This window comes from Cottoperca gobio, chromosome 17 (genome assembly GCF_900634415.1).
Source record: "Cottoperca gobio chromosome 17, fCotGob3.1, whole genome shotgun sequence".
Lineage (NCBI taxonomy): Eukaryota > Metazoa > Chordata > Actinopteri > Perciformes > Bovichtidae > Cottoperca > Cottoperca gobio.
The window spans coordinates 10,078,512-10,143,764 of NC_041371.1; the positions used below are offsets into that span (position 1 = coordinate 10,078,512).

The window sequence follows — 65,253 nt, forward strand, 5'->3', positions numbered from 1 at the left end:
GTTGCACTATAGAGTTTAGAAGGTGAAGAGTCTTTGGCGATTAGACTCCATTGAGACGTCATCATTTTAAGGGAGGTAGTGATGCCATGAGTAGTATAATTCAACTTTATTTATTTATAAAGCACATTTCATACATAATAACATGCATCACAAGGGGCTTAACATAGACATTACATATAATAATAAAACTAGTGCTGAATATACTAATGCCAAAATATATTAGACGCTAAGAAGTTATCCATAGACTATTTTGAACAGCAATGTTTGACCAATGGAGTCTGGTACAGAAATATTCCAACCCGAGGAGTCACGGGTGGTGAAGAGATGAAGAGAGTTGGCTGAAGATCTTGATGGATGGGATATGGAGCGGGACTTCTGATGAGCTCAGTGGAACGAACCCTGGGCACTGGGGGGAATATTCCTATACTACTCATGGCATCACTAACACCCGTAAAACGATGACGCCATGATTGAGTCTAATCACTCCTCACATTGTAAACTCAATTGTGCGCCATGTCAATAAAATTTGATCATTCACACAATGTTGTCTCTCCTGATTGAAGTGAAGCTTTGTGGAAGTTCAGTCAGGAAGACTCTTTATACTCTCATTCATTCACACTCCCTCTCTGTCTCTGTCTCTGTCTCTGTCTCTGTCTCTCTCTCTCTCTCTCTCTCTCTCTCTCTCTCTCTCTCTCTCTCTTGCTACAACTCAATAAGCTAATTATGCGTGTTTTCCCTTTTAAATTAAACAAATCAGATTTTGCCAGGAAGTTGTTGTCAAACTGTTCCTTTCTCTGCCTCTGTCAAATGTCATTAAAGGCATTTTACACAGCAGAATATTTGAATTGTGACAGTAGAAAAAGCTCCGCTATCACTAATAACATTAACACTGCCATGACAGTGTGACAGTGAGCCAATATGCACAATGGTCGGTATTTGTAAGTACTGTGCTTTTCCTACTTTGACGTGTCAAAATGTCTTTGGTGAAAAAAGGCCCATAATGCACTTCACATATGTTTTTATTAAAGAAGTGTGCTAACATTTATCTGACAATGAAACAAGATATAAGAGAATGAGAATGTTTTTATCATATTGAACCTTTGTAAGTTTGCATTAACAATAAAGTAGTCTGAACAACCAGCTGTGATCCATGTAAGGACAATAGCAGCCTCCAATAGCAGCCTGAATTGTGTGCATACGCCAAAGTTTGCTCAAAAGGCATTATGAGCCATGTCACACAACAAATATTTGCAAGTGAGTTATCATTCACATACTATGACAAATAAATAAAAAGAGAAAGGGAGAAGTAAAATCATCTTCTAGTTTAGCTTTATTATGTGTCACCTGAGCAGTCTTTTTTGCATTGTTTAGACTTGAGGGTCTATTCCATTATGCATCGGTTTTTAACAAGAAGTGTCAGCTAAAGAACCACCCCACACCTTTTTAATCTTCCACATAATCTTTAGAAATGCATGTTTGGTTGTCAGATGGCAGGTGTCAACGTAAATGTCATTTTAAAGAATGTCACTAGTCCAGATATCTTACAATTTTTAAGTACAACTTTCTGTCATAGGATCTCTCAGACAGAAAGAAGTCACATAACCGAAGTTAAGCAACATTCTCAATGTGTAATGCAGACAATTAAATAAATAATGGCTGTCTCCGCCCTTAAAGAATTACTCTCAGTATGGTAATAAAGGGATTTAATACAAAAAAGTCAGTAGTATTTTCTTCAAAAAAATATAAATGTGAAATTTAAAACAGAGCAGGACATGATTCCTCTGAAAGAACTACATGTCTCTGCTTACCAAGAAATTCATTATTTCACTCTCCAGCAAGCAAGTATGTGTCTTGGTGTGTGGTATGTCTACAACGAGAATGTAAACTGTGCTTGAAATATGATCTCTTCTGTTGTAATCTTCCCAGGTTCAGAGTTCTGAGAGAGATTAAAGCATCATGCACAATGTTTGAAGTCATCAGCAGTAATTGCTGCCTTTTAAAAGTTGGTTTCATCATATACAGTTATGACTGCTAATTAATAATTCCTTCAATTTTATAAGAGTTAATGACTGGACTCCTGAGGCCATGGCAACGGCTCATGTGTTTTTGTTTCCTGCTGTTGACTAGCGGTTGCATCTCAATGCTAAGGTCAAGCCGTTAGGCCTTCTGGGCATTGCTTTCAAAGAATCTTTCAAGGACAATCAGCCCCAGTAAAGGTGCGTGAGAGACTCTGCTCCACCCCATTTCATGAATCATTCCTCATTTATCCGATCAGTAACATCAGATAAAGAAGCATAAATCAAGTTGTCTATATAAACATTCCTGATTATGACTGGTGAACATGAGTGATTGAAAATGAGCCAAGCATATGCATGATTCATGTGGGTAAGGCTAAACCAGATGCGAGAATGATTTGAATTGCACCCACATTCTGGTGAGCTGGAATCCGACCAGTGTAAATAGAAATGTCAAGTCTCTTCTGACCTTGTCAGATCTCTTCGCTGCTGCGGTGGATATGGAGACTCAAGGTTTCTCAACAAAACCCTGTAGCTTCATGTCCCCTCATGCGTGTTTAATTTACATAATAATACTAAAGCATTTGTTCACCCTTAGAGAGAGTTCATTGTTATCTGCCATTAAACACCTGTCTAATCCAGCCTTTTGAAAGGCCTTGCCAAAGACTCCAAAACCGAGAAAGCTATCGTAGTTTATTAAAACAAAAGAGGAATAGTTTACATGCAGTTACGAGACAAGAGTTGATGGTGCAAATAACTGTTAGCTTGCTAACTAACATAACCCTCCTTAACACAGAGATTCCGCAATACTGCCGTAAAGGAGATCCACCATTATGCTAGCTTTGCTTTTTTAGACTGTACTCCGTCATAATGCTGCACTAGTGTGTGATTTTAGATCATGGATGTATCAAGAGAACTGGATACAGTGTTGGAGGCTGGGCCCTGTTAATTCCTATGGAAGTTGCTCAGTAGCGCGTGAGGCCATAATGGCTCGACTTTCGTGTACAAAATTACTCTGATCTTCCGGCGATATTCTGCATCCATGGGGCCCATAGAGCATTCACAATAGGGTTTTCCTTAAACTTCCCAGCAGCTCCGTCTCGGCTGGTCTCAGCTCTATACATGGAATCGGAGTTTCGGGCTTCCGGTGGAATAGCAATGCATGCTGGGGTGACTGGCCTAGAAAAGTGAGCACCAACTCTACAAGGGCCGCCATATTGGATTTCTTCTCTACGTGTTTACATTGTATTTAGCTTATTCTTCAAGCGTGTTGTAAACAAACCTACTACTCTACAATGAGTTCTGAACTTCTTTCTTATCATGAGGTTCAGATGTGGAAGGTCGAAGCTTTGAAAGAATTTAGCCGCAAGCGGAATTTAAAGGTTTCAGGAACAAAACTCGAGCTTATTGCCAGGGTGTTTGCTGCATCACAGATGTGCATTGAGGAGCAACCAACAGCTAACGAAAGAATTTCAATCACAGAAAAAGAAAAGACTAAGCTTTTGGTTATGCCGAGTGGCGTTTCAGTGCCTGATCCCTTGACATTGCAGGATGGCTGGGTCAATGAAAACAACAGCATGACTTCTTGGCCGCCGATATACCTCAGCGATATAACATTATTTTTAATGTCTGACCACCCAGGGAACGATGTCGAATTTCATAAACGAACTTTGAATGAATACAAAGAAGGCAAAGCATTTAGACTGTTTGACTCTGGCTGGTTGAAATAAATATCTTTCAATCCTCTTGCAGATTCTGAGTATTGCTTTTTGAAAGCAAAATGTACTCATTCAATGAAGATTTCCCATTCGCCACATTCAGCATGGATCTGCGCAGTCAAGAAAACTGGCGATATCATAAGTGCTTATTGCAGTTGTGTTGCAGGGTAAGCTATTATAAATATATACCTAACTTGTGTTTGTTAATTATTATAAAACTCAAGATATAGATAGTACATTTGTCAATATATAAATCAAGTAGATAGACTACCCAGATATAATTTATTACTTACATACTTATTTTTATTCATTAAATTTTTATCTCTATTACTTTGCAGAATGAGTCAAGACCTTCAACTTTAGTCCGCCTTCGCTTCGAAGGAAGCTCTGCTCTTGGGGTAGGCGCTTTCCTTTTTGATGATTTGGGGTTTGACACATACCCCAGGTCGAGTTCAGGATCAGGGAATTCATTTGTTGGTTTTCCTTGCATGAAATGCTCACTGCAAATCTGCGAAGATTTCTTGGGCTCCCAAGACTTCCCATTGTAATCCTGTCTCTTTACAGCTTTGGTCCATGCTAGCCTTCTATCATTGTTCTTTAGTGCTGCCGCAATTTTCATCAAACGAGTGCAATCGTGAAGCTCACAATGAGATTCTGCCCATTTATTTAGCTTTCTCCCACTGTTTGAACATCCTTTCACCACACAATGTCGGTGTACAAATCCCATAACTAGAAGAGCGATGATTACACACTAAAAACTAGCCAAATACAATGTAAACACGTAGAGAAGAAATCCAATATGGCGGCCCTTGTAGAGTTGGTGCTCACTTTTCTAGGCCTGCCACACCAGCATGCATTGCGATTCCACCGGAAGCCCGAAACTCCGATGCCATGTATCACATGAATGGAGGAGGGAAAATAACTGAATTTGGCTAATTCAAATAAGGGCTATTCAAGTGTTCATACTGGGAAGTTGATTTACCACCAAGAAAAATTCCATGGTTTGTCCTCTACAAAAAATGTTCTTCAAAGCCTGTCACTCTTCTTGAGGACTTGTTCCTGATAGCATGTGGCATTCCAGAAGCAATAGAAGCGTGACGTGTAACTCAACAGTGTCTGCATGTAGTGTGTGTGTCGGTGTAGTCACACAATGCCGGCAGTCCCTTCTACACAGACGTTGATTCGGCTCTTTGACTACCTCCGCTGCCACCTTAGCGGTAGAGCTAGAATGCCCCTCCATTCCGTGTCCGTACCTTTTATAGAGAACAGCGAGGCAGAATAAGAGTCCTGCCTTGAATAAACTGTGTGAAAGGGGCTACAGAAAGCTAGCTAGCTCGGATAGCTATTATGTTGTCTAGCACCTGCATGTTCCTAGATGGTTAGATGATTAGCGATTTGCACTTCAAGTTTTAACACCTGGATTATCTTGATACGAATACATTGTCAAACACACGCAGTGAACTCATGTCAGACTAAACTCTTCTTCTGCCTAACAATAGAGTCTAGCGAAAGCTTTGTAGACCTTTATATAAAAACCTGTGAAACACTGTTGTTTGTTAAACTGTATTTTAAAAACCAAACCTATTCTCAGTGTGTAATCTTCAGTGAGAGTCTCACAGCCCACTGCATGACTCACCAGCTGTTGTTGCTAAACAGGGAAGTTCAGGTTTCTGAGATACTCTGCAAGAGACTGTGTACACCTTTTTCAGGAAACTGGCAGTGGGACAACTCGTGAAAGGATGTTTTCTTTACTACACCCAGTGTTTGTTAGGTCTGAGGAGGGAAGGTGGGTTATGATGAGGTCGAAGGTAAATTGTCATTTCTATTTCAGTCTCTTTGAAGGACGTGGACATCTATCCTTTGGGGGTCTGCGGTCTGTCTCTTACCTTTGATCCAGACTGGGACATGAGAGAGAAAGAGCAAACAAGTCAGAGGGAGAAGAAAGGAAATCCTACTGTTGTGAAGTATAATTTCATTGCAACATCTTTGTATCTTGAAAATATTCATACAACATATTCATATCACCTGTTATATTAAATCTCTCTATGTTTTCATGTGTCACCACATTAGTCAGTGCACTTTACGTCAATGAACAGCAACAAGTAAAGATGTCTCTCAAAATGATGCGGTGCTTGGTACCTAATGATGATCTGGGAACCTCATCATGAAGCGTGAACTTGGCCCATAAACACAATGGAGCCGGAGTTAAAGAGTCAGGCACGATGAAAGCATTTCCCGTCCATTGACCTCTTGTCATTTCAAGCCCGCCGTGCTATGGAGCGAGATCAAAACAAAGCCTTTGTAATCTGATCCACATTCAGCATCAAACAACCACTACCAACAAAACAACAAACGGCGAGGTAAAAGGGCACAAAAATAGTAGGGGAAAAGGCCACAACACAATGCCATTGTAACTGCAGAAACAGACATGGGAGACTGGCATTTTGTCTGCTTTCTAAGTTGGACACACATCCTTTCTGTTTTTCAATTGATTCATTCATTCCTTAAGATCCCACTACACAGGTTTGATCAATTTGCGGTAAGAATAAGTGGAAATGATAAGTAGCTATAATACAGGACGGCCAGACAAGAAATATCAATAACAGGATCAAATATCCTTGACAGTACAAAAATGTTGATCTCACAAACACTTGAGAGAGCCAACAATTAACACAGTATATCATGTTTCAAGAGAGCCATAATGTAAGACTTTTGGAATAGCTCAAATTCTTCACAGCACAGGTGCAAACCATATAACTGAAGTTATGATGAGTGAAAAACCTCAGGCTCTAAGGAGGGACGTCTTTCTTAAATCATCCTGTAAAAGATTTAAAAGTTAATAAAAGTAGTATTATAAGTATGTCAGGTATGTTTATTGATTTACAGCCCTTTTCGATTAACACTTTGGCACAACGCTGAATTCTGTGCACAGAATAAAGGAGATGAGATTTCCTCCTGTTCTATTTTGCAATGGGAAAAACCAACAAGCATTCCTCTGAGTGAAGAAGGTTGTGATGTCCATTCAGAAAGCCATAAACAGAGTATGACTCATCATGACACATAAGGTCCACTTTAGGAAAAACATTTTTGTAAATCCTCAGTGGCTTTTCTTACTAAGCAAGCCATTCAGATATAATAGGGAAGGATGTTGTTTTGCGATATAAGAAGAACAAAACAATAAGAGCAGAATAATAAGAGACCTGAAAATAAATGTGAGGTAAATAGAGGTTGTTTTTAGCTGCTATCACATAACAACAGGTGATGTGCCATCACATTGTTACTTCTGTTGTGGCATCTTAACCATTACAACATAACACAGTGCCAGTATCCCCAGAAAAATATGTTTATATAATATATAATTGACAATGCAATGCAGTCAGATGATAACACAAAGAAACTTCCAGATTAGCCAGAAAAAAAGGCCAACAGCAAAATTATTCCCCAAAGTGTCTTTCTATGACAGTTCCCGGATTAACTTCCTGGTTCAACTTTGACCTACTGTAAAATGGAATATTTATTGAGCAGTGAGGGATTTACTGTAACTGTAATTTTGGGTGCATTCACTTTCGGTATTACTTCCAAATAAAGGGGTTTAGATGGTCAGACTCGTGTTTATTGCACAAATAAATTTCATTGTAGTAATAACATCGTGTTCAAGCATCTCAACAAATACTTTAACGACTGTTATGATCTTGGTTTTCTGTTTTCTGTTTTATTTTGAAGTTTCACTCCCCCTTGTGTCCCCGTCTCCTGCTCGTGTCTACCCCGTCTCCTTCTTGGATTGGTTTGTCTTATTTTGTTACTTTTTCTTACTGTATTTTTTAATTTTTGTATTTGGTATTCAGCTTTGTCTCATTAAAAGCTCACCTTTTGTTATTATGAATCATTGTCTGCCTGCTGCATTTGGGTCCTCCTACACCACACCTTCACCACCCCATAACAGAACAAACTGACTAAGTATGGACCCAGCACTCCTGCAAGACGATGATTTTTACGTTCTCTATGTTTCCCTAATATGTTGTTTTGGGCAATGGAAGGAGGCCACCTGTAAGAGGGACCAACCGGCCCTCCTTCGTAAGGCCCACGGGAAGGTGGCAGAGAAGCCTTGGTTGAGAAACGTTCTGCCTGAGGAAATCAGGAATTTCCTCAACCTCAGTCTGCCTCCCTGCCGGCTTTCCTACCCATCGTTCCTCCTACTCTGGCTCCCGAACCATTCCTGAGCACTTACCTGGCCCTGGGAGGTCCTTTGAGTGTTCAGAGGGCCTTCAGGCCTCTAAGGAGGCGATTGCAAGCCGCCATCAGGTCGGCTCCCAGTCCCCCGTTCCTGCTGCCGGGCCGTGACAGTCTCCAGTTCCTGCTGTCCGGGCCGTGACAACCTCCAGTTCCTGCTGCTGGGCCGCGACAGCCTCCAGTTCCTGCTGCCGGGCCGCGACAGCCTCCAGTTCCTGCTATCGGACCTCCGCAGACCTCCGTTCCTGCTGCCGGACCTTCGCAGACAGCTGTTTCCCGGCTTACTCTCGAGACCCAGCCCCAGTGCTCCCCTCGACCCTCGAGACCCCAGCCCCAGCTCTCGCTTTGGCCCTCAAGGCCCAAGCTCTCCCTTTGACCCTCGAGACCCCAGCCCCTGTGCTCCTTTCGCCCCTTGAGACCCCAGCCCCTGTGCTCCCTTCACCCCTCGAGACCCCAGCCCCTGTGCTCTCTTCGCCCCTCGAGACCCCAGCCCCTGTGCTCCCTTCACCCCTCGAGACCCCAGCCCCTGTGCTCTCTTCGCCCCTCGAGACCCCAGCCCCTGTGCTCCCTTCGGCCCTCGAGACCCCAGCTCCTGCCCCACCTCCTGCGGGCCTTGGACCCTCCCCCAAATGCCCTCCACCCACCCTGTTGGATTTGTGTCTTTTTGGGACGTCTGGGATCCGTCCCTTGAGGGGGGGGGTTATGTTATGATCTTGGTTTTCTGTTTTCTGTTTTATTTTGAAGTTTCACTCCCCCTTGTGTCATGTCTTGTTTTACTACCTGTCCTTGTGTTTTTCTCTCCCAGCTGTGTCTTGTTCTTGTGATTAGTGTCTGTCTATATATCCCTGTCTTCCCCAGTGTTCTTGTCAGTTCGTACATTGATGTTACCTGGTGTCTTCCCCGTGTCCTGCTCGTGTCTACCCAGTCTCCTTCTCGGATTGGTTTGTCTTATTTTGTTACTTTGTATTTGGTATTCAGCTTTGTCTCAATAAAAGCTCGCCTTTTGTTATTATAAATCATTGTCTGCCTGCTGCATTTGGGTCCTCCTACACCACACCTTCACCACTCCATAACAACGACTATAGTGTTACCATAACAGATAGAAATTATGGATGATAAGACACAAGTTGCATAAAACCGGAATAATCCTTTAAAAAAAACACAGCTACATTGTGCTTCAGTGCAACAGTAAAGCAATGTTTTACAATAATATAGCATAAGAATTTGCATAAGATGATGCATAGACATTGAATAGCAGGCAACATGTTTGCAGTATAAAACAAGCTAGATTTCTTCCCACAACTATGATGCTTTTAATTGTACAGCATCGCTGTCTGTCTAATAACCGCTCTTTGGGAACTTTAATCACTGCTGTGCATGAGCAGTGAATTATGTTTTATTACTGTTTCTTAACCAGGGTTTGAAAATATACAAAGTTAAACACATGCTGCTAAGCAACCACTCTTAGTTGAACTGAAAAGATGTAATGGTAACGGTAGTTATAAACACCTTCTCATTATGATTTTGGCAAAGGTTGATAATAGTGTAAACGCAAATCCTGTAGCATGCAAGGAAGTTAATATCCAATACAATCCTATGTGTGCACACAGTTTGGAGGAATTTTGATATTTTGCATGACGTTTGCGTGTCAGTTAAAAATAAAACCTGTCAAAGCACCTGAGCACAGACATGCATTCACTGGTGACAGCTAAAAAAAAGTAGCATTACTTGAATGGAAGCTTTCAGTTGGGGTGAGGCCCATATCTAAACAATCTGAGGAGAAGCAGCTCGGCATACATTTACAAACAGCCCTGAAATTCCTCAGAGTTATTCTTCTGGGGATTTTAAAGCTTACCTAATAAGCTAAATAATGAGAAAGATACAAAGTATAGTAAACAGTAATGACTAATGTCTCTACGGGAGGGAATTCTATGCTTTGGGATCAGTGTTGACATGGGTGACTCCTGTCTGGCACGCGATGTGGGCTTAAGGACATAAACAAACCTGTGTCTGGCTCCGCCCGATGCTCACATACACAACTTTCCTGATATAGGAACACTCCACCAGGTCTAGATAGAGACTGGCCACATGTCTGATCCATCTGAGACCACAGACCTAATTTCTGAGAGAAGTTTTACCTATTAACAGACAGAGATTTCATGGTCGTATTAACTTTTGCAAAAATATGACAGGAAATATATCTGTGAGAGATTGATTAAAACTGAGAGGAAGACTTACAGTACAACTATGATCCATCCTGTGTGTAAAATGGATTTAATGTAGTCTGCTTCTGCTAAGGACTGATTAAAAGATTCAGAAACATCCAATTATGTAAGGTCTATCATAAGGAGAATGAATATGCTGAATGAGCATCTCAAGAAAAACGCCCGTCTATCGCAGTGGATCATACTTGCTGTATAAGTTTACTCATGAACACCAGAGATAAGATACCAGTTTACGATATGTCACTTATGATTATTATTTCCTCTCCGTCTACCGCTCCCTCTCTCTTTATCATAATGTTGGTTAAAATTTAATCGCATTTATTTTATGATGTCAATGAATGAAACAATATCCCCTCAAAGGTTCAATGTCTAAGATATGCCAGAATTTAAACCTAAAACATTAAAACAATAAACTAATATTATCAACAGGATGTGAAGAGGTAACAGTGTTGACGTTGTGTCAAAGACGTCTATGTTGTGTTTTGTTTATTGAAATAAATTCAAAGTGGCAGGAACAAGAAGAAACCAGCACCCTTGCCTCGTGCTCACAGCTGCCAGGAGGCTGTGTGATCAGCTCTCTGACTGAGTACTGTGGGTAAAACCCATTTTTATCATGTCTTATATTATATTAGTTACTGTGGAACTGTTTTATTGTTGGAATCGTGTCCAATTGATAAAAAATAATCAGCTCCAGATGCATTATACTAATTTAAAATGTATTTTTATCAGCAGTAATTTCTCTTTTACAATACCTTACAAGATATTTAAAGAATACAGTAATCTATAACATGATCAGGACTTCCATCCAACTATCCATTAACAGATAACAAGTCTCAAGGTTTAATATCGCAATAAATCTTTCTGTGTTTGTGTGCATGGGTCTGTGTGTGTGTGTGTGTGTGTGTGTGTGTGTGTGTGTGTGTGTGTGTGTGTGTGTGTGTGTGTGTGTGTGAAGGGCTTCTTGTTAATTGTTTTCACAGCTGAGGGCAGCAGAGAGGCCTTTCCACACCTCTTGACAGCTGTGTTCTGCCCTGTCACGCTACAGAGACACAGCAGTCTCCACCTCCGACTGCAGAGCCCGCTACAGTTTGAGTCACAAATTAAGAGTCTCACTCTCAAATGAGGAATTCAACATGTTGGATAAAAATTCATAATAAGATTTTAGGGGCATATAAATAGTAAACTTTTATTTCATTTAAATGTTTTAATAATATCCGGACCACCAGCAAACCTAAGCAGCACAATTTGATTAATAATGCCCACATTTGAATGGCTTCTTAACCCTATTAATGTGCAAAGGTGACGCTCCTACTTTCTTCACAATGCATTTGATAATGTGATTGATATGCTCCATGTTTCCTGGTTTAACCTTAGGGTGCATTGTACTCACATGGCTGCATTAGTTACATGATAAATTGTCTAACAATCAGCTATTAATCTTCCTGTTGAGCAAGCTATTGTTCATTTTTATCAAGTTAGAAAAAGCAGTCAGTGAGAGAATTAAGAGAGGCAGATTGAGAAGACTGCAAGCCTGCAAATAAAAACCTAATGTAATAGTACATTAAATTAACATACAAACCATGTTACCATGCTTATTAACCTGATTTGTTGTTTTTTACCACACGACACCACGCTCTACAGGAGAATAAAGAATAATATGTCCCCTTTAAGAGAGAAATATTTCTGATTATAACATCTCTGACTGAAAAGAAAACACACAGAGTGAACCTCCATATAATCCTGTTAAAATGGGTGTGTTGATGCACTGAATTTATCCAAAGAGATCTGGCATTCTGATTTAGAAATGCCTGTAATATTGCAAAAACAACCAGAAAGACGAGAGCCAAAACTACCGTTAATACTCACTCAATCAACAGAAGAAGAAAAGGGAGGATGGCAGTACAGTCATGTACACAGGCTTAACTACAAATGACAAAAGCAAACAAATGTTATATTTCTGTTGGGCTGCGATTCAATATGATTACCATAGTTCCTATTTAGAAAGAGGGTGTGTGTTTTTTATACATTTACAGTACTTCTTATATAATGCAGATAATATTCTCTTAGCTGACAAAGATTAGTTTAATTAATGACCAATTAGTGACGGTGCCGCCTTCACATCCATTATAAAGCATTTATATTTAGTTAAATGCAGTATTAACTCTCCGTGAACATAGTGTTAGATAATGACTTAACATTAGGTGAACATATACAGTAGCAATTCATAATAGTAGATTAGTCACTGTGTTCACTTTTACTCTTTGCACTGCAGTCGTTTTGTTATGTTGAGGAAGTGACCTACAGGAATTGCTCAATAGCTTTAAAATATATACTTCTTCAGGAACACTTCCTCATGATGTAATATTCATAACTACCAGTAAACACCTTCGATCCGACTTGCTCTCCCGAACAGTGGAATTTGGCCATTTTTCATGGTATTAATTATCTTTGTGAACTCAAGTTTGTGTAATCTAGATATTGTGTAATCTTCTTCTGAAAGCGTTTAAGGTAGTTTCACCCAAATAAAATATATATTTTTTTCTTTTCTCACTCTCTGCTGCTTTTATGTATCTTGCAGATAGTTTTGGCTTTATATGACCAGGTTTTCCAATAATTATTTAACTTTAATAACTTTTGCACATAGTAGCATCTTTTCCAGAAACTGTGTCCCTGTTACTCTGGATAATCCACATGTCATGCTACTGTATGTTAAGGCATCTGAGGTCCTCGCTCTCTTTCTTCTTTCCCTCTTAATACCTCATACTTAATTTGGTAATTTTTATCTAGTGATTTTATGTTGTTATTTTGCCAAATACTGCACCTTACCTTACCTCATTATGTTGTTATTTTTGCCAAATACTGCACCTTACCTTACTTCATTATGTTGTTATTTTTGCCAAAGACTGCACCTTACCTCATCTTGTTGAATATCGCACCTAACTCCATTCTTTCATTTGTATAAAACATTTTGCACTATTTGTACATTTTTGTTTTGTAAATCTTATACTGTTTCCTATTGTGTATTGCAACTGTTGCACAACAATTTCCCTCGAGACAGTTCTATCCATCTATCTATCTACTGTATAATAAAACCAAAGAGTGTATAGTATCTTAAAGTTATAATAGTGTTTATGTGCACATTTTCTTGATTTTTGTTTGGGATCTTATAAAATTCTTCAGTGCCCGATGTAATTTACTCTTTTATTTTAAGTCTAAGTCTGATTTGTAGTAACATCTGAAAAGAATCCTGTGCACAGCATTTGATGATTAAAGTTTTTGGAAAATATAGAAACGTAGAAAATTAGTTTGCAAAGTCGTGTCTGACTGTGCAGTCTATATAAATGAGCCAAAGGGAGGATTGGTTATGTGGCACTAGTAGTGAGCATACATAAGCTTTGTTTGCAAGGCGTACACACAGTGGGAAGATCAAAGGCCTAATCACACTCTCTCACACACACACACACACACACACACACACACACACACACACACACACACACACACACACACACACACACACACACACACACACACACACACCTCCTCTACTACCATGGGACATTACGTGGACGGGTAAGGTGCATAGAGGGCAGCTCATTCAAATCAACTGCTTGAACGATAACATTCATTTGTATTTGCAGCAACAATATGCCATATTTTGTGAACAATGTTATTTATTGTGTATATTTTATCTAACAATCTGCTTTTCTAACCTACTTCCTTGTAAGGTTGATATTCAAATAATTATGTGAACGCCAGTCGGGGCCACGACATAGTAAAGTCTCTCACCTTCTCGGTGAACTATTGATGTCAGTATACATTGTTGCCAAACATCATTTTAAAATGGTCACAGAGGTGCATCCAACCACGCCCCCTGCTGGGCAGAAGAGATGGATGGTTTTACATTTCTCGGCTGAAAAGAGATTATGACTTTTTGGATTTACGTAATGTATAAACTGACAAAAAATGGAGCAAAGAAACACATTTATTGTCAGTCTTCAAAAGCGTCGTTTCTCAAAAGTTCTGAAATTATCCAGTGACATAGTGTTTATAGTAGTATGTCATGTTTGATGGTCTGGACAGTATAAGGAACATGTTATGTAAATGACAGATGGGTAATGTTTATTTGGCAAATAATGTGGTTTATTCAAATATGTATTATTTTTGAATTAGTCCTGTGGGCTTTTTATTTGTGTTAATAAACCTTAATAGAATCCACTGAAAATCACTATCATTTTGGTAAAAAATAAAATAAACTAAAACAGTGTTTTTGTCTACAGATAACTGACAGCTAATAAGAACAGAAAATTGTATTTAGTGTCTATGTTGATAAATTCTAGAAGATTTACAATGAGTCAACATAGACATCGTGAAACCGATTATGTAACTTTTAAAGTTTCATATAAATTAAAAGTTTAAGTTGTTCAGCTGCTCAGTTGTTTTTAATTTAATTTACATACAACGTATTACAAGAGGTGATCATTGAGCAATGATTTTAAAGTGTCAATATACCAACACTAGTGGAGGTAATGACAGAAAAAACACCAAAGATTTCACAAAAACTAATAAAAACAACATTTATATCCCAAATATTACAGATAGTGTACAGTTATAATTTATATTGCAGTTATCATGCTTGAGCTAATCCATTCAGTCAGAGGGAGAAAAGATACGTTTGAGGTTTGAGAGTATTTAATAGTTAATTCAAAAGTGTTTGCAGAAGCTGGTTTGGATGTGCCTCCAACCTTGTACAAGTTTCATCTATAGAAAAAATTTTCACATTTGGGCGCATATCAAATTTTGTGTTTAATATTTTGAGTTAGTTGGAACATTCTGCAACGTTTAGTGCATTTTCATTAGTGGAAAAGCAAATTGTGTGTCACTAAAAAGTATATTTATGGTATCACAAAAGCAAAAAATAAAATAAGAATAACACTTAGACTATTTTGTTTAATTGTTTTTTTAAATGTTTTGTTCTGTAAATTATTTTTCTTAAGTTTAAAGTTGAATTATCTTTAATGTAATTGCTGTTTGTCCTCTATTTTCCAAAGTAACAGGACAAATAATGTCTTACTATTAGACTATTTATGTATTTTTTGTAATAAAAAAAAAGTAGCATTTACAGCAGCACTGGCCTGTTACAGGCTCAAATTGTGATTATTTTCTTATTTTAAAATCACCTACTTTATTATCATTTGTATTATTATTATTATTATTATTATTATTATTATTATTATTATTATTATTATTATTATTATTATTATTATTATTATTATTATTATTATTTGCTCAGGCCTAAAGACAATGTATAAAACTTTGTAAAAGCAAATGGAATTAGTTTTACATATTCAGAAAACTCTTCACAACAGATGTTACAAATTACACTAAATTATTGCATTCTACAGCCTCTGCACAAATAGCCCTACGCTGCATATTTTCAATATCCCAAAGATTAAGCTTTGAGTTTCCCAGACACCTTATTGCATGTTTTAGCAAATAGCAATGCACTCTGCTAAAAAAAGTCACAACTCAGACTAGATTGACTCAACATTAAAACTATTACCTAGCACACAAGAGCTCCATTCATATTCTATTGACGGACCAGCTTGTTGCTAATCTTTATCATCACACAGCAAATGAATATTCTCTGGGCAAATACATCTTGATGTTGTTCCTACTGGTGTTCAGCAGGTTATTTAATCCAGCACCGGGGTGTTTCCCTGCTCTACCAGCCTGTAGCATGTTGTTCTAACCGAGGTTGTTAAAACCATCACACTGCTGTTAAAAATACATTCCCCCGGGGGCTTGCAGAGGTCTTAACATTTAAGCAGGACAGAAAGCTTTAAGTCTCATTTAATGGAAGGTCAATATTAGTGTAAAGTTCAGTGTGTCCTTTTAATTTTTACACCTCGAAGAATGTAATTGCAGCGGTGCACTTAAGAATTAATGCTGCGTTATTGTGTTTTCCCTTATTCTCCAGTCAGCCGGTCTTAATCTTGAACTGTGGAAAGTCACGTAGCAACAGAAAGGCCTGGTGGACTTTATATCTCTAGGCTTTCACTGTTCCATGACTCATCAAAGCTTTGACCTGTGGTTTACTCAGAGATGATGCAAGGTTATCTTATTCTTAATTATCTCAATGGTTAACTTCTAATGTGAACATCCTCTTACATTTTAGTTTTTATCCAAGCTAGCCAATGTCGGTCACTTCACCACTAAAATATCTATTTGATAGATTATCATGAAATGTTATACAGACGTTCATGGTCCTATTCACAACAATTCATCAAATTACTTTGGTGATCCCCTAACTTTTCCTCTAGCAGCGCCAAGAAGTTGTGTGAAATATCTCGACATCTTTTTGATGTATTACTTTAGTGATCCGATAAAGTTTTCTCCAGCGCCATCATCAAAATCAAAATGTACATTTCTCCAATATTTTTGCTTTATGACCAAATAAATGCAAAACTAATTCCAATCAGCCTCAGCTGCACTTTGTTTCTAGCGCTAATTGGCTAATATTAGCATGCTAACGCACTAAATGGACGGTGAACATTACCTGCTAAACATCTCAACATCAGCATGCATTGTCACTGTGAGTATGCTAGCTTGCTGACCTTAGCATTTAGCTCAAAGTACCACCTACTGTATGTTCAACATCACAAAGCCACTATGGCTGTAGATATATCAGACAAATGTGTCAAAGCCATATGGAAGGATCTTTTAGTGAAATTCATCCTATTTGAGTCTGCCATAAAAGAGGACAACATTAGTCTCCAGCGAATATTTATGAATATTTTACTCTCACAAGAAGTTGGTTGACATTTTTCTAAAGTGACGGCTCATGGTTTCACAAACTTTCTCAAAATGAGTAGCCAGTGTCTCTCTGTGTTTACATTGAGGTTCTGCAGCTCAGAGTGGAGGCAAGAGAGGATCTCCTGAGCCCTGTGTTTATACTGTCTGTTTCCTGTGTGGCTTGTTTGGGAGAATGTGAGGGAAGAGACACCAGAGACCAATCAAACATAAACACTGAACAATGAATGATGGACGGGGGAGGATTTTGCTCCAAAGACACAGTTTTAGGGTACCTGTGTTGGTGCCATTTAAGGACAACTTAACGGGACACGATGTCAAAGTTGTTAAACTGTGCTTTATACATACTGTACATACACAACGAGGACAAATCATTACCTCAGATTCTCCCCAAAGACTTTATCTCAATGAGCTCTGCCCTTTCCGGGTGAATTATAGTCATTAAGAAATGTGGTGATATCCCTTACAGCCATATCTGGAGTGAAAGTGACTTTCATGACACAGCTCTTTGACTCTCTGGGGTAATTTCACTAAGTGTTATGTTTATGTTAACTAATAGGCCCCATGATGTTTGCCAACCGACCGCAGCTGAAGCAGAGATTGACCAACAGGTCCATGAGTTCGACCTACTGAATGCCAGGCGAGTCTATCAGACTTTGATCCGGCAGCTATCAGGCAAACCTCGGCACACTATCAAAGCACCATCCCTCCTTAGAGAAGGCTTGTCTTTCTTATCACAACAAGGACCCTGCCTCTGCCTCGCACAACTGGACCCCAGCTCCTGGGTGGTCTCGGGGCTTAGCCGCGTAATAACGGTGCCTAGCTGTTCCAAGAAGACGTGGAATACAGCGAGAATGCTTCATTTCAGCCAGATAAGAATAGCCTGATAACCTTGATGGGATTGATAAGGCAAGCTGGTGTAAAGCTGGGGCTCTCAAAATGAAGTAAATGAAATGTTTGTGAGGCAGAGACATGTGAACCAAAGAAATCTTATGCATTACCAAGATTTAAGTGATTTCATAGGTATAAGTTTAAAATCCCACGCATTTGTTCCATGCCCATATCTGAATTGCGTGGAAGTCTGTACGAGTCCCATCCTTGAGAGGTAATGAGGTGGAGTACAGCTAGGGAGGGTGGGGGGATGTGCAAAAACTGCCCTAAGTCCGCTGCTGAATGCTGTATTATCCTCTCTACTGCCTCTGTCCCATATTCCATGTCCCATGTCCCATGTCCCATGTCCCTGACCTGGACTCTTTGCAGGAGTGAGAGAAGGGGGTGTGGTCTCTTTTTGTCTACCCCATTTCCTGCCTTCCACACCAGCTCTAATTGGAAATTTGGGTGGCCCTGTTTATTTACATGGTTGAAATGCGGCGAGGTTGTATTTATATTTTCATGGCGCGTTCTCAGCAGTGCTGCATTACATAGCTTTCCCCTGAGATCGCTGTGGGAGAGGGAGAGAAGTGTAGAGTAGCCCAATGGTTGAATGTGTGTGTGTGCAGGAGGGAAGACTGATGGAGGTTGTATGAGGTCTAATTTCCTTCACTGTGAATTTGCACTTAAGGATATTTATGGTAAGACCTTTAAATGATCTGTGTTACCTTTGTTGTTTTTAATTGGACTTGAAGTCTTCATCAAAAGGAATAAGACACTACAAAAAATATAATTTAAAAAAAGATTAGATTTTGTCATAACACACTTTTCAAAATATTCACAAACAAGAAAAAGAAAACAAAATATGAAAACAAAAACACAGAGAATATTTCAGATGCATTGAAAAAATAAACTGAGCTGTACTCTCTTATCGCATCAGAAATCCCATAAAAATGATACATATTTAATTACACTAGTCATAGAATCAACATTTATGCATGTCTTACTTCAGAGCATACATGAAATAAAGAATCTGGTCATCAACTAGGATTCAAGGATTCAAAGGTTTATACTTTGTGTAACATACACTATACAGTTAATATGTGTAGTGAAAAGATAAAAGACTAAGGATTATAAAAAAATGATAGCTGATAAGAAATAATTGTTTTTTTTCTTCTTCTTTTTTTTTTAAAGGCAAATGAACGTCGCAATTGCAAAAATGCTAAATGTCCATGAATACACTTTAGGTAAATGAGATTAAGGAATTGTGTCAATTTCTAATCCAATAATGTTAGTAAAAGCAGTCGAACAATTACTCTATACAAGGCTATAGTTTCAGAAATGACACACAGGCCTAAGCCCCTGGAACCTAAAGGTCTCTCAGGTCCCATATGTATACATGGATAAAAATGATCCTTAGATGAGCCTTGTCAAAGTGGTGGTAGTGTGTGTTTATCTTTCAGACCGGGGCTGCTGAGTGGCGGAAGGCAGAGCTTTCTAGTCAAGCCATGGCTACAGAGAGCCTGGACCTGACTCTGGATAAAGTAAACACGTGAGCGCACACACACAAACGCTCGCGCACACACACACACACACACACACACACACACACACACACACACACACACACACACACACACACACACACACACACACACAGGGCTCTCCCGTCCTCCTCCCTGCCCGTCAGCTGCAGACCACACACCCAGACCACACAGAGTCTGAGAACAGCCCGAGTCACTCTCACGCAACACAGCCCACTGGCTGTCACTCTGACCACCTCCGTCTCTCCGTCAGCACTGGTTCTGCGTGTCACTTGACACTTCCTTTTTAAATAGGAAATTAGGAAAATCAAGAGAGCATGATTTGATAATGTTCATGAATCAATTGAGGGAATTCATTATAAAACCGTATGTGTGCACGTGTGTGTGTGTGCACTTCCTCATATGTGGATGTATGTTTGCATGTTGAGGCAGTGGTGTTACAGGGAGTCATGTCCCTGGGCCATTAGGAGTAATCAAAGAGTTTGCGAATGCACTGATTACTGCAGCACAACCACCTAAATGTGAAAACATCATGTTTTTCTTTCCTTTTTTTCTACATGTAAAGAATTCATATTTCCACTCTCTCCAGCTCAAGTACAGCAATTAATGATACATCACTCCCTGCTGGTCATTTAATTTACTGCACTTAAATACATCCGCAGTCACATTTTCTTACTAAATTAGTAATTTGTATCTCTGTTGCGTGTCTGGAGGAAATCTAGATTATGGTGAAAGTGCAGCGCTTTGTCTAATGACGTTTTAGTGTAACATCCTTTATTCCAAAAACCCTCTAAACTAAACTAAACACGCAGCCCACCCCTTGCATCAGTGCCAGGTAGACCACCATATTGTTCTGCTTATCAACCCTTATCTGTTTACACTTCGTGTCCCGAGTCATCTGACTGCTTTCCATTACTTTGCTGCTCCTTATCCGACAACTGTTATTGCTTTCCTGCCATCATTATGTATTGGGTCAAGTGCATTGTTATCTGAAGAGTCTCAGATAAACAGACATCTGAAAACAATTCAAGCTGATTAATTGTGGCGATAAAGATTGTATTTATTGGTGATGGGGAGCAATTTTCATGCCTTCTAGGTTATATCCAGATAATCAATAAAACTAGGTTATTATAATAATAATAATAATAATAATAATAATAATAATAATAATAATAATAATAATAATAATAATAATAATAATATGGTAATTAGTTATATTATAATGAGAGGATAGAGAGTAATACTATGTGAATTTACTCAGCACACCTAGCCAGGTCAGTTTAACTGTCTCATGTTAAAATTCCTTACATGATCATCTGTCAACAACTAATCAGTATTTGTTACCATCAGCTAGGCCTACTGCTTCATAAGAAGACAGCATCAGCAGTGGGCCTGTAAGTGATGATTGGTGGATTTGCAGGGTCAAAATTCGTAAAAAACAAAAATGGACAATGAGGTCAATGCCCTGATAATAACGGGGTCAACAAGCAGGATAAGCCAGAGGTGACTGGGGTTAAACAGGACTGTCGTCAAATCCTCAGCAGAGGTCTGACCCTAAACAAACCCGGGTCATGGACTCTGAGTCGAGTGTAGTATTACCTCAGGTATGTTCTCAGGGAGGTTTTAAAGAGTAAGGGAGTCTTACCAGCAGGGGGAGCACATTTTGAAATGTTATTCCTTTGTTCTTTTTTGTTTTACTGTTCCCCCTTGGACACTATTTTTTTATGTTTGACACCATATATGACAGCTACAAATGGGTATAGAGTATCCTCATGACCACTATGATACTATGACCACCCATGGTACTGTATGTACAACACCTTCACGTACATCAGTATTTTATTACCTGCAGCTTGGGGGTAGAGTAGACTTTTCATTCACCCCTAAGCCTGACTTCAACCCTAACTGTGGGACAGATTTAGCAGTGACCCCTGCACGGTTCCCAACAGCTTCGGCTTGTGATCCTTTAAAACAATGCAAAGTCAGATCACGACTCCTCATCAGAGGTTCGATCATTTTTAGAGGCCTGAAGAGGTAAAACTATCAAGTATTTCATCAGAAGAAAGCACAGCTACATGTCTTTAGAAATAAACATTATTTTATGGAGCATAAACATGTTTTTGTTAATCTTTCCTAACTTGTTAATCATCTTCCCAACTCTCAGATTCAGAGCTTTGTGTTTATCTGCAGCTACACTAACCAGCAGATGCCAGCAAAAGATTGCTCCTGTTTTATTGTGACACACCCTCATTTCTTACTTACCTTAGAGCCTTGATGTACGACGAAACATGAATCAAATATACTGTATGCACAAATCAACAATGCTTTCTGAATATTTCGCTCCAAATCAGAATAAGAGAATTATTATACAATGAACATCAGAGAATCTCAGAGCAAAAATATAAACAACTTTCACAGTTAATGCGATCCGTGTTAATTCCACTGTAATTGCAGTGAAACCCCCAAAAGATAAGATGATCCATGTGTAAAGGGTATCAAAATAGCAATAGCAAAATATGCAAGATATTTACACAACAAATACATACAGTGACTTTTGTGAACACATTTGGTTGGCTCTTTTTCGAGGTGGAAAAAAATAGGCATAAAGATTGCCACAGTAAATTATTGTATATGTCTCACTATCTGTCTGAGCAAGTAATTGAGTCAAGATGAAACTTTTGGAGAAAGGGCTGCATTCATGGTAGTTTCATTTCTCTGTAAAAACCATTTTTGGGTGATGTTTGGGGCATTAGTTGACTAACGTGTCTGCTGTCCAATGTCACTTGGAGTAACGGCTCATAAGAGCGGAAAAACTGAAGCCTGACTACAAATGATGTGGCTTCCTGCAAAGGGGGAAACACCATGGCAAAACTGTGAATGTGCTTTTCTTTTTTTTCTTTGTCTTTTGTCTTTCAAAATATGACTCATTCTCCACTCATTTGTTTGAAACCCAGAAAAAATGAAGATGAAGCAGTACAGCACACATGAGTAGAAGATTAATACATTTATTTCAAAATAAATCATTTATCCGTATGCTGAATTAATATCAATCAATCTCCTTATAATCTTTATTCCTTGGGATTCAGATATTTTATACAAAATGCTGGAACTATTTTTACTTCAGTATGCACATATTTTGTGATTTCCTTTGTAGCTTGTACTGATTGTTTTACTGTAACTTGTGTGTGACGCTAAATGGGTGTACGTGACCGTTTTTGAGTCAGTGATGTTGTAGGTGGGGAAGTCACATGTTTTATCCTGAGTCCATAAATGTCAATTCCTGATAGCAGTAATAGTGAAACTGTGAGACACAACACACATGAACCCACCTACACGTATGCATACACACACCAGCACATGGAGCTGGTAATGTTTTCACTATTACGATTAGATTACGAGACAAATGTCTGGCTGTAAAGTAACAACATTTCCCCCAGCACAGAATCAGATTCAGATTCAGACTCACTCACTCACACACACACACACACACACACACACACACACACACACACACACACACACACACACACACACACACACACACACACACACACACACACACACACACACACACACACACACACACACACACACACACACACACAGGGCATGGGAACCAGAGCTCTCCTCCCTGGCTGAACTTGCATGCAGACCACAAAGGTAGTTTTTCTTCCCATTTGTGAGGCCTTAACTTTCAGGTCAAGAGGAACAGGTATAGTTCCTTGCAAGTTACAGGGCGAGTGTGATTTTTCCTGTCAACCCCCTTTAGCCCAGTCAGATCAAGGCCACCCGCTCTTTCTGGTGACACAGACCTTGAGGCCCAAGCTGCTCTCTGATAGTGTGTTGTAAACCGGAGGTCCCCAACCTTTGTTTATGTCTATAAGTGTTAGCAGTTCAGTCAGTTTGAAGAAGAAGTAAACACTTTACAGTATTTTATAAGACAAAGCAAGACACAATCAATGAATAGAGAAAATGATTAGCTTAGATTAGATTTTATGCAACAAATTAAAAAAATATATATATACATTTACTATCTCTGTAATCAACTGGTTACTTCTTGTGACCCCTTGTAGTTGTTTTATTCAGTTTTATTTAAAAGGGAATCATATATTTTTTTAAAAGCTGACCAGATTCAGTAGAAGTGGTAGCTTCAGTCTTAGCTTCCTGTACTACACCACCAGACCAGTGATAACATCAATTCCTCTCAAACTCCAGTAGCTGCTTTTTTTTTTTTTTGCAATGAAACCGAGAATTGAGTTTGACCATGGACCAAGCACTGATATTGTTGACTTGCTCACCAAAGCACATGTTATTTTGCACATCACGTACTGTATGTTATAAAAGTTTTAAACCACAGAAGGAGCTGTGTCAATTGAGTTTGAAAGGCAAACTTTGTGATTGTGCCACTTCAGTGTGAGTGCAACAATCCCATTGCCAACTTTTACCTGTGAAAATGCAATAAATAATCATTCATACTCTGTTTTGTCCCTTTGAAGTATCAGTGTTTGTCAGAGGGGCCATTCTTCCTGTGCACCTGTGCTAGTACTTCCTGTCTCAGTCGCCCTCCGCTCCCCTCATCCCCCCCACCCTCAAACCGCATCCTTCACACTGTCACAATAATACTTGTAGAACGAAAAAAAAAAAAAAGCATTACTACACAGTCACATACACAAAGACTACGCATAGGTGTGCAAGTGAAGACAACAGGGTCTTCCCCATCTCTACACCTCAGTACAATGACAGCTTCTACTATCATTTACAGTACACAGCACTGCAGTCCCAAGGCGTGAGAACCGGTCAACAGTTTGCATTCACACGCATTCCCCTTCTCCAAGCGTGTGTGTGTGTGTGTGTGTGTGTGTGTGTGTGTGTGTGTGTGTGTGTTACTCCTGAATATGCTGTAGAGGTCTCTGGGAAGGATAGTCGATTGATGGAGGTGTGTTCTGTTCCTGGATGTGATCATAAGCCCGCAGGTAGGAGCTATTGTTCTGCTGGTAATAGTACACCAGTTTTCTGGCAAACACTGGCTCCACCTAAAATGAAATTAGGTCTATGTATGAAATATGTCCGTGACTGTATTTAGTAACTTACTCTTTTAGTTATTTGGAAAACAACTAAGTGAATAACTAACATGTCAGTTCATCCAAAATGTGATTTTTTAATTACAGATAACCGCCAGGGAAAGCTTTCATTTAAGCTAAAGCTAGCCGGGGCTATCTCACAGCTAGCGTGATATCATTTAGCTGCAGTTACTTGATTTGGCTTTATTGTAGCTCTGTTGTGTAGTAAGAGCAAATAAAAAATGCACATTATGACACATTAATATGATATAATATGTTAATAAATAAAAAGTCAGATTCAGGTTTTAACTCCATTTTGACATTCATTTTGTGTTTTATACTGAGGTCTTTAATTTCTTAAAATAGCCTAAGTAATGCTAAAAACCTAACAACCATATATTCATTATCTAATATGCACATATGGTTGATAGTAATTAATAATAATAATAATAATAATAATAATAATAATAATAATAATAATAATAAGTAGCTTTCAATCACTAGGTGAAGCTTTGTAGTGTACCTGTGCCGTGATCATCTTCCTTTGGCGTTGTGGGTCAGGGTACTCGTCTCCAAAACATAACACCACCTGGTGTCTCGGTATATGTCGGCCATTATGGGCAAAGTCTTGAAGCTCTGAGAGAAGAAGAGCAATAAAAGAGATGGCGATGAGGTGCATTACCCACAACAGCATGTCACATTTAAAATATAGAGAAAGAGTGAAAAATTAAAAAACCCAAATTGCTCACTTTCCCTTATCAACGTGACTTTTCTGGAAACTACTGATGTGGATGATGTAAATCTCAGTGTGAAATGGCACAGAAAACACTACCTTGTCATACTGTGTTGTGGACCACAAGAGGTGGGTGGGGACTCCACAAACTTTGGCCCCATGCAGAGAATGTGACTAGCTTCTTTAATCCTAATTCAACACTGTGAGGGATTTACCCAGCTAAAGAACCTGCGGCTTCTCCATCATTATCATTAACATCACAGCGATCATCAACATGACCACAACCTTTATCATACTGTATATGTTGACGGCTTAAAGAGTTTAACGAACAGTAAAAGTCAAATCCATCAACACAGTTTCCAAAGAGCATGTATACCATAGGAAAATAAAAACATATATTCACATATATGGACTAAACTAATTATGGCGGAGATTGTCAGCTACAGTCATGCCATTTAAATTACAACTTGACTGAAAATATGTGAAAATTATTTCTTAAATAATAATAATAAATTAATGTAATTTTTTGTCATGGTGTTGGACTTCAATCCCCTGTGCAAACATCAGTGGACACAATACTGTGAAAACTTGCGAAATAATCAAATATAATACAATGACACCGTAAACTATGGGCTAAAACTATTTGTAACAAGGAAGGAAAATACATTTGACCTACTAACTGTACTTAAGTGCAGTTTTAAAGCACTTATACTTTAATTGATTCCATTTATGCAATACTTTACTACATTTTAGGGGGGAAATGTTTGCTTTTCAGTGCATTTATCAGACAGCTTAAGTTACTATTAAATGTGCAGATTTAAATTGTACATACAAAACATATGATCATCTTAAAAAACATGACTCCTCGCTATAGATGAAACTACCAAACTGTATATAAAGTATTTCAAATTGCTGCTTACAAGGTAACACTTTACTTAAAATATGTCCTCAGAGGAGAAGTTATAATTGTTGACAGATACTGTACATTATTAAAGTAAGCTTAGATGAATACACTTTAGGTAACATTTTAAATACAGGACTTTTACTTTTTTTAAATTATTATCTTTATGATATTGCTACTTTTCTAGAGGGTGCCATATGATGTTCCCGTCGAGGAGAATGTGATTTTGGGCTACATAAATAAAAACACTCCAAACAAAAAAGCTAACATTATAACCTTCACAGAAGCTTTTTTTTTACCACAAGAATATCGTATTGAACTGCATCCTATTGCACATGTGTTTCTGTCATTGTTTCCAAACCTGCAGGTGTGAACTGAACACTACAGAAACATACGAGTGCTTACCAATAAGGAATTGCTGGGTGTCGAACAGTTTGCATGGCTGCTCCTTCTCCAGCTTGTTGGGTTTATCCATATATGGAGCCAGCGGTCCTTCCCAGTACACACGTCCTTGGCAGAGGCGCTTAGCGTATAACCCATCATGCGCCATCCACAGAAGCACCCCCTTCTCCAGTACATTAGGAAGCATGTCAGCACCCTGTCTCTGAGACTCAGGGTATGGGAATGGAAAAAGGATGATTTCTGCCCCGCTGTGATGCTTGTCCTCTGGGCATGGGGAAGAAGAGGAGGAAGAGGATGGAGAGGCTGGGGAAGGAGAGGTGATGCGACAACCTTCTTGGCTGGTGGTGGTAACCTCCTTCACTAGGGACTCTCTGTAGTATAGGGACACATGCAGGCTGAAATCTGGAAGAAAGAGACGAGCATTTACCAGACATACCGACAATTTGAGCCTCACAACCTGATCAGATGGAGGCCCTAAAATGTCAAGCTTATATAAAAAGCTTATTCTCACGATTCTTGACATGCAGAGAGTTAACTCACTTCTCTATTATCATTCCAAGCATCTTTTTTAATCCTCTTTTTAAAAACAAAACAAAAAAACAATTCACTATCATGGCCTGCTCCTCTGAGTTCAGAATGGGGAAGTAACTAGTTATTGTACAAAGTGTTTTGTTTCTTTTCTGTAAATGCAAATATTTTCAAAATAGTAAACAAGCATGTGAGTGAACGTCTATGAGCATCTGTCTTTAAATGAGCGTGAGATGATTTCTTTACCCGTTATGGCATTGTTTTGATCGGTTGAATACACGGGCGGTTGGGACTCTGGAAAGTAGGTGTGGAAGGAGAGCTGAAAACCTGCGCAGAGTAAATAAAATAAATGATTCATGATTTGAATATTGGGACATTAGGCCACATCTTTGCAGGGATGAGGACGTTATGAAAATATTATCTGGAATAAAAGCAAATCTGAAGAATGTGTGAAAATACCTAAAGCACATTTATTGGGCACAGAAATAACATGTTTCACACTTCTTCCAGTCATACCCTCAAACAACCAGGACGTCCACATGAACGCATTTGGCTTGTTTAATTAATCACCGATTTCTTGTCTAATAATCCATATGCATGGTGCTAAATATAATGACTTTACAGCTAGCAACGTAGCTGTTTTCTTTATACACGAGTAGATCGAAAGCATATGTAAAGGAGTAATAATGGCATGAAAATCTACATTACAATTCTGTCTATTTTTTACAGTCATTTCTACCTTAATATTGCTTTAATGATTAACACTATTACTATTACCTCACCTGAATACAACCCAAGGCTTTAATAGGGTTTATCTATTGCCAGGTCAAGTCACTGATACTACCTTATGATTATGGTATTATGATAAATTGATGCCATTATTTGGATAATATCTTTGAAAAGTGAAAAATGAATACATATTTTCATACATTAAAGCAAGCTAAAAATCTATGCAATACACCAAATGCAAATGAATAGACATTGCATCATATCTGCTGAGCATTACAGTCACACTCAATGATTCAATCTGTCTATTCTCTCCATCTCTAGTTTTATAATTCTGGCCATATCTTACCATTTTCTGCGTGTGACCCCGGCCAAGCCCGGCTGAACGCTGATGGGTAGTGGCACTGGCCATACTGCAGCTCTGCATGTGGGCCGTGATGATGTGAAGGAGGAAGAGGTTGCTGTTCTGGGGATGAGTAATCCCTCCAGTCCCTTCTCTCCTGAGAAACCATGTAGCCAGATACCTGAGAAAGAACCACAGGGACGGTCACTCGGAGAAGATGTCATTGAACCAAGACATTTGCAATCAGAATATTGCAGATTAAATCAAAGACCTAAATCTATAGCGTGCAGCAGCCACAAAATCAATCTGCTGACCTGGTTGTGCAGAGACGTATAAGGAGGAAGATAACCAAGTGCATTTACATGTGACGGCGTCTCCTCCATACTCGTCTTCAATCCTGTAAATGTACATAACCAGAAATATATTTGGTCAGATAGTTGGTGCACAATATTGACCATGCTTTGCTATGACATTGCACCTCCCATCCTTCAAAAGAAACATTGACAATAGTCCAGGATCACACTGTAACATACTGTAGTTTTATTGTGCATATTGTAAATAAACTGAGAATATATGTGGCGTAATATTCTTTGAAGTCAAATTATCTCATTTATTTTTGCCAGGTTCAAACTGCGGTCCTGCTAGTTTCACTTGAGTGACGGTGTTTTGCAAAGGGAGTGCAACCGACGACTGAGCCTGAATCCTAGCAAGAACTGCTCTGGTGTGACAAAAACTGTTGTATGATGGCAGAGACTTAGTTATGCAAGGCAGGAGGTCGCCTGGTTGGGTTATGTGCACCCTGCGCTTAGTAACCGAAGCCCTCTAAAAAAAGCACTACGGCCTTTTCGGTACATGCTTTGGCTTCCTTTGTGCTTCCTGCCTTACACACAAACTGCAGTGCGGCATATGTGAAAAAAATAGTCTGTAAACAATGTGAGATGCTGTGTGAAATGCAGCAGTATGGTGTATTATCAAATGAACCATTGCTATGGCATAGCTTTAGATTGTACTGTTTGTTATCAAATGTTCAACCATAAACTATTTCACTCACCTTGTTACACCTGTCAACACATACATGGGTGGCTGAATGTAATACTCACAGACTACACTCCATGTTTGATGGATGATATTTGCAAACACGTACCTCTTTTGGCTGCCTCTGGAATGATTCTGTAGACTTTATAGGGGTCTGAGATGTCCAGTTGGCTTCTTTCCACTAACTCATCAAAGTCATTGCTTTTATTAAGAGCACAGCGTAGTCTTGTTTTCCATGTGGGAGGATCTGGCTTGTCGACTCCTTCCTTATGTTTGCCCTTAAACAATGCCCATGCCTGAAACAATCATTGAATATATTTAATTTACACTTTCTCTTTAGTCATGTCTATGTAGCGAGAATTTAAAAAGGTTAGAGCTCTGAAGAATGAAATAATACATGAACTCTTCTATAAGTAAAACAGCTTTTTACAAACTCTAAATCTGCTTTTTAGAGTAACTATTTGTTGGTGATTAATATGAGAGAGTGTGTTTTAAATGCAACTGTTGGAGGCTTCATGTGCGAGGTGTGAGAAGATAGGTGGGATGGTCTGACCTTGAAGAGCGCAGCATCCTCATCTCTGTTATAGTCTTGTTTCCCTGCATGTTTCCACGGAATCCTAAAGATGCTTTTGTCATCGTTTTCCCAAACCAGGCCGGGATATATTCCGCTGTCGATCTGATCAATCAGCCACTGTCTCAGTTTGCCATTGCCGCAGCTGACTGACAGGACACTGTCCTCATCCAGGTTCATCTGTGCAAAATAAAATAAAATAAAGCACGTAGCAGGACAGTAGGCACAGTAAGGTGATACATTTTCTTATTTAAATCAAGATTAAGATTGAGATTTTAGATTCATTTTAAAACAGTTGAAGTATCATTAGTATAACTACATTCCAGTGGCACTCCTTTTAGTTATAAACGAGATGCCAGTGTTAGTTAGTGCTTCTCCTCTGCAGCCTTATAGCTGCAATATTAGCAAACACCTTAGTGTATTATCTAGTTATCTAGCCATGCTTTTGACACTTTTGGTCATAGGGATTTAGAAAGGAAGGATATGAGGGTAGAGGTTCATGTGGGTAGGCTACTTCACGTTTAGCACTGTATTCATCACTATGAGAGAAACTAAAATGTGACTCATCTGAGCACGTGCATGAAAAGGAAACAAAAGTAATGTAACTATAATTAAATTACAAGAAAGAGTTTCAACACAACTTCAATGGTGCATGTTGAAACGTATGTGTGTATGATGGAATATATGCCAACAACACTTCGTATCACATGTTTCTTAGATGTAATGTCATCAGTTAAGCAGGACATCAATTCAACTTTAAAAAGAATCAAGATTCATTTAATTACCAGAAATTCTAAGCTGTTATCTTTAGATGTTACCTACCAAACGTGATACTACAGAGGTGAGTAATTGAGATCAGGCATTTTCTACTGACTGAAACTGCTGGAGTTTATTGATACCTTAAACATTTTCATTAATTATAATGTTAAAAATGAGCTGCCGCATCTTACCGTTAATCATGCGAGCTCTCCCCGCTGAAATCTGTTTTTGAAGTTCTCGTGGTACTGTTCTTAAATGTTATCACATCTTGATTTGTTACAGGGAGGAGCCTCTTGTGCTCTGAGAAGTTCAAGAGGAGATGCGCAGCAATCAGGCGCTCATTTCTGTGAAACTCAGCGCCAACGCAGAACTGCGGTGGGGAATCCCTTCAGAGACACCGTGAGCAGACACCGGGACGGAATGGAACAGTTACCTGTGCATATTACCAATGCAAAAATATTTTCCACACGTGTTTTTGTTTTGCCTATAAGTGTAACCTTATTTCCAGTGACAACTGTTGACTAGAAATGTCTACAAAGTCTTACTTTTGTTATTGTGGAAATATTGAATTGAGGCATGAGGAACCAATTTCAGAAGACACAAGGTTGAATACGAAAAATGTGTTTTAGGCTACTTTAGTATTACTGCCCCCCAGTGGCTATCCATGTGCATGCCCTACAGTTTAATTAAACAAATACTATGCAATATCTCACCAAGCTTAAATTATTATTGTTATTTTAACACTTTAGCCTCCAAAGACAATTGAGAATAAAGAGTGATAAAGAACAGGCTTTTTTAGATGTCACCACACATGACTTACCTTGCACATTAGACAAACAGGAAGACAACCAGGAAACAGAGATGTACAGACAGCAGTGTGTTCTTATCAACTTCGAAACGACAGGCCACCAAAAACGCTTGAATTTACCCTTTTATTTCACCACTTTGAAATTATCTTGGCACAGTACAAAAAACACAGCAATCATAAATTAGAAGAAAAAAAAAAAACAGCACCAGAAACATCAACCAACACTAAAAATGAATATGTGCTGTACATGGCTATTGTCTCTTCCACTGTTCATGTCCATGATATGCAGAGGATTAGTCCAGCAGCGATAAACATCCCGACAGTAGTCCACTCTAAAGCACATTATGCTTCCAGATAGGTGCAGAACACTGTAGTATCTGTGGTGTAATCCTCCAGGCTGAACGGCCAAATATCTCATCAAAAGATCTGATCAGATACCTCCAGATGCCTGTTTTTCCACCCTTTCACTGTTGGCTTTAGTCATCCTGGCAAGCAAGTCACGTAGATCAGCCTCATCGTTGAAGGGGTTATCCTTATATTCCTTCTGTAGCCATTCTCTGAACTACAGGAAAAGAAAACAGCTTGTAAAGATCTTTACAAAATACTGATGATGCACTCACGTCTATTAAGTAACTCACTGATGTATCCCAGAATCTTACACCCCCCCCTCAGTTCTTAGGACTGACCTGATCCGCTTGAGTAGCCTCAAACTCCTGGAGCTGGTGCTGAAAGCCCAGGTTGGGCCCAGCCGAGGGCCGGACCACCCTCACTGCAGCCAGCGCCTCCTGCCAGCCCAGTCCTGTCACTGTCATGATGTAAGCCACCACCAGGGTGACACTGCGGGACACACCTGCCAAACTGTAAGAATAGAGGAATGGACAAATAGTATGATGCTTGAAATTAAACCGTTTGAATGGGTAAATCCGGTTATAAAGTGGGCCAAATACACATTATCGGGTTTTGTACTGAGGTGTATTCTGGTTATGTTTTGGACATATCATTTCCTGGTTTCAGAAAATATGCATAAACCCTTATATAGGCTAAAGACTTTCCTTTTTGATAAAGCTTATAGTTAGGGCTGGCTCAGGTTTGCCCTGGATCAGCCCCTAGTTATGCTGCTATAGGCTTAGACTGCCGGGGGACACCTCCCTGCTCTCTTCCTTCTCTCCTCTCTCCTCCCCTCCCTCTCTCTTCTTCTCCCTCTCTATCTGTATGCATTTATGTAAATGTATGTTACTAACTCACCATCCGGGGTATCATCCCCAGAGTGTCTGTCTCTCATGTGGCAGGTTGCCACTGATAAAGTTTACGTCAGGATCATGAATCGTGACTGCGCCTGCTGCCCTGGTCCTGCTGGACTCCGGGAAGCCTTATTGACATTTTCCTGGATTCCTCCATACTTTCTATTTCTTTTTTTTTCCAACACAACATAATTTCTGTCAAATGTTGCATTTGTACTATGTTGTTTATCCTGTACACGCGACATCTATTGCACGTCTGTCCGTCCTGGGAGAGGGATCCCTCCTCAGTTGCTCTCCCTGAGGTTTCTTCCATTTTTCCCCCTTTAATTTTGGGGTTTCTTTTAGGAAGTTTTTCCTTGTGTGATGCGAGAGTCTAAAGACAGAGGGTGTTGTAACCTGTACAGTGTGTAAAGCACACTGAGACAAATGTATAATTTGTGATATTGGGCTATACAAATAAATTTGATTTGATTTATCAAGGTTTTGAGAAACCTAAGCACTCATCTAAATAATTCCAGAATATGTGTAAAACCAGATGATTCAAACCCAGGATACTAATGTGTATGTACAAATATTGTATGAGAACTAAAAGGTTGGAACCAAACAACCATATGTAGGAGGATTATGTAAAGTAGCTCAAAGTAGGCAATACCAACCTGACTTCAGACAGTTCCAGATAGACAGAGTATATATACATACATACATGAACTGTGTGGTGAAAGCTGGTGTAGAAACTAATTAAGTACACACTTAACACACTACATATATGAATGTAATCTTATGGCAATAAGTACAGTAAAGGAACCTGCGCCTGTGCAGAGCTTTATAAATAGCCTCTTTGTTCCCCTGGGTTTCTGAGAAGACCCTCTGTCTAACCAAATATAACTTTCCCCTGTGAACATATGGTCAGCTGCCCCGACACACAAACACAATGTAGCCGGCCTTGTTACTGTACTCTGTTTTAGGAAGTTCAAGAATAGTCTTATCATTTAATCCCCTCTGTGCAGCAGTTACACATGATTTCACTTGTGTACTTGGTTTAATCTCTGTTTTTTTCGACTCTAGATGAACCGTACATTTATATTCAACACGTCTATGATTGTATTATAAGATAGAGGGAGGAAATCTATCGAGTTTGGCTACTCGAGTAGTGTCTCCTGCCTGTGTGACTGAACATTGATTCTAGCTTTGAGGGAAAGATACAAAAAGCAGACATGCTCTCACCAGTGGACGAGGCAGCCTTCTCCTTTCAGGCGGGACTCGTGCATGAACATTATGCTTTGTTTGAAGTGCTGAGTCCTGTGGAGCATAAAAAGTGAGTTATAATAAACCATTGTGAGAACACAGCAAGAACTGCTGTAAGAGCTGTGACTATGTGCGGTTATTCTGTCTTCACTGCATGTAATTTAAAAGGTGGATTGCTTGTGTACAAGTGAGGTTTGTGTTTGTACATGTCATGTGTATGTTTTTTTTTGCACCCGACTTGTCAAACCCTTTTTATTTCTCATCCTGGAAGGATCAGGATTGGGGAGTGTTCATATCAGGTTTGAGAGAGAGTTGGTGTCACATATCGCATAACAGATTTCAAACACCTCACGGTATGAACGTCAAAGGTAACGGGGGCAGTAAGGGTGAAGTGCATTAGGGTGCATACATACAGTATGTGCGAGTACAACTATGTGCAAGTGGTATAAATAGAGACACAGCACTGCAGAAGTGAGCAGTGGGACTTCCTTCCTGCTAAAATACTTCTTGCTATGTGAATTTGGCCTTAGAAGATTTGTACATGTGTGTGCATGTGTTTGAATGCGTGTCTAAATCAGGGTGTCCCTTGGTGATACATGCACCATCCTTGGTTTTTCTTTAGGTTAAAACTGGGGAAGAAAAATCAACTGCATGCGTGTGTTCATCTCATGTGCTCATGTAAAGAAAACAAACAACCATGCACCAAGAGCTGAATCCAGCCGTGTTAGTGCGATCTAGTCAGAGAATAAGTTCAGAGTTTAATATCGAGCTTATGAAAGCATATCATTTACACATTAGCATGAAGAAAATGAACCTCAGACACCCACACAGTGCAGCCTTAAATGGATGTAGTACTCTCTCTCCCTCTCCCTCTGCCTTTCATTGTTCTGTGGCGTGTTGCTGTGCTGCACATTTTGATACTTACAGGTTTTGTGTGGGCAGGTCAGCTGCTGAAATGCAGAGATAGGTCATCTCCTGAGGGACAAAGTATTACTGGTTACCTGTCAGCAGTCACTTGCTCTGATGCATTTAACACAGATCAATAACAGGCCGGTAATAAATAGCACTTAAGGTTTCATGTGTGTTTCTGATGGTGAACACAGGCTGTGCTATTGAATGTAGAAGAATAAAAGGAAATTATAGGCAGAATTGTAGTCACATCTGTGCTTGACACTTTTAAAGATTATAAAACTGAGAACAGAAGTAGGGCTGGGCAATATATCGTGATAGGAGACTAAATATCATCTTAGGTTTTGGATATCGTAATATGTCACATGTGTTTTTACTTGAACAGAGTGTTTTAGGTGTTAGTCATTATTACTGATGATTATTTGTCAAGAATCTCATTGTGTTAAATATTATATATTTACAATATAAATAGAGGTATCTCTATATTGCCCAGCCCTATTCTGAAGCTTCTTATGTACCTGCAGCTATTTGAGAAACTTAACATGAAAATCAATAACCTAGAAAAAAATTCTAATGAGACTGCACAGTCCACACTGGCTGACGCAAGAACAACCGCCTACTCTAAAACCCACGCAGGAACACAACACAGTACACTGACCAAACCAACTGTTGTTGACTGGCATTTTTCCCGATACTGCAACTATCATACGAGTATGAAATACATCCTGCTTATTGTTTACTCACTCATTCACTCGGGACTGACAACTGTTTTCTCAAGAAGCAGCGTGGCACCTCTTCCCGACCAACCTGACAAACTTGTTCATGGACAGTGAGAGCTAAAATCATTTGCACTGTACCAATACACCAAGAGAGGGCTCAGCCAATCACATCTGTTCAGCCTCATTTTTTTTTGATTACTCTGCTTAAAAAGATTAATGAGAAATTTAAGATGCACACTTGGGGCAAAGATGTTAACAAGGAGATGGAGAGCTTCTCACCTGGAGGATGGGAGCTGCACTGTCATGAATTGACAGGATGTGTGTGATGTTGTTCCTGGCTAACTGTTCTCGGTCTCTGGCATCTGACAAACAAAAAACAGCACAAATAAATTACAATGGGCATGTGCCGTCATATGGCCTAAAAATACAATACAATACAACATTTTTAAACATACCTTTGAAATTCCCCAAGTACAAGTCAGGCAGGACCTATGAGGACAGAGATATATAGTACAAAGGCATCATTGATATACAGTACATAGGCATCATTCATATAGTGAGATGGTGCAGCAGCTGAGGGAACTTGAAACAGCTGACTGAAATAACACCCTGAAAATATGAAGTGATAATTTGAAAATTGTAGGTTCAAATCTAAACGTCAGATCATGATGTGACTAGAAGAATAACCAAATATATCAGTTAAAACAATCACCTACTGCATGTTAAATATTCATAGTTTGACCACTTAAGTTAAGGTTTGTGTTCATTTTTTAAATTTCTTTAAATACGTCTATTCTTACTGAATCCTGTCAAACTAATGACCACAACTTTATTTTAAATAAACATCTCAAAGACTATGGAAGATGCCATCTCCTTAATTACACTTAAAAAACACCGAGGACTTCTCGTGTGTGAACTCAACGCTAGTCGCGTGCAACATATGAGAGTCCTACCTTATTGATGCCATTCCCCATGCTGAAAGATGCAGACTGAAGAATAATAGTGAAAAGAAATGCCACGCTGTGTTTCCTCGTTGTTTAAAAATGCTTATCCAGCGGCTCGACGGCTTCCCAAACCCACTGAGTCCAAACGAGCCGAGCACTGCTTCCCAAGCTCCCCGCGTTGAATGCTGGGAGCTGTAGTTTACCGCTATAAAGCTGCATTTAGAGAGAACACAGGTGAGGTCTAAACCCAACTCAGGATTTTTTAGTGAGGCTAGATATGATGAGAATATTAATAGACTGTCTCCAGGCCCAAAGACAGTACATACTAAAACACTAAAAATAAACTTTAAAAATACAACAGACCTCAAATAGGACCTAGCAGCTAAGTTAGCCATCCCTCCTGTGGAAATATAGGAATACAATGGGCCACCATCAAATCAAATCAAATTTATTTGTATAGCCCAATATCACAAATTATACATTTGTCTCGGTGAGCTTTACAGACTGTACAGGTTACGACACCCTCTGTCCTTGTGTTGAAAAAGAGAAGTGACCATGAAGTGAGATGGAATATAAACCATATATTAATAACCACAGTCTATGATATAAACGTGTAGTACATAACTACATTCTTGAAAAAGAATGAGGGATAGAAGTTTTCACATTTCTTTAGCAAAAATAAGCAAATTGCCTATGTGTAACACCGCATGAGTTTCATGTAATGATACATTCATCAATCTTTACACTATACTATTGCAATTACAATATAGATGGGGGGCAATTGATCACACTGGCCACACACATGGTCCCTACCTTCTCTATCCCTTGGATGGTCACACTTTCCACCATCAGAGCATCCTTTATGACTTGACACCACCCTTACCTGAGGGACATTCAATTGTAGGGGAAGCGCCATTACATCTGGACCTTGATATTTGACTACTTAGCCACCAAGAACAAGAAGGGCACCCATGACCAGTCCAGTTTATTGGCCCTTTTCACAGTGGCTATTTTGTCATGCCAGTGTAAACACAGGTGTCATTAATAATAATATTTAAAGCTCTGTTCCATTTGGATGGGCCAAGGCCCTGGTAGTGTGCATGCTGGCATGGGACCATAATTAATTTGATCAATTACACCTGTGTTTACCCTGCAACAAAGGGCCTATTGCATCACACCATCAACTCTGGGGAAACACTTTTTCATCCACCTCCTTCCCCAGCATTGAGACATAGCACATAACAGACATTAAAAAGCCAATCAACAGCATGGGAAACTTCAGTGGTGCTATATCAGAGAGATAAAAGGCACCTGGCAGTTCTGTGCTGATTATAAACACGTTAAAAACATCAACAGGAAGCTGCCCCACATTAACAAGCATATGTACACCGCAGGCGGTTGGTTTAACTTCCTTATGATCTGTTGTTTTCTATGCAGGGCAGTGTGTGACCACCATACTACAGCTCGACTAGAAGGAGGTGTTCAGCCTTCTACACAGTGCTGCACATGCAAAATGGCCTCTTGTACTCTGGCTTGAGCTGGAAAATATGAAGTGAGCTGGTTATCAGTCCACTCCACGCTGATACCCTGCTTCTCCATGACACTCCTTCTGTTATTCTGGCCTCAATTAGCTTAAAATATCCATTGTCTCATACATGAATACCTGAAATAATGCATGCTGTTAGTAATAAAGTTGTTTGAGTGCTTAGACTTTTGGTGACTGAAGGACCCATAATTTGCCAAAAATATTGCCTAGCTGACTGATAATTCACACTTAATATAACGAGCCTGGCCACCATTTATTAAACAATTTGGAAAGTACTTTTCATACAAATGAGGCAGTTTTATTCACTGACTTGTCTGTTTTAATAGTCGGTCACACTGCTCGATACACTGCACACTGGAAAGTTTTCCAAATAACCTGAAGATTACCAGCAATAAACGTGAATCATAGAGAAAGCAAAAAAATAATAACCAGAAAAACATAACACCCCAAGACAGGTAAATATGATACTGCTTTGTTGTGGCTTTAGTGTACAAAGGGAGGAATTTATAGTGTGGGCGTTAACAGATAGGCTGCCCAAAATGTATGCCTACATGTCATACATCCCACACGCTGCTAGAGGCTACACTTCAGGTGGTTTCCCGCTCTAGTTTCACATAAAGGCTTGTTTTATCAATGAATTTAAGATATTTAGGATAGAGCATTATTCTAGCTATACTGCTTAAGTGATTATGATGAGAAATTGTACTTATTATACAGAGAAATATTATTTTTCTTCCTCATTCCTTTTGGTTGTGTAAAATCTTTGGTCTCTTAGAGTACGACAGATGCTGTTTGGAGCTGGAGGTAAAGACAAGTCTAACAGTGTGGCAGTATCACCATCATATCTCCAATTAAAAAAGCTACAGTCCAAGGCAAATGCAAGGTGGTTTAGCTGCGGTAATTAATCTCACCAGTAGGTGGCGACAATGCCACACGAAAATATTTACAATGGGCCTGTTTCAGAGCACTGTATCTCAAAAAACAATTTAAAATGAACGAAGTTAGAAAGAAAACAACCTAATATCCCGTATTTGTGTGTTTTATGATGTTTTGTTGTGTTTTTCGTCCTTGTCAAACAAAAATATATGAGGTTGTTAGCCGTCCTGATCTGTTATCGACTTTTGAGCCTGTTTGTAGTTTTTATGTCCCATGCCAAGTTTCGCTTTTGAACGAGGACGAAGAGGAAATCCCGGAACTACAAAGAAAGTGCCCTCGCGTTTCTTGGCTTGTACAGCACCTTTTAGGTACGTTTTTCTCCATATTTTGTTGATATTGATAGCGAGTGGGGTGTATAATGTTGTTTCTCGGGTGAAGAGTTTGGTTGACGTAACGAGGGTTAAGCTATTGTTGCTGAAACCTTCGGATAACGTCAGGCGTTAGCGTGCAACTTCAGCCTGTCAAAGTGTTGTGAACTTTATGGATGGTTGAGTCGGCGCTCCTCAGCATATTTGCTGTATTACACAACATACAAGTTTTAGCCTTTTTTATCGTGAGTTTTTTTCTGTTTTGTTGTGACTTCTTACCAGGGATGGCCGTCGCGCCAGAGTCTTCGTTTCAAATGAAATCGGCCGATCTGATCAAAAAAGAGGCCCTGGACTACGGAGGGTGTGGAGACATTTACCTGTGCTACCATGTAACCCTCGGCCAGGTGGTGTTGAAGACCATGTATACAGGCCCTATACGCAACAAGTAAGTTCTGTGTTGCTGCATGTAACGTTAGTCTGCAGGGTATTCCCCTGCGCTCAAATGGTAACTTGAATCATGTGCCCTAGAAAGATACTTCAGGCAGGCTCCAACACAACTCAGTGAGACTGAGATATGTTCATGACAGGATTGTATATTATATCATATATGATGTTGGTGGAAGGATGTTGCCTGTGTAAAATACTTTATAAAGCCTAGTTTAGTTTGATAGCACTTTGTGTCCAGCCCCACTCCAGCTTAGATTTAAGAATTGCCTTTTAACTAGAGAGAGGAAAAATCTGAAATGCGGATGTAATCTATTGCAACATCCTCTTTTTTTGTTGTTCAGATTGCATGTCTCTACAACAACTTTTTTTGCGTCTATGCAGTTTCTTACATTTACAGCCTTTCTCCTTTTGATCCTCATTCATATTTTTATCCAGCCTTAACATGGAATTTCTGATTTTCAGAAACTGATTTTACCTGTATGTCCTGCAAGGGATGCACCGATCCAACTTATTATCTCCCCATACTAATACTAATACTAATACTCAGGATATCTCTAGTCGAAGTTCCCCCCGGGGTAAATAAGGTATTTCTGATTCTGATATACCAATATTGAGTACGTTGTGCAATTATCAATGCCATGTGCAATATTCACTTTTTATAACTTCCCGAAATTACCACGGTCATATGCCATATTCACTCTTACACATTTTTATCAATGACTCTGTACTTATATTACTGTTACTGTATTTTATTGTGTACTCGCCACTTTACTCTCTTGCTGTAACAACGTACATTTCCCGGTCGTGGGACTAATAAAGTATTTCTGATTCTGATCCAATACGATTGCTTTTTTTCCTCCTAAATGTAACACTTGTCTGGCAGATATCCGGTTCTCACTGTTTTTACTATACTTTCTAGGGAGAATAAAAAGTTGCTGCTGGACGAGGGGAACATCATGGCAAGCCTGACTCATGAACGGGTGGTCAAGTTGCTGGGTGTGATCATGGAAGACAGAGACTGCTCGCTGGTTATGGAACTCCTCCCCAGAGGAAACCTGTCGGTCATGCTAGAGACGGTCAGCAGGTTTCATCCATAGTTTTTCAGACTTTAAAAACTCATGGTGTTTTGTTTTTTTTATATGAATGGAATCAATTCTTCCCAGGTCTCTGTGCCAATATCCATCAAGAGCAGAATCATCTTAGAGATTTTGGAAGGGATGTTGTACCTCACAGAGAAACGCGTCATACACAAGGACATCAAGCCAGGAAACATTTTAGTGGACAAGGATTTTCACATCAAGGTACATCACACACTACAGCCCATGACACATTGTGACAGGAAGCATGTATGTACAGTCATGGTAATCCAAGTTTTTTTTTTTCTCTTTTGTTTTCTAGATTGCAGACCTTGGTCTGGCCACCTGCCTGACATGGAGCAAACTCACAAAAGAGGAGTCTCGCAGGAAAAGTCATACAGGGCAATCAGCAGGGACGAGAGGTGCCGGCACACTGAGCTACATGGCCCCTGAGCACCTGCAGAGTATAAATACAGCCTCTACTGAGAAGTCTGACGTCTACAGCTTTGCCATTGTGGTTTGGGTCATCCTCACAGGGATAGAGCCATATGCAAGTGAGTTGAGATGTCAAAACATGCTTAAGTGGATGAATAATTTAAGTGAGGCACTGTTTTCAAAAACACTACCTGGATTATTGTTTTGATGTATTGGTTCACCAGTTAAACCACTTTAGGTAAACCTCATGCAGATTTTTTCTATATCCAGATGCAAGGAGCGACGAACACATCAGCCAGTGTGTTCGAAACGGTGACCGACCTGCAGAGAACCTTATTCCAAGCAACACGCCCGTAGAGATAGTTCAGCTCATGAAGAGGTGCTGGGAACACAATCCACTGCAACGGCCAACGTTTCAAGGTGCACCTTTTGTGTGTGCGTTTAAAACATTGGCATACGGTCGAATGTGGATCAGTGGAATATGACCGTCTCATGTGATCACACATTTGATTTGTAATATTTAATTTCTGATAGTTACTATACTACTATAGTATTATGATATTGTTTTAATATTGTTATTTGTAATATTGCTGCTGTTTTTTTATAAATAGACCGCTAGATAAAGTTTTCAACAGCTTTTTTTCCCTCAGCTCATTTTGTCACTATGTTGTACAGGCATAGTAAACTTACATTTCAAGCAGTCATTCGGTTTATTACATGGCTCTTCTTCGTCTCATCTTTTCTTGCAGAGGGCTACAACTTCTTCCTTCCTTTCTACACGGAAAAGCTTGAACCACTTGTAGAGGAGGATTTACTTGAACTGAGGGTAAATATATTTTCTTTCGGATTTTGTCTTGTATGCACAGTGAAGACACTACGCAATTAAAATAAGTCCTTTCATATGATGACTCTCTGTGTTTCTTTAATGCAGAAATTATATGAAGGCCCAGACGAACTTGTCGAGAAGATGAAGTCTTTATCAATGACTCAGGATTTCTTTTCGGCAGGTGAGCGCTGTCTGTAACCTTGATGGCCTGAATAAACTGAACACATTCTAAAGTCCACCTTTTTGTGTGATCTATTGCACTTAATGTTCTAAATGTTTAGAAAGCATTGTTGAAAAGGATCGAGTATCCTTTAACTTCTCTCCTTACCCTGCAGATTGCCCAGCTCCTTTGGTGAGTTCAGACAGATGTGTACCTGTTCCAGTTGAAGCCAGTATTGAGGACCTAGATGACATCCAATATGAGCAACCTGTGGAGTCTCTTCAGACGGATGCAAGGGCAGCCAGCAGCCCTCCAGCTTTGGAGGTGAAACTGGGTCAGGAGTTACAGTACCACAAATATGGTAGCTATAACTGTGAGAACCAGCCTGACGCTGCCAACGTCTCCCAGCACAGAAGTTCAAATCCTTTCCTGCAAAACCACTTAAGCAGTTCAGATCCCGCTATCAGGCAACCAGAACAAGACAGACCCTCCTATGCATCATCTGTCCACTCCTGGACGAAAGCTGAGCCAGTGCAGCCCACCAGCCACGAAGAGGCTGCGTATCGCCCTGGTCACTATGATTCCATGAACTCTTCCACACCATCCCACTTTCCAAAGTCTGAAAGCGCCACGTCTCTATCACAATTAAACCAGCAACATCCATATTCCCACTATGACCGCCAGCAGTCCTGGCCAACTTACCCAGTGTCTGACACATCTGCTCCTGACACCTATTCTGGGTGTCTCCTAACCCCTTCCAAGAGCTACCCACCACAAGATCCAGGTACAAACATGTCTTTTTGATGAAGCATTTCTTTAGTAAGTTCTAGAGCTAGATGTTTGAGGTGTTCGCAGCTGCTTTGTGTCACCTTTTGACTGACATGTTGGGAGAAACTGTGTTCATGTGTTCATGCTTTGTGCTGGTTCCAGGATCTTTTTTCATTCAGAACGCCAGCGGGATCCAGATTGGGAGCAACAACATGATGAGTATCAGAGGTCAAGAGTCGTCCAATAGTTTGTCATCTCTACCTTCTGCTTACGGCCCAGCTCCCTCTCCCATCCAAGAAGGCATTCTGAATTATGGTGAACTATACCAACACTTCTTTCATGCAACATATGTGATAGTTTGTCTGTGCACTTTTGTTGTTGTCTCTGTTTGCAAATGTGTTTTTTCTGTTATTAAGGGCTGCAGCTAACCGTTAAATTCATTATCAATTAATCTGCAGATTATTGTTTTGATACTTTTGCTGTTAAATGTCAAAAAATATTGAAGCGCCCAGATTCCAATCTTTACATTTCTTGTTCTATCCGACAAACAGTCCAAAGGACTTGTTATTTAAAAAAAAAAAAAAGCATAAAATCCTGACGTTGGGGAAGCGGAAATCAGAGAATGGAAGAATTACTAAACAAATTTGTTTTAATAGTTGCAAAATAATTTTTGTCCATCACATTAATCCAGTAATGTTGAAAGATAAAGTAAACCGTTTTCAAATAGTCCATGGCAACAGTATTTTCTAAATCAGGGTTGAACCCTTAATTCTCATTAGAGTTGAACAAATAGTTCCCCTAACCATAATCTTTTGTGTCCTTCAGAGTGCCATGCTGTGACCGAGGAGCACCTGGATCTGCTGAGAGACAACATCGGAAACAAATGGAAGCGCTGTGCGCGGCGACTGGGTCTCACCAGTGTGGAAATAGAGACCATTGAGCACGACTTTTACCGGGACGGCCTGCCAGAGATGGTGCACCAGATGCTGGAACATTGGAAAATGAAGGAGGGAAGTATTGGCTGCACAATTGGGAAGCTTTGTCGTGCTCTGGAAGGCAACATAAAGATAGACGTCATCCAGAAAATATTGGACGTCTGCAGCGCTTCCTCCAAGAGGAACTTTCTACAGCATTCCCTCTAAATGACTTTTTATGCCTATGATGGTCACAGTTTCTGAACGTTTTTGCAACATTTAAAGGCTTCCTTCTCAACCAAAATCAAGAAAATGTATTAATTTTTAGGTTTAATGTGCCGCAAGTTTTAAATATTGAATGTTTTCATACAGAAAACAGCTCAAACCAACTATATCGTTACAGAAAAGTTATCTTTGTTACTATAACAACCACAGATCTCGCTGTCAACCTTTCTGGTATTCACTGGACTTTTATTGTGCCTTTTTTCATATGACTTTTACTTTTTCTACCAAACATATTTATAAGCAGTTGAGACGAACATAGTCAGGGTTCAAGTTTTTGTTATCATGGAATTTCAAAATAATTGTTCTATTATGTGATTTACTATAAAGTAATAATGATAAGTCTTTCTAATGCAGGGGGTAAATGGACTATATAGCGGTTTTTCCAATCTTTACGATCACTCAAAGTGCTTTACAACACGTCAGCATTCACCCTCTCACACACATTCATACAGAGTCAGAGGCTACCATACATCAGCTCATCAGTAGTGATAACCATTCACACACACACACACACACCGTTGGCCAGGCCATCGGGAGCAATTTGGGGTTCAGTATCTTGCCCAAGGACACTTCGACATGCTGACTGCAGGGGCTGGGGATCGAACAGGTGGACGACCACTCTACCTCCTGAGCCACAGCCGCCCCGAGGGGTCATCAACTAAAGTTCAAAGAGGTCCAGTTAGAGAGAATTTCCTCCAGCAAAGGTCCGGAACATCATAATGTCTAACTTCCGTTATGAATTAGTGTGATATATATTGAAGTAGCCTAGTAGCTGTATCAATGTCTGCATGTAATCAACAACTGACTGTCAAATTAAATAAAGAACAATTCAAAAGCATTTCGACAATATTTATTGTCAATTAGAATTTAACTATATATATATTTATATACTCTAGATATGTATAATGTTCTTCTCGGGCTGCATTTAAAAATACAATTGAGAAAATAAATAAAATAGCTTTTGAAAAAGATTGAATAACGTGCTTAATTTTAGAAAAATAAAATAAAGTGTAGCAGCAGCTTGAGTTTCCCTTTTTTTCTTTGTTAACTGTCTCACATCTTGATTTGACAGTCTCAACCTAACAGGTCTTCACAGAACACGTTCTTGTCTTTGTTGAAGAACCTTACATAAACTAAGAGCTGAGCATTGTCACAAACATCAGTGGACTCATCTACAGCTAAGCCTACACATGGTGCCTTATGAAGGGCTTCATCCAGCTGGGCGAACACATCATGGGTTCATATTTCACTTTTCTTTGTGGCTGATGATGCGGACATAGATTTTTGCTTTATTTTGTCACAAAGCTCTTCTTTTTGTTTTCCCCTCAAGTAAAGTTTCAGCTACTGCACTCCTTGACAGCCCCTCCATCAGTAAAAAATGTTTTGTGTTGTCCGGGTCGTATAGGTAGGCCTGTTAGTGACCTATGTCATGCACGGTTTAATACACTGTTAAGTCATTACGTAAAAGTAAAGTGTAATGGAAAACTGCTCTGTGTCTCTTGTCCTCCCGTCTTCCTCAGATTCATGACAGGGGCCAAGACTTGACCTTTCTCATGTCTTAGGTGTGTATATTAGAAAGACAGTGTAGAAGTGGGGTTGTGCCTGACAGGTAAGATTTAAATTGCTTAATGCCAGGTTCGTTTTGAATCTAGTTGTGACAGTCTCCTTACCCCATGTCTTGACCCCCACCTGAGTCACCCGGGGTGCAAAGAGACCACCTTTCCTACACTGCACTCATGGCCTGACAGAACTCTGTGCTGCAGAAAGCACTTTTATAATAAAATATTCAAAGACAAACTTTCTATCTTTTGATCATCTTTGGTAACCACAAGATTTCCACCACAAAAACTTAAAATGGGACTACGAGTACCAAACCCGGTACTCTGATTAGGTTTAAACATGTACAAGTGTATATCCAGGGGTGCACATAATTGTCACGCAGGTACGCATGCGCGGCAAAAATCTGGATCGCGTAAAGTCGCTTGTGTCACTACGCGCCTTACGCGTACCTGATATAGGCCATCAGAACGAACACACGTTTCGTCTACACGTGTTTTTTTGTCAACACTCAATGGAGTAGACTACTAGACATGTCCAAAAAAGAAAATTAAGAAGCTACTTTGGCGTTTCGCCACATGCAACAAAAAAAACAGCAAACCGAGCCGGAACAAAAGTCTGAAAAGTGGCTCCAAGACTTGCCGTGGCTGGATGCTAATGATGAACGCATCGAAATTTGGTAGAAAATATGCCGCTCGCAGACAAAACAGGTGCGTTTTATAAAGGCTCGAACAATTTCAACCATCCTGTTTGAAAAACATGAAAAGAGCAAGGAGCACGTTAATGTGGCACAAGCTATTGCTAATAAACAAGCTAGTAAAGAAGAACTATCCAGCCACCCACTTGCTAGCTAGCGATACAAGCTCAATGAAGAACAACGGAAAGTCCTGTGTATTATTTTTCTCCTCGCCTTTCATAAAGCTGAACATGCATGTCCCATGTCCTCCTGTGCTGAGGATATTCCTTTAAGCGGCTAGGAGTAAATCTCGGAGGCGCATTTTACTCACGTAAAGCGGGAACACGGATAATGGAAACCATCGTGCAAACTATCTGGGGAGTTGAGACTCAAGTTGCAGTCTGCTGAAATCTGGGGGCTGCTTTTAGATGGATCTGAGGACATCACAAAAACCGAGCAGGAGATCGTTTAGATCGTGTCCAGCAACGGAGAGCTTACTTCTGACTTTCTTGGACTGATTGAACTTGGTGCTGACTGAACCGCGCACGCCATGACAGACGGACTCGTGAAGCTTTCAGGCAGGCTTGGATGACTGGACTACAAAGTTGGTCGCCGTGTGCACAGACGGGGCTGTTGTTAACGTCGGTATGTACCAAACACTGTCTCCTGGTACTCATCTGAGTAACTCACTAAAAAAGTGATGTGCACCCCTGTGTACATCACTACTTCAGCAAGCTAATTTAAGTCTAGAGTACATTTCTATAAAAGGTTAATAGGTTGGTTAACAGGTTAAACATGTACAAAAGTAAACAAGTTGATTTAATTTGGTAAAAATATTAAACTCAGGTGAGTAATATAAGTAGAAACCTGTAAGGATGTGTATTACACACAAAAAGGAGAACCCATACTGTGTGGACAACACACTGAGCATGTGGCGGTGTCAACACCATCTTACATGCCCACACATGTACATCTCTAAATATATATCGACATATATACATATACATACACACTGGAATTGATCAGATAGCCTTATACCACCAAGATGCACTACAGAGCGTCACAGGAAGTCCTTTCTCCCTATAAGACTTTACAACGCACCCACCTCAGGTCGTGAGAGGGACAGAGGAGACTCAGTGACATGAGGTCCTCTCTCTTTCTCCTTTCCCTCTTCATACTTAGTTTGATTTGGTCATTTTTATCTTGTGATTTTATGTTGGTATTTTGCCAAATCTATCTTATGGGAGGTAAACCTCCTTAAGCTGTGCACAGTTAACACCCAATCCGGACTTATTCACTCCGAACACAAAGGTAAGCCATGTGTGTATCTCGGACTTAATCATGCCGGTGGCACAATAGCAGCCCTGTTAAGATATTAATTGCGTCATCATCCACTTCTCTCTGCAGTCCTTCCAATGCAAAGAAACTAGTTGTAAAATAAGCTTATTTCAGCTTTTTGGTTATAATCTAAACTACAGAATTGTTCATCCCCTACAAACCTGCTGAACAGAGAGCATCAGAAAGCAAACACACACAGGGAAAGTATAGAAACAATGAACGAAAGGATTATTGCAAGCCAGGACCTCCTTGCTGAAATGGAGCTGGCCAAAAACTTGAGGAAACTGACCCTGGAGGATAGGAGACTGGAGGTCAGAAAGCAAATGTATGTTGAGCTGAGAGAAATGGAGTTGAAGCGCAGACAGAAAGTCGCTCTGGAGACCCTGCAGCAATGCAAAAGGGACAGAGAGGAGGAAGAACAAGAGGCAGAAAGGGCACTGATGGAAAGCATGGAGATGGCGAGGAGGCAGGAGTTTGAGCAGAGGCCAACTGCAAATAGAAAGACTTTGGCAGTGACAGTGGCAACAGGTTATGCTAACAAGCCCTACATGTAGATTGAGTTCTCTGAAAGAAGAGCAACAGAGTGAACCAAGTTCTGCTGAGCTCTGCCACCATAAGAGCGCCAAAGTCCACCCAGTGAACCTGCCCTCTGACCTGAAGTCAGCTGACACAAAACACAGAACTCCACAACAACTGGGTTGGAGAGAAAATAATGGAAAGTGTTCCAGCCAAAGACAACAGCGCCACCTATCTGCTCTTTGCTGCTAAATCAAACCCCAAGTGTGAAGGTGTGTATCATAATCCTTCCATTCCTCTGCACTGACCTTGTATTGAACTAGTTAGTTTGTATTTAATTGTAATTAAACGTTTTCACTTCTTTTGTCTTAAGAAAAAAACCCAAAGTCAACAAGACCGTGCAGTGGATTCAGGACCGACTGAAGGTTGGACACTGGGTCGACAAGTACCAGCACCACACGGACAAGAAGAGGGAAAAGGGCACGCGCAAAGCTGAACAGCAGTATGAAAGCTGGACTGCCTTTAAGAACAGCTAGGCCAGCCACCTTTCCCCTCTGAATGACCGTTCCACAGAAACAGCATCCTGAAGGGCACTTTCTAATTCACTTCTTTTTGTTTTGTTTTATTATTTACTGTGGTACTGTGCTCATGGTGTCGCCTGCTGGAGAGTCTGCAGTTGCTCAGATGGGGATCAGACACTATACAAGCATGATGTCTACCTGTTTCTGTTCTGCTGCAGTAGACTCAGTCCTGGAGGGCTGATGAGAGAGGCTCACGCACACACCTCCCTGAAAACACCCGAGCTCCTCCCGTCTGTCATTTTTACCTGGCTCAGGACAGGAGTATTCCACAACCAACCACTTGTGGAAACTCCTGTGACTGTGGACACGACTCTCGCCACACTTGTTGGAAGAGTCGTGTCCACAACCAGGTATAAATGGCAGAAGAGGAGGTACGGTTTTACAGGCCCGGGAGGAGCTCGATTTATTTTTTTTAAGGATGGTGCGGCTGTGAGCTTCTCTCATCTGCCCTCCAGGACTCAGTCACCTTCAAGACAATAGCCGCAGGATACCATCATGCTTGTATAGTGTTGCTGATGACCTGAATCTGTCCAGCTTTGTGATCTCACTCCCGACTCTCCCTAGCAGGAGGCGCCATGGCCACAGTCCACCGCCACACTGCGTTTCTTTGTTAGTGTGATGTATAAACCATAATAAAACTGTTGAAGTGAAAACCTCAAGTTGTACTGATTACTGTCTTACATAAATAGTGCTTAAGATGTGTTGAAATATATTGATACTCATATCACAAATGTTGGCATTGTGTGGTGAAGGAAAAAAGTCATCCATCTAAAAGTCAAGTTACCGGAAACATCAGTGACTGAAGGAAGTTACGAAGAATTCACATTGTTTTGTACAAATTGAGCGTAATTAACGGAAAGAGATATTTGTTAATGTGTTGATTTTTTTTTGGTTATGTGTGAGTGTGACAAAGTGACACAAAGATTTCAAATATTAAATGTATTGTTTGGTCCAAATCACTGCTATCATAATTATTTTTAACAACATTATTATTATAGTATGTCATTTTTTCATTGTTATCACACTTTACACACACGGGTCATTTTAGACCCATATGTGTAAACCTGATGTAGTGATACAAAAACTATTTAAGAAAGGGAGAATGAAAATAATGATTTGTGGTAATCAAAAACAAGATATTTAATGAATACTTAATATATGAAAAGATTAAATAAATTGATTTCCAAAAATATAGCAAAGAAACACTGAGCCATGCATGAAACAACAAAGGAAAGGAATACGTTGTACCTTAGAAGGGTAGTGATGCAAAAATGATTTTTATTCAAAAAGTATGAAAGTAAAAATGAAAATAAGAATTTGTGATGATCAAAAACAAGTTAATTGAGGAAATCCGGGAATTCTGAATGATTAAAGTAATATATTGCAAAGATATTTACAATTAAAACTCACTCAGGTCTATTTGGACCCATGTTGTGCATCAAAGGGTTAAAACGGAATTTGTTGTGGCGATGGAGAAACACTGAAGACCATACTAATAACTTCACACATTTTATCCCATTTACTACAAAAATATTTACTTTACAGACATGTAGAGTAGACATGTTGTAACTGTAAAGCATAACACTAGCATGATTGTTTCTGATTTACTAACATGTACTTCCAATACTGTAATCCTCCAATCCGTGCCTGAGTATAATGTAAGGTACGGTGAGCACAGTGAAGACTGTTCCCTTGTTTGTCTTGGCGTCACTGGGGGTTCCCTCAAGTTGCTTTCTGGATGAAGGTGTCTGCTCAGAAAGTAAATACATATAAAACATGTCAGTTATACCTGCTTCAAGATCATCCTCATCGATCTCCGCAGTGCCGTAGCTGCAGCACCTCCACCCTATCACCTCCCTCAACCCCCAGCTGAAAGCTACTCTACACACCTACTCTGCCTCCGGCTTCTCTTCAACGTTTTTCAGGCCAAGGACCCCCAAACTGATGGAGAGATGGAGCAGGGACCCCCCTGCTGTATATATTGTATAAACTTGTGTTTTAATATTAAACTGGGCCTATAGTGCCGTGTATAAACATAACTACCCTGTTATTGTGCATTCAATACTAAGCTATTCAATTCATACTGCATGTGTGCATTGCTGACTGAAAGATAACATCTGCTGCCTCCATTTATCCGTTCGCTACAATATGTGGGATTCATGTTAATGTGTATTTAAAGACATTTAAATTTGTGGAAAATAAATTTGTTGAAAAAAAAAGACAATTATTTTTAAAAGTCAACCAAAACTTTTGCGACCCCCCCCCCCCCCCCCTGCAGTACCTCCACAGACCCCCTAGGGGTCGCGGACTCACTGTTGAAGACCTCTGTTCTAATGCATGTGCAAAATGATGTTGTAGTTGACATGTACCGGGTCAAAGCAAGATTTATTACAAATGTAATATTTTTGATACAAAACATTGTGAAGTATGTTTTTTGTTTGTTCAGGGTTACTGTAGCTTTAACTGAATAATGAACTCATATTCAGGGACAATCAAACGGTGTGTGGTAAACATTTATTCCAGCCCAACACAAACAGTAGTCACTATGTTCATGAGATGAATACATTGAAGTGTGTCTCCTTATAGTCTGAGACCCGCTGTCGATTATCTCCTCCCATGTCCCTAAATTACAGTAAAGGTGCATGATTAACTAATGAGCTACTTGTTTGAGTGTTCAGTGTGTGTATTTACTGTATTGATATCAGATTGTGTTTAAATGGATGAGCTGCTGTGCTGTAGTGTATAGCATTCTGGATTACAAGATACTTTTCCCACCATCCAAAGATAAGATTGTCTTGGTGATGTGTTCATGTCTTGTTCTTTTTCCTTTCAAAATGTCATTGTTACTGTGTTCTGGGTCTTACAGTTCCGGCAATATTATGCTCTTGAGAGACATTTTTTTCCCACAATGCAATGCACAAAGGGAATGGCAAGGTGCTCACAGCGGGAGAGAAAAGATTGAAACAAATTGTGGATGGTGGTGAAACAGCTTTGTGAAGACTCCAGAAAAACAAAAAATGACAATTGAACTTGAAAGTAAATCACTTTTAAATGATCTGTCCTGATGCTTTTTTGAAGTTTAGTGTGTCGTCAAATCATTTCTTTGTTAGTATAAAACAGTTAGGTATGTTGATACTTCAGAATCTATATACTAAGATAAGTAGTATATAGTATAGGCAGTATACAGTATGGAATTGCGACATACTAAATACCACATCACTCAAAAGCACTTTGTCCTTCAATGCAAGTCGGTATCCACCAATCACGACCCAGTAAAACACCAACTTACAATAGGGCCAAATATAATGTGTATTTTTTGACCCAATATATGTAATGATTACATTCAAACCTCAAATAAGACATTTTTACATGACAGTATATTGTAGAATGTGGATCATTTTTCCTGAGCGTTAGACTTTAAACAGCAGATTATCTGCTTTTTACTCCCCAGAATGCACCTGACCAGAAGACTAATTGTCCCTTTTACTGTTGTTATGAAAAAGACTGTTTGAACTCACATTTATTGGATTACAGATGTGATATAGTGATAGCCACCACTATTCCCTTTCACCTGGTTTATCTCCGTTAAACACAGTAAAAATAAATCCTTCCATCCCATGAATGATTATTGATAAGGTCCTGGCATACAAATGTGAATATCATTTATAGTTTCCTCGTAATTACATCCATGTTCTATCAGATTTAGAGTTGCTATTAAAATGGAAACCTGTCGATAGATACAATATCATGAAATACTTTAGTTAATCGAAAGCAGCACGCCTTGCAACAGGCCTACAACATGAGAAGCAATTAAGCAATTGGTAAAACAACAATATTCTAACTAGAATAAATGAAATGGCTGTAGGCCCATGGGAGAACATGAGGATAACACTGTAGTGAGTGTCTCCTGAGAAACTGAAACAATAGTTTGAGTTGTCAAAGTTTTGGTCCTGAGTGATTGCCTGATTCCAGTCATGTTCACTTTACACAATGGATTTACACACAACAACAATTACAGACAACTAAGTCATGACATGTTCCAGTTTCATTGCATACATAAAAAAAGGGCTTGAAGTTCACATAATGCAGATAGATGGACAATATTGTGCAGTTCCATAATTGTGGTATTACGGAGCCTGGCTATGTTTTACAGTGTGTACAAAGATAATTGATCAAGCACCATAAACTATAAACCTGCAGTCTGTAGACACGCTGGTGTGTTGCTGTGATAATGAACCAGAGTCCTGACCATGGCATGACCAGATGCACGTTATATTCCCTTTAAAACAAAGCCCTCCGATATAAACCTGTGTAGATAGGTGAGACTCGTGATACTACAGTATAGTAACTTTATGAATATTAGTCATTAGTTGTTGGCCATCAGTGACAGGCATAATCCCTGATTCCCTGAGACTTAACTTATAATGTTAACTTTAACTGTATCAAGCCCTTAATACGGTCCACAAGTATTTGCACAGCACTTGTCTTTATGTGTTGAAAGTGCAGAATGTCAGCTTTTATTTGAATGTACATAAGATCAACAGTTAAAACATAATATACATTAATCATCTTATGTGTTTATTTACTACATTATTAGTGAGCAGTCAAAAATGAGGCCTTCATTTTCTAGATGTCTGAAACCCTGAAATAACACTGAAATGCTAAACATATTTTTTGCATTTTAAGTCTTTGTTTATTTATTATTTTGAATGCTCGGGTATTTATTCAGCTTCTCACCATGAGTAATGGGATCCTATACAAACACAATATTTTCTGTCAGTTAAAACAGTTTGGATTATTTCACATGACAGTTTTCTGCTCCTCTCACTGATTTTGGGTAGGGCTAATTTGAAAAAAGGTGATGTTACGTACTTGCACCAATAAGGATTGAATCAATATTTGGATCAGGATCTGATGACAGTGTTTGTTTCATCGCTGTCAATCAAATAATTCCCCAGACAGTCCTGATGAAGCTGAGATTTTTTTTGTGTCAGACTCATAATGAATAATATCTAACAATGTTTTTTGAAACTTTAAAATGTCACAGATTAAATCGTGAATATTTGTCAATCTGGGAGAAATACTTAGAGCTCTCAGAGCTTTAAAGTGACAATCACGGTAAAGAGGAGATGCTTCCATGTTATTGCAAATATTAAAAGCTGCTCTTCATCCAACTTGACTAAGCTTATGCAAACTTGAAAGTAAAATAGGAATACTTCCTTAAATCCTGCTGTTTTAAGGTAACACAAAGTAATTTCAGATGATGCTGCCAGTAGTGCTACAAGGAATGTTTTAGGCAGTGCAATTTTGATTTAAATGGAAAACGTAGTTGCTGTAACACCTGAAACACAGTCTAAGGGATTGAATAGTTTCAGTATCTGAATCTGAACTAGAGCTTAAAAACTGGCTATTGACAACCTTTGAAATCAAATACACACACACTGTCCACTGCTAAACCAAACATACATGTTCAGAGATGCATTAAACGCAAAAATCAACACAATTATAATGAGTTGCAAACTAGATTGCAAATGACATTCCCTTCACGTTATAGCTGTCTGCATTTAACCTGAAAGCTATTCTGTCATATCAGCCAAATAAAAGCACAGTAGGTGACAAAAGATAAATAAGCTTTATGGCTTGTGCCCAAACACTTAAGAAGGCTATGGTACAAGATTTCCTGAAAATATATATTAAGTAATGCCACACCTGAAAGAACATAACCTGCAAAATATGTCCGGAGATATTCTGTAAACATTGTAAATTGAGAGAATTATCAAGGCCAAGCGACTTTTGCATGGCCTGGAACCACCTCTAAATTAATATGGAAGTTGTCTATTTCTGAAGTCCTTTTTGCACACATGATGGCCAGCAGAGACTTCTTGTGGCATACACTTTGAATCTTCTGCTTATGTGTTTGGGGAACTGGAATTGTCTGGATCCTTACATGGGTCTCTATTGGCAGCAGGGTTAGTGACGCTACACATTTGAGGGTAGTGTCTGAAGCATTCGAAAGCATCCTTGCACTTTATTGCTACCGTAGGGGGTTGAGCAGAGGAGTTGGATGGAGGGAATTGGTTGGTCTGTCTGTGGATTGCGCAGCACTTAGCAGGCCCCTGGGAGCAGAGGCAGCCATTCAGACAGGCGTGGCATAGGGTACCCAGGTCCCTGCGCATCAAACTGCGGACTTTCGGCCTCAGCATTAGGTAGATGATTGGGTTGTAGATGGTGGAGGACTTGGCAAACATGGCCGGAAAGGCAAATGCCAGAGGAGGGATGTTCTCATAGTGTCCAAAGGCAGCCCACATGGACACCACAGCATATGGACTCCATGCCGCAAAGAAACCAATGCAGACAGCAACACTTAGCTTGCAGGAAATAGATCACAGAAGACAAGTGAAAAACAACTTTTGGTGCTTCTCACAGAACAGTGTATTTAGTCTACTGACTGTGTGTTTCTTACTGTCAACAAATCCCATGAAAAACCAAAACCAATGTGTTAGTATGTCTCTCAATCCCAATCCCACGTGTTTCTACTGAAGACGTTACCCGAATCATGAATACTGTACATACTGTCTTACAAAAACTGGGCACTGTCATTTTTGGCAAACGTTAGGTTAAAACAGGTTTAAATAATGCATTCGTTGGGGACTATTTTCAGGCCGCAAATTAGTACACAATTGGTGCTCTATTGAGTATTAGCAGCATCATGATGGTATATGTGGACCTGACTCAAAATGTATTAAAGTATAAAACTATATCAGGTTTTGGCTACACTAGCGATAGCTGGTAGAAGAATCAATACACTTTTGTTGACAATAATAAAACATATAGAATATCACCAGACACAAGATAAAACCTACACGGTGACTGGCTGGTATGACTGACTGAATTTAAGCATATATCTTCACAACCTTAAAGGTTTGTTGACCAACATCAGTCAGAGGCCACATGGGCAAAAAACACATTTTTGTGAGCCTTTTGTTGTATGAGTCAGAGTTATTCGTATGGAGAAGGGTTATATGATGATGGCCATTTATCAGCAGAGGCAGCAGAAGCTTCCCATCCATCACAGTACAACCAGAGCCAATTCCTGCTAATGAGAAGCTCCATAACTTGAGGATCTATTCTGGTCATTTCCAATTTCTTTAACAAATGGAGGAGAGAATAACTCTCCAGAGGACTCTTGTCTCTAAGGAGGAGCTTTGATATTTTACCCCTGATCCCAGTTGATTAATAGTTCTCTTCTGGGTTGTGATTATACGGAGACACATTAATGATCAGGGCATAGTCATTTCAAATGGAGCTTTAAAGGATTATTCTTAGAAACGTTATTCCTAAACCAGCACTCAAAACAATATCACCAAATGGTAACCTCAGTACGATTGACGTAATAATTTGTGTTTATCATCTTACCTTAATAAGGATTGTTTGGATACTGCTCATGTGTGTCTTCCTCAACGCATGCTGCTCCATATTCTTGCGCGATACATTCACTGTGACCAGAATGCCCATGTAGGAAGATACAATAACACAGCATGGGAGGATGTAGCAGAAGATGAATAGTGCCACAGTGTAGGAGCGTGCTGTAGAGTGCTGATTGGACACGCGCCAGTCAATGCAACATGCTGTGCCATACGGCTCAGGTCCATATTTCCCCCAGTTGGCGAGCGGAGAGCAGGCAAACAACAAGGCATAGACCCAAGCACAGGCAATGAGCAGGCGGCCATGAACAGAGTTGAACCTGTTCCCTGTGAAAAACCATTTGGTTAACATTTTACTATCCACGTAGTTGAAAGCACAATTATTATTTATTGAACTGCCTAAAAACATTGGAATTCTTTAGGTTGTTTGATAACCCTGGTTCTCTGAGTAGAATAATTGAGATGTCTCCGCATGTTCTCAGAAGCACTTACTCCAATAAGAGGCTAAGCTACGGTATGTTTGAAATAAACTAGTTCCTACATAGTGTCCACTGGCTGCATCTGAAGGTGTCTAAAGCTCCCGTGAAGGTGAAAATGAGCTATTCATTTGAATAGGAATATTGGCGCATATTTTCGGACAGTCTTTCCTACGAAGCATTTATGGTGTCTGTGTTGAAACCGTCTGCCTACTGCATACATGAGGGTCAAACCATTCTCCTCCACTCTGAAACCAGTACATCAGAATTAAGACGCCTCTTGTGTGCAAGTGTATTCGGTCCAGGCGCATCCTGATTGTACTGGGCAAGCAAACAGTGGATACTGTGTGTTCTCCTGTGGTACAAAGACATCTTCCATCACAAGGCTGACTCACTGAGGCTGGACGAAGTTCCTTAAAAGAGATTGCCATTGGATAACAAATCCAGCAATATGTGTTGCTCATCCTGAGGTTTCTTCCATCTTTAATTTCTTTCCAGTGGCAATTATTCCCCCTCCCTTTGAACCCCTATTGTGCATTCCTAGAGAGGACATGCACGCCACTCCACATTGAAACTGATAGAAGCACAACAATCCGGGATGGTTGATATATGTAGGCCACAATGGCAGTATTGTCCATCCTGAATAGTGCATGATGTCACGCAAGAGATTAATGAAACTGTTTCAGCATTGGTGCGTTTGACACCATACCACAATTAAAAGCAAATTCACCAGAGGTAGCTAGTAGCAAATTTATATATTTTGTCCTTGGCATGGTAAAGAAAAAACAACCACAGAACAACAATTGTATGTGGTCTAAATGTTGACCGTTCTGGATGGCTGGTTGCAACCAATGGCTTCATGGGCAGCATGAAACTTGTGTAAAAATGGTGCTTGAATTTGGCTTCTTGCAGCTATTCTCCTCGCCCACACTGAGTTCTGGTTCATCAGTGGTGTAGTTGGTGAGGAAAGCTAACAACTACTGGGGGGCAAATGCCAATACACACTCAGTTAACAGGTTTTCTTTTAGCTAACTAAAAGCTAAATGGTCATTAGACAATAGTCAATGTGTTGCCAATTTTGCTCACCACACGGACTGTTTACCTGCAAAGCCCACTCAAACGTGATTAGTCAATACTACTCGGACTACCAACGGAAACCAGAATGCTTCTGATACGAAAATCTTCAGATATCTGTTTATAGAGAAGCGGGATTGAATTACTAATGATGTTACATCAGCCTAATTTACATAGAAATCATTACTGTCAGCGAGCCGTGATTATATAACTTCTGTAAACATGCAGGGGTGAGACTTTACAATAAATGCAATTAACATATCTGTTTTTGTCGGTCCACATTTCAAAGAGAATTCTACATTGATTGATTGAGTCGCTCAAGTGCTTATAATTGAGAGTTCTATATAGAAACCCATGTTGTGACAGTGCCTGGGAAAACACAATTTATTGATGTCAAATAGAAGGGCCTATTGCACTGCATTACCCAACATCACAAGGAATACGTATTGAGCGCAGCTCCTGGGTTTGTCAGTAATCAAAGAAAGGCTAATGTGCAATGCTCTATGGAGCCGATTATCATTGTGTTTCCCTCAACAGATAAATCAACAATCGGCCACTTAGGGATTGTGATGGTAAATCCTGTGTTATTTTGTTAGGAAAAAACTGCTTCTTTGAAGACTTACCATAGAGCGGACAACATACTTTTACAAAGCATACGATGCTGAGCAGGGTTAGAGTGGTCAGACTGCAGATGCCAAACAACATGCCACAAAAAGCGTATATGGAGCACACCGTTTTCCCATACAGCCACCTGCGTAGGAGGTTATGGGAGAAAGATAAAGAGAACATAGCAAAGACAAAGAAGAAATATCAACGAGGGAGAGGGTGAGAGGGAAAAGAGGAGAATAGCATGACACTCCATATCCGTGAACTCACAGGCAATCATACCGCTAACTAACCATATCATTAAATGAACCATGAAATATATAATGTCTGATTTAAAAAAGCAACACCTAGAGTAGGAACAATCTTTCATATAGCACATGTGTTTCTCTGGTAACAACCACTTTGTCTTTGTTCCTTTGCTTTAAAAGCTGTTAATGCTACAGTGGCTGCCATATGTAATACCTGTGGTAGAAGCTTGAAGTTATTGCCATGGGGTAGAGGGAAAGAGTCAGGCCCAAGTCACTAACGGCTAGGTTGATGATGAAGTACTCGGCCGGTTTCAGAAGGTGCTTTTTCTTGTAGGAGACGTACAGCAGCATGCTGTTGCCAAGTAGTGAACACACTCCTGCAGAACAGACCGGATGTTGTCAGTGCTAATTGTGTCCCACAAGATTGTGTCATGTGGGCACGTATTTATTATTTTTGCTAGACTAATCCGACTCTCATGCATTGAACCTGGATTGTCTTTGGAACAGGGCATTATTATATACAACAATATCTGAAAAGATGTGAGTCAAATCTATTGATACATATATCCAATATTCATGATTATGTGACTTTTCATATACTACACTCTGAAAAAGTGTTCAGTTGGAACAGTGTTTGGTACAACCATATATATATATATATATATATAATTAAAGCTAGGGTGGGTAATGTATTTTTGAAAATGTTTTGTTATATTTGTTCAAATCCCGATAGCAATCAATAAATCAAATGCTCTGACAAAAACAAAACTCTCTGTTGGATACATTTTTAAATCTAGCTTACCCTTGCTGGCTTTTTTAATATTACCTACCCAAGCTTTAACCAGCAATGCTCAGTGTGAAGCAAGTAGCACAATAACAGGTGATGCTTAAAATCAAGTCGCAGGTAAAGCATAACACAGTGACAGCCTAAGAAGTTCCTCTTGTTTACTGACACACGAGACAAACAGAACTCCAACAGCATCAAACCACACCCACATTGGCATTTATTTCCAACATGCGGAATGATTATTTAAAGTCACATGAGCAGTATAAATTATTCCCTTAAAGCACAAATGCAGCATTTAGAGGAATACTTGTAAAATAACCATCCTTATCTTAGTATTATCAAATCAGTATTAGTAAATAACTTTCAATAGCTTTTTTTTTTTGTTTACCTTCAAACAATGTTCAGCAACAATCATAAATGTAACGACTCTTCAGTAATGCTGCCAAGAGCAGGATTGTTTTTCTTACATGGCAGACAGAATTCATTATCAGAGGCCGCTTACAGTGTCGTGTTAGAAGCACAGATTAAAAATGCAAAACTGCCTCTGGCTCTGTAAATTGATGTGTTTGAACATGGATAGACTTATGCAGGTGTATCATTTATACATAAATAGAGTAAATATAGATGAAAGTGACGCATATTGGTGGAAGTGGAAGTTATATCACTAAGTAACACAGTCAAGGCTTCACAGTGTGCTGTCTTGCTTCAAGCTGTTACTCATTTCAGCCTGAGAAGAACCAGTAACAATCGTATTGACAGTATCTTTAGTGTTATTAACTCTTTATTGTCTGTTTAGGAATAAAATAAGATAAAATGGATTTACATTTCTGCAGAATTTACTCACCAAAAACAGAGTAGACCACAGCCAAGGTTATATCCAGTGGCACAGGTATGTTGGAGTGGAAGGCAATGTCTTCATCCTGCAGCCCCATCTGAAAACTGAGTTTTTCAAGAGCAACATTAAGAGATGCTGTCACTCATAATATATTATCTTTTAATATGTGTACTTGTTAAAGCAAGAGTTGAAAATGTTCAGCTTTGTTCTCTCCCTGTGGACGTATCATGAAAGAGTAGCAGTGCTATTGTATTGACCTTTTCGATACCCTTAACTGCTTGTTAACGTGTGCGTTTAATTCAAAGGAGACGACTTGCCACACATGTAATCACATCATCAACACTCTCAATATCCATGTTTTCATACTGGTTCAGCAACTAAAGTCATATGGTGATTGACAGACATAGATCAATGGATGACACAAGGGTCACTAAACAAGTGATTTGATAATATGTAACAGGGACATTCAACCCAAGTACATAGTAATGTGCTTTGCTGGACATACTTTTATTATTGCTCGGAATTAATGTTCCTACCTATACAATTCAGAAATTCTTCCTTTATAATGTCACTGTTTGGTTAGGTATAGGCTGCTGAACTGCACATCATGTAGCCTATGCATACACATGTTCTTGTAGGAGAGGTTGCATGTAAAGGTGTGTGAAACACAAGCGTTATAAAACAGAGCAGTAGAGATTAAATTAAAATTGAGAAAACAGCATTTTTTTTCTAGCAGTTGCCCAATTGTATACTTAGTCTTAGTTGTAATTAATTATTTTCAAACTAGCTCCGTGGGCAGAGGCGTAAAACTCCTCCAGACGCACTGTTGCGCAAGCTTTATTGGCCCCAGGGAGACTGATTAATAAAAAGTGATTTAAATAAGGGTCGGGGTCTAAAGACCAGTCAATCAATCTGTGAACATAAACATAATCATGTGTTCTGTGGTTGAGTTACATTTTTGGATACCCTTTAATTAGGCTAAATTGTTGTATTGGTAAAGGTACATTATGTACGCGCGGGCAAACTGACGGCACATATTCCGAAAAAAATAAAAATAAAAGAATCACCCAAAGATAGGCCTTTATAATGCAAAACGTAAAATGTATAGTAAGTTTGGAAGTTTTTTTTATGACTCTGACTCCAGTCTTAAATTGCTTACAAGACATTATGGTTTTATAAGTTTATACAATGACAAATAAAATTGCCTTACCTCGGCGAATAAGTGCTGAAATACCTAACTACGTGTCCTCTGATGCTGCACTTTATCCAATTAAGGTCCCGGTAAGTTTCCAAAATCACTTTTTAACTCTTCCCCCGGAGGCTGCTGTTCGCGTCAGGTGAAATGTCTCAGAGATGTTGTAGCTCCTCTGCAGCAGATACACCAGAGAGTGCATCACACTCTGACTGGCTGCTACATCTGTGTTAGACAAAGGAGCAGGAGGCTTCATTGAAATGAGCTGGAGCTGGAGCTGGATCCCTAAAATGACGTCAATTACAAATGAATCCATAAACGCTTATACTATACACTCACGTTGAGGTTTATTGCTTTGGACATAGATGTAATCTGAAAAATAATCTGAACGTGAATCTTTAATTTGGGTTTGTTTACTTTTAACAAGGAACCATACAGGCGAGTGTTAGAAAACTCGTTTGTATGAGTGCACGCGCCCCTTTAACCTCCACCCATTCATTCTGCATAAATGCCCCAGGTGCTTTGATTTCCCTTTTTCTGGCTAAAGCATAATGCATCATGATTATTTCTATTGCGATATGAGCGTTAAGAGAGTTTGTTTAAGAGAGTATTTCTGTGAATAACAATATCAAAATTGTATATAATTATAATAATAATTACGTTACAACAATTTAATGAACTCAAATATCAGATAGGTAACAGTTGCCACAATGCTGGATCTATTAATTGATATTACCAGGGTTCACAGAGGCTAACAATGTGCCAGCAGCAATTACATTTAGAAATAAATCAGTAATTATAAACACCCTTTCAGTTTCCACTTTCACTTTAGCAATGGGATTTTAATGAATACACAAACCAATGTTTTGAATTAATTTCCCTTAACTAGATTTGAAGCAGATCAAATATGTTTTCTTTCAGTTTGACAACATAACATACATTACATATTCTGTACAGTACCTGCTCATATCAGTACATCATGTATCACACTGCAGCGGACAACATCTTCTATTGGCTCTGTGCTTTGGTACATTGTCTTTAAAGTGAAACTCTAACCAAGGAGCTGACTCAGTTTGTTGCAGGGTGTTCACATCCGTTTGGCATTTTATAACCCTTTTTAGACAAAGTCTTCCTAAATGTTTGGGAGCACAATAAGAGGGCTACTTTTCACAGCAAACTATCTTAAATCAAAGCTGAGAGTCACCACCTTAACCTTATAGCCATTCTTTCCTTTCAAACACTATGTCCTCAAGCACAAAGCCCACACGGCCAAAATGTGTGAATGTCAAAATAGCTTTACACTACACACAAGCAAAAATATCTTCTCCCAAAACTCGATTTTTATTGCTTTTATGTTTCTAGAATTCAGCATGAAATACTGTAACATTTAATCTTTGGAGACCTTGGTTTTGCTCTTTACTTGAATTGAAATAGAAATTATTTGAGTTTGAGCAGTCCTGTTCCACACACACACACATTAGTTTGTGATAATGGACTTGCCAAAGGGGTTGAAATGGTTAAATGTGAATCTTTATTGTTTCAGTAGTGTGGTACTTTATGTGACTAATGTAAATTTCAGTTCTGTAAACATCCCTTTCGCTATGACTCATCCATAGTGTCAGCAATGAGGCGCTGCATTCAAATCAACTTGATATTGCATATCCCCCACACACGCCATAAATGAAGTCAATCAAAGGGCACATACCGTATAGTAGCACTTGAAAATTAATTTGGAATTTTGTCTCAGAAAATGCATGTTGGGAAACAATCAAGTTCGTCACAGGGATGAACTATCTTCAAACGAGTTACACACAGTAAAAAGCATGCCTTGCATACCACTTGCTCTCTTTCTTTCTTTACTCTCTCACACACACACACACACACACACACACACACACACACACACACACACACACACACACACACACACACACACACACACACAGAGATACATGTTGGAACATATTGAGCAAAAGCTTGAGGTGAAAGCTGCATTCCAAGGTGTAATGGTGTTGTGAAAGAGTTAATTGTGATGGTCACAGAGGGTAGAAAGAAATGAATGTCCACGATTAAATAAAACCCGGCAGGAACATCAAAGCGGTTTGGAGGGAATACAGAATGAGCATTTAACACAAATGTTGCCTGGCGAGGAAAATCTGCCTGCAGATGGTCATGACAGAGGATTGGCCAGAATATTAATCAGGCTTCTTTTAAAACATAGCACGATGCATTGGGAACGGTGTTTATGTCATGGATAGTTTATTCACTTACAAAGGCTCATTGTAAGCTTTTATTCGTGAAACATTTCAACTGACAATAACATTGATTTGGGAATGAAAAGCAACCAACCACAGTTTTACAGAGATTACATTTCCATCTGATTAACATTTCACATACAAGCAGCCAATTAAGGTTTTGTTTAGTTGTAATCAGCCTCTGAAGAGCTACTCTCCCTTTCTGTGTAACATCTTTGGGCATGTTTTCCGTTTATGCAAGGCTATTGTTCAATATCTGGTTATCCCCAAGCTGACAGTTGTTACTTTCCGAGGCTCGCAGTCAATTTGTTTCCCAGTTTGTAGCAGAAATAGTTAATTATTATACTTAAAAGGGAATTTATTAAAAATGTTATACAGAATGGCATGTCTCTAAAGAGCAGTGATCTATTTCACACAACAACTAAAAAATCCTTGAGTTTCCTCAATGCTGCTTTAACACGAGGTGAAACTTTTCATTCAGCTTTATGGAACTTAATGCAAACAAGATACCATAAAACCTAAAAAAAAAGTATGTCTTGCATAAAGGATAATACGTTACATTGTGCTTTAAGCCCTCCCAGAAGGAACACTACCCCTGTTGGAGGACTGGAATTTTAACACACTAACAAAACCCGACACACAATCAATAAGAAAGAAGTAAACACAATAAGAGGAAACTAAATTATTAAATTAAATTACTGTAAAGCAGTAAAAACTCACATATTAGTGGTAGTTGTCCTGCCGGTTGTCAACGCTGTGCACAAGTTGCTCTTGCGGCGATTACTGCTTAAAAATGTAAGTTCATAGAGCCATTGAGCCTCTCACTGTGAAGCGGTGTGATATTGCCATTGGCTGGGAGGTAGAATGTTCAATAGACCAGTGAATTCCTATCTTTGCGTGACTATGTAATTTGGTGGTAATTGCATGTGTCCACTGAGATGAGTATAACGAAGAGAGGCTTATTGTTATTGGTAGTTTTGGTTGGAGACACTGCATGAAAAGCTCATTGCATGAACACTAAACCAGCATAATAGTAGAAGACCAATAAAGTGGAGTATCAGTTAGTGAGCAACTTTTATGTCTGTACTTGATTATGGAGAAATTCTTTACTATATCATCACTTGCACAAGCTTCATCTCTTATTGAAATATTATCACTCATAATATACAACTACGACTTCATGAAAAAAAGGGAAAGGAAAGGAGAGACCCTGCCCGGAGGAAGCCCGGGGCCCCCGTCTGGAGCCAGGCCCAGAGGGAGGGCCCGACAGCGAGCGCCTGGTGGCCGGGATTGCCACGGAGCCCGGTCAGGCACAGCCCGAAGAAGTTACGTGGTACCTCCCATCCATCCATCCTGTGGGCCCACCACTCATGGGAAAAACCGCTGGGGTTGGGTGCGCTGTCACACGGGTGGCAGTGATGGTCAGGGACCTCGACGGACCAGACCCGGGCAGCAGAGGCTGGCTCTGGGGACGTGGAACGTCACCTCTCTGTGGGGGAAGGAGCCGGAACTAGTGCGGAAGGTGGAGCGCTACCAGTTGGATCTGGTGGGGCTTACCTCTACGCACACTCTTGGCTCTGGAACCATACTCCTGGATAGGGGTTGGACTCTATTCTTCTCCAGAGTTGCCCAAGGTGTGAGGCGTCGG

At 39.6% G+C, this 65,253-nt stretch overlaps 4 protein-coding genes across 6 annotated transcripts; 1 reads left to right on the forward strand and 3 right to left on the reverse strand.

Annotated features, from left to right (window-relative positions):
- Nucleotides 1-24,084: 24,084 nt before the first annotated feature.
- Nucleotides 24,085-30,734, reverse strand: irf4a (interferon regulatory factor 4a). The gene is made up of 9 exons (XM_029454055.1): nucleotides 30,665-30,734; nucleotides 29,697-29,894; nucleotides 29,253-29,439; nucleotides 28,423-28,505; nucleotides 28,115-28,289; nucleotides 27,286-27,366; nucleotides 26,515-26,913; nucleotides 24,999-25,111; nucleotides 24,085-24,448 (listed from the first exon to the last, which is right to left on the reverse strand). Exons 2-9 carry the CDS (start codon nucleotides 29,892-29,894, stop codon nucleotides 24,299-24,301), a joined length of 1,386 nt encoding a protein of 461 aa, XP_029309915.1. The 5' UTR covers nucleotides 30,665-30,734; the 3' UTR covers nucleotides 24,085-24,298.
- A 657-nt stretch (nucleotides 30,735-31,391) lies between these two features.
- Nucleotides 31,392-37,324, reverse strand: dusp22b (dual specificity phosphatase 22b). 2 transcript variants are annotated; one of them, XM_029454057.1, is made up of 9 exons: nucleotides 37,153-37,324; nucleotides 36,703-36,739; nucleotides 36,349-36,552; nucleotides 35,851-35,884; nucleotides 35,675-35,757; nucleotides 34,693-34,742; nucleotides 33,747-33,821; nucleotides 31,968-32,139; nucleotides 31,392-31,843 (listed from the first exon to the last, which is right to left on the reverse strand). In XM_029454057.1, exons 3-9 carry the CDS (start codon nucleotides 36,367-36,369, stop codon nucleotides 31,712-31,714), a joined length of 567 nt encoding a protein of 188 aa, XP_029309917.1. In that variant the 5' UTR covers nucleotides 36,370-36,552; nucleotides 36,703-36,739; nucleotides 37,153-37,324; the 3' UTR covers nucleotides 31,392-31,711. The 2 variants fall into 2 exon arrangements, with proteins under 2 accessions (XP_029309917.1, XP_029309916.1); XM_029454056.1 differs by lacking the exon at nucleotides 36,703-36,739.
- A 1,668-nt stretch (nucleotides 37,325-38,992) lies between these two features.
- On the forward strand, nucleotides 38,993-44,543 carry ripk1l (receptor (TNFRSF)-interacting serine-threonine kinase 1, like). 2 transcript variants are annotated; one of them, XM_029454290.1, is made up of 11 exons: nucleotides 38,993-39,129; nucleotides 39,412-39,574; nucleotides 40,496-40,652; nucleotides 40,740-40,877; nucleotides 40,975-41,206; nucleotides 41,358-41,507; nucleotides 41,837-41,913; nucleotides 42,019-42,094; nucleotides 42,249-42,857; nucleotides 43,004-43,156; nucleotides 43,667-44,543. In XM_029454290.1, exons 2-11 carry the CDS (start codon nucleotides 39,414-39,416, stop codon nucleotides 43,981-43,983), a joined length of 2,070 nt encoding a protein of 689 aa, XP_029310150.1. In that variant the 5' UTR covers nucleotides 38,993-39,129; nucleotides 39,412-39,413; the 3' UTR covers nucleotides 43,984-44,543. The 2 variants fall into 2 exon arrangements, with proteins under 2 accessions (XP_029310150.1, XP_029310151.1); XM_029454291.1 differs by lacking the exon at nucleotides 38,993-39,129 and having other exon boundaries at nucleotides 39,181-39,574.
- Nucleotides 44,544-54,617: 10,074 nt separating this feature from the next.
- On the reverse strand, nucleotides 54,618-60,255 carry opn7a (opsin 7, group member a). Its single transcript, XM_029453301.1, has 5 exons — nucleotides 60,168-60,255; nucleotides 58,751-58,913; nucleotides 58,306-58,433; nucleotides 56,125-56,459; nucleotides 54,618-55,076 (listed from the first exon to the last, which is right to left on the reverse strand). The coding sequence occupies exons 1-5, from the start codon at nucleotides 60,253-60,255 to the stop codon at nucleotides 54,618-54,620; spliced, it is 1,173 nt and encodes a 390-aa protein (XP_029309161.1).
- Nucleotides 60,256-65,253: the final 4,998 nt, after the last annotated feature.

Bases quoted from the DNA above. Each gene is read 5' to 3' on its own strand.
- irf4a (XM_029454055.1), bottom strand. From the start codon at position 29,894: ATGAACCTGGATGAGGACAGTGTCCTGTCAGTCAGCTGCGGCAATGGC. The intron at 29,440-29,696 runs GTCAGACCATCC...TGATTGTTTCAG, and splicing joins AGGATGCTGCGCTCTTCAAG to GCATGGGCATTGTTTAAGGG. The intron at 26,914-27,285 runs GTAAAGAAATCA...TCTTTCTTCCAG, and splicing joins TCAAAACAATGCCATAACGG to ATTTCAGCCTGCATGTGTCC.
- dusp22b (XM_029454056.1), bottom strand. From the start codon at position 36,369: ATGGGGAATGGCATCAATAAG. The intron at 35,885-36,348 runs GTAGGACTCTCA...CTGTCCTCATAG, and splicing joins TGGGGAATGGCATCAATAAG to GTCCTGCCTGACTTGTACTT. The intron at 32,140-33,746 runs GTGAGAGCATGT...CTATTCTTACAG, and splicing joins GAAGGCTGCCTCGTCCACTG to TTTGGCAGGTGTGTCCCGCA.
- ripk1l (XM_029454291.1), top strand. From the start codon at position 39,306: ATGGTTGAGTCGGCGCTCCTCAGCATATTTGCTGTATTACACAACATA. The intron at 39,575-40,495 runs GTAAGTTCTGTG...TATACTTTCTAG, and splicing joins ACAGGCCCTATACGCAACAA to GGAGAATAAAAAGTTGCTGC. The intron at 40,878-40,974 runs GTACATCACACA...TTTGTTTTCTAG, and splicing joins ACAAGGATTTTCACATCAAG to ATTGCAGACCTTGGTCTGGC.
- opn7a (XM_029453301.1), bottom strand. From the start codon at position 60,255: ATGGGGCTGCAGGATGAAGACATTGCCTTCCACTCCAACATACCTGTG. The intron at 56,460-58,305 runs GTAAGTCTTCAA...GGTTTTTCACAG, and splicing joins AGTATGTTGTCCGCTCTATG to GGAACAGGTTCAACTCTGTT. The intron at 55,077-56,124 runs GTAAGATGATAA...ATTTCCTGCAAG, and splicing joins TCCAAACAATCCTTATTAAG to CTAAGTGTTGCTGTCTGCAT.